This window comes from Amborella trichopoda, chromosome 9 (genome assembly GCF_054954075.1).
Source record: "Amborella trichopoda isolate Santa Cruz 75 chromosome 9, AtrichopodaSantaCruz75HAP2 v2.0, whole genome shotgun sequence".
Classification (NCBI taxonomy): domain Eukaryota; kingdom Viridiplantae; phylum Streptophyta; class Magnoliopsida; order Amborellales; family Amborellaceae; genus Amborella; species Amborella trichopoda.
This window is the reverse complement of record NC_142344.1, coordinates 15,285,963-15,344,466: the sequence shown is the minus strand read 5'-3', so window position 1 is coordinate 15,344,466 and position 58,504 is coordinate 15,285,963. Positions and strand designations below refer to the sequence as shown.

General features: G+C 32.8%; 1 protein-coding gene across 8 annotated transcripts; it reads right to left on the bottom strand.

Annotated features, from left to right (window-relative positions):
- Positions 1 to 2,055: 2,055 nt before the first annotated feature.
- On the bottom strand, positions 2,056 to 44,237 carry LOC110008565 (uncharacterized). Of its 8 annotated transcripts, none has more exons than XM_088846530.1 (5): positions 43,909 to 44,237; positions 33,819 to 36,982; positions 29,663 to 29,816; positions 27,613 to 27,668; positions 2,056 to 2,428 (listed from the first exon to the last, which is right to left on the bottom strand). In XM_088846530.1, exons 2-5 carry the CDS (start codon positions 35,511 to 35,513, stop codon positions 2,378 to 2,380), a joined length of 1,956 nt encoding a protein of 651 aa, XP_088702656.1. In that variant the 5' UTR covers positions 35,514 to 36,982; positions 43,909 to 44,237; the 3' UTR covers positions 2,056 to 2,377. The 8 variants fall into 8 exon arrangements, with proteins under 8 accessions (XP_088702656.1, XP_088702659.1, XP_088702658.1 ...); XM_088846532.1 differs by lacking the exon at positions 2,056 to 2,428 and adding an exon at positions 26,836 to 27,234; XM_088846533.1 differs by lacking the exon at positions 27,613 to 27,668 and having other exon boundaries at positions 2,293 to 2,428.
- Between the last annotated feature and the right edge of the window lie 14,267 nt (positions 44,238 to 58,504).

The window sequence follows — 58,504 nt, the reverse complement described above, 5'->3', positions numbered from 1 at the left end:
CTCCAGCCCAATCTAAGTCTGCTTCAAGACCTAATATACCCAGATCCTCATATATTGAACGAGCTTATCTCATGGACATTACTATTGATGAACAACACATCAATACAGATCCGATAAAACTTGCTCCATTATATTTGCTCAATCACCTAAATCCAACCAATGGTATAAAAACCAGATAGTACTATGAAGCTATCCTTATGGAAACGGGATCCCTTTCGGTTGTCCATTATTACCAGCAAAACACCAGAGTCATTGCGTACTCAAAGGTTCAAATCAAAAAACTATTTTCCTATGATGAGTGGGGTTGTAATCCCGCGTAAGGAAAGAAACTGCACAACCCAGATTTCTCTTATAAATACTATAAGTATGCTAAATATATTGAAGCCTGGCATAAGTTCTTTTACTATCAAAATCCAAATAACACACACAGCTGGTACATACAGTTCCGGCTACCTATTTTTGAAAGATTCCCCACATGGTTTAAAAACTGGTTCTTAGTGTGGGGCTCAACATCTTCAATCTTACCTCCTGCTTTCAAAACAGTGTAGGAACAATTCGTGGAATACAATAATATTGATAATACTATTGATATTCACCTATACTTCATGGCCTTGTATAAAATCCCATGGATTATGAAATGGGAGTATACTATCTCAGTCAATAATACTTCTGACTATACCTATATTCCCCGACTGGGAAAAACTATCTCTGTAAAATGGTAGGACATATTCAATATGGATCCCACAGCAATCACACCCAAAAGGATACCTCAGCAAACACCTATATACCAACCAAGCCCAAATATTGCCAACACCTCTTTTGATTTCCCAACCTATTTGAGAAATATGCTCCAGTCCAATCCCAATGCCTCAGTACTTGCACCTTCCTACAACAGATCCGGATGATGAAACAGATCCAGAAGAAGATGATCTGGATGAATTTAGCCAGAGACCTTGACAAATATCAGCGGCACTGTCACCACCAACAGAATATTCTAAAGATTCCTTTATCCTCTTTATCCTCTCATCACAAATAAGAGAAGATGCCTTCACCGACATATACGCCAAAAGAAGATGCCCTCACCGATATATACGCCAAAAGAAGATGCCCTCACCGACAAACGCCAAAAGAAGATGCCACCACTTACATATAGTTCAAAAAAGTCACTGTAGCCACTTGCACATAATCCAGAAAAGTTACTGTAGCCACTAAAAAAGCACTGTAGTCATAATTATAAGCGACAAGAGAAACACTGTACACAGATGCTTTTTCCTGTTTTGATTTTTGTTTTTTGTCCTTTGGTCCCATCCTTTTGTCAGCATCACCTTTGAGCCTTTGTCCTCTTCCTCTTTCTTTGCTTCCTCATGAAGCAATCTCCCTTATAAAAAGGGGCCTCTTCACCTTCATTCGGTAGAGGTCGCTCACTCCTCACTCTCTACTTCTCTCTGCTCCTCTCCTCTCTGCTCCTCTCGGCTCATCTCTGCTTCGCCCTTTCTCCGCTCCCTCATTCTATTTTTCTCTCTACTCTTTCGTCCTTGAAGATAAAGTATAGCAACAAACAAGAGCTATCCTGACCTTCATAGCTCCATAATCAAATACCAGGTTCTATCTCTCTTCTCTAGTTTTTAATATGTGTGACTGCAATATCAACTCTCTTCCTTCATATTGTCCGCAACACTGGAAACTCTTTTCCAGTTACTGCATCTGTAAACAGTAAGCCTACTGTTTTTTAGTCAGTTTTCAACATTTCTTTTAGTCTGTCTATACTTCGTATACGTCTGAATTTTATATACAGTTTGTAAGAGTTTGCATTAGTTTGTCTGTACTTTGTGGCTTACAGTTTGTAATCATATACTTTGTTTAATACAGTTTGAAGTTTATACGTTTGTCTCAGATGTTTGAATATATTTAGCATGCAGTTTAAAATCTTATTCAGTGTAAAAATTGGAGATTTTAACTATGCTCAATGGTTTGTTATTGATATCGCAATCATACCCCTTCTTTGCATAATCCTTTTTATTCTAAATTATTATAAAATTCTGCAAGAACTTATTAAATATAATAGTCTCATATTTACATACCTCATTTAGAACATCTCCACCTTATACTGTTATAGAAAAGGATCGTACTGTAGATCCTGGGCGTTTTGGTATCAGAGCTAAACAGTAAAACTGTCTAAACAGTAGAACTGTGCAAACAGTTAAGTTGTAACAAACAGCAATACTGTTCTTAAACAGTAAACTGTAAGAGGTAAAAGTTACATTGTTACTGTAGAAACCTACTTAAATTTACATCTAAGAAAGTTGGTCCGAGAGTTAAGACAAGAGACGAAAGGACAAGTCTAGGCAAAGTACCCGCCAAGGCCAGGAAGAGCCGCTTAGGGGAACACGCTAGACCCTTGATCGTCCAGATTGTCATTATCCGCAACCTACAGATGGCAAATTAATTAGGAATCTTAAAGGTAATAATGCAACTTCATCTCAAACACTAAGAGTGAAAAATAAGGAACAGTTTATAATAAATGACATTGGAATATTCCCAAGGTACCAATAACAGATATTTACCATAAAGGATCATTTAAATTTAAAATGGGTTATGCCATAAAAACAGTAGAAGAAAGCTTGTCTGTTACACCGAATCAGGAAGTCTTTCAACTACTATCCAAAAAAGTTATTGAAAAACATAAGGAAAATCATTACAAATATTTACACATTGGCCTTATTCAAATAGCCATTAAACCTTTAACCCGATTAGGGTTAAACACTTCAGTGCTTGTATGCTTAAGAGATACAAGACACAATAATTTCACTGATTCACTCCTAGGCATGGTTGAATCCAGCCTATGTAGTGGACCAATATATTTTAACTGTTTTTTGAACTTTTCAGTATCTTTAACTGACCCAAATATCTTATATATACTATCAATAAATCTGAAAACCCATGGATTCAATATGATACATGGCTCCCAGAATTTAGCCATAGTATACAAAATATATTATAAAGTAATGAATACCCTTTGTCCTAATATTATGAGAATGGATCAAAAAGATCAAACCATATTATTTCAAACAAATATGGAAAAATCCCATACTATTGTACCGAAAACAATCAAATGGTCAGATATTGTTTTACCACAATCTTGGGCATTACAACATGCAAATCAACCCCAAGGAGTACCAAGTCATAATATTCAAAATCAAATTATTAAGCATCCAGATGGAAATATTGAAATAAAATTCCAACAATCTCAAATACAGGATGATATAAATGTGAATAGGAAAAGAAATAAAAACCCAATAATACCAAGTATAAAATCTTGTTCTACTACTCCTGATGTCATTATACTACCTCCTCCTTCTCAATCTTCTTCTTCCAGAACAATACCTTACTCAGATTTACAATTTCAAGGGACAAGAAGAACAGCGGATCATGTTGTTCTCCCTACATACACTCCTGAGCCAAGGATAGAAGAATTCCAAATATTAACCTTACAAATCGAGGATAATATAGAAGATAATAATAATAATTCTGATATATATACTGAGGAACAAATGGCAGTATATTTAGCAGCAAAATTAGAAAGGAAATCAGAAAGAAAGAAGAAGAAAATCAATACTAATTATATTAAGCAAGATTATATGTCAAATGAAAATAAACATATAAGATAATGGTATCTTGCAACAGTACCATTAAAAATAAGAGACTTATTACAAGCAAAATATAATAAATTTCTCAAAAAAGAAAGAGAAACAAAAGGATACTTTATATGGTTAAAAGAAAAATATCAAGATAAAATTAATATTCCTTCATTTGATAATCTCCAAACTTTGGAAGAAAAAACCTATATTAGCACAGATGGCACTACTACTGCTAGTACACATCCTCCTGAAAAGAGCATAATACTTAAAGGAGTCACTCCATCAAATAAAGGAGAACAACCTCAATCTTTATATGATATCATTGCTACTCCATATAAAGTCTTACCCAAAGAACTTGGTAAGAAACAAGAGTTAATCCCCCATATTGTGGAATAAAATAATTATACCAATTTATATATGCAATCTTTAGGAAAACAGGCAGAAAGAATAGAAAGACTAGTGTCTAAGGAAAAAATAACTCCTCCTCCTAAAGCAGTTTGAACCACCTCCAGAATTAAATAAAAATAAATTTCATATTGGAGACAATAATAATTCCTTAATGGATCAATTAATAGCCAAACTAGCTCAGCTAGATATTAAAGGAATACCATCTCCCAAACTTACTATTGCTACACCAAATATACCTGAATCTTCAGACAAAGGCAAAGCTAAAATCCCAGAGCATGAGACAATGATGCTCCAAGAAGAACAAATAATAGAAGATACTATCCAAAATCAAAAAAATGCATTTATGGATACCACTTCTATGAATTTGGAAAGAATAACTTATGGAAAAAATTGGAAACCAATTACTGCCCTTCCATATCATAAAAGACCTATATCTGTTGATATCCAACTTGAAGAAGATGCTATACAACAAGTAGTATCATACTCAGGAAGTTCAATAGTCAATTGGACAATAGATGGTTTATCTGAATTGAAGATTTTAGATGTCATGAGACATATGACAATGTTTGCCTCTGCAAATAAAATGGCAGGCAACCCAGATCAAAAGGTTGCAAAAGCAATAGTTAATGGATTCACTGGCTGGTTAAGAAGATGGTGGGATTTCTATGTAGATGATGAAACAAAAAGTAGAATCCTCACCAATACTCGACAAAGGACCGCCAGAAATGAACAAAATCAAGAAATAATTTATACGGAAAGTGATGCCATAAATACTTGAATATATACCATTACACTTCACTTTGTAGGCAGTAGAGCACTGTTAGCAGCAAGATCAGAGGAGCTGCTCTCCAATCTTCGCTGTCCTACATTATCTCATTATAAATGGTATAAATGAGACTCCAAGTATAACCGATTGGCTTAACCCTTTAACCATAATAAAAGGTGTATTAATAAAAAACTTGGTGATTTTTGTGAACAATTTGGATATTACCTTGATAGAAAAAATATGCCTGAAAAACTCTATAAGAAAAAGAGAAAATATAAACATGACAAATATAAATCCAAATCTAAGAAAGTCTATAAACAATACAAAAAATCTAAAAGAAAACTTATAAATAACTTATAAATAAATTCTCTCCCAACACAAAACATAAAAGAAAACTTCCAGTATGTTATAAGTGTGGCAAGGTTGGTCATTATAAACATCAATGTAAATTAAAAAAGAAAATAGAATCATTACATTTGGATGATACAGTAAAAACGAAATTATACAATATAATCAAATTATGATGATACATCTTCAGATTCTTCCTCCGATTCTCATATAGACAATATACATGATAAACATCATTCATTATTTTCTGAAATTCTGATGGAGCATTTTTTAAACCGAAAGGCATGACATTCCATTCGTATTGACCAAATGGGACATTAAAGGCTGTTTTATACTTATCTTGTTCTTGAATCTGTATTTACCAATATCCAGACTTCATATCAAATTTAGAGAAGATACAAGCATTAGCAACTCTATCTAATAGATCTTTTTTATTAGGGATAGGATATCTAATCCATCTTAAAACTTTATTAAGAGATTTATTATTGATAACTAGTCGAGGAACTCCTCGTTCTTTTTCAGCATTTTTATTAACATAAAAGGCTGCACAGCTCCAAGGTGAGGAGCTTGGTCTTATTAACTTTTTTATTTGAAGATCCTTGATTTCTTTGCGACACATATCAAGTAGGATAGTATTCATCTGTATGGGTCTAGCTTTTGTAGGTCTTTGGCTTTCATCAAAACCTGGTGCATATGGTAGACTAATACTATGCTTTTTTCTTTCCCAAAAAGCATTGGGATGCTCACTGCATATAGAAGTTTCTATTTGTTTTTGTATGCCTTCAATTTTTTGTTGAATAAGAAGATTGTTTATTTGTTCTTAGATATGCTTATATTTCATTTCTTGCATTAATGTACAAAGGAATTTTTCTTTATTTTGTAAATGGCTTTTGACATTATTTATTTCCTTTAATTTGGGTTTATGTATAAAGTCAAAGTGTATTGGTACATTTTGATAATTAGAAGATATTCCTGCTTGATCTATTGTCAATGGATATAAAAGGGTAAGGAATGGGACTCCAAGTATAACCGATTGGCTTAACCCTTTAACCATAATAAAATGTGTATTAATACATTGATGATTATTACAAACAGAAGCATTTGATAATTTATAATTTATAAACAATCTACTTCCATCTGCTGTATTCATTATATGAGTTGTCTTATCAAAATATTTTGAAGGTACTAGACCTTCATTAATACAATTAAGGTCAGCGCCTGAGTCTATTAAGGCTGAAGTTTCAAAACTATAATACTATGCTTTTTTCTTTCCTAAAAAGCATTGGGATGCTTACTGCATATAGAAGTTTCTATTTATTTTTGTATGCTTTCAATTTTTTGTTGAATCAGAGGATTGTTTATTTGTTCTTCGATATGCTTATATTTCATTTCTTGCTTTAATGAACAAAGGAATTTTTCTTTATTTTTTAATTGGCTTTTGACATTATTTGTTTCTTTTAATTTGGGTTTATGTATAAAGTCAAGGTGTATTGGTACATTTTGATAATTAGAAGATATTCCATCTTGATCTATTGTCAATGGATATGTTTTTTCCTAAGTCTTTCCTTGAATTTTTCAGCAAATAAATATGGTAGACCAGCTATGAATTTCTCTTTCCAGTGGTCTAGTTGACAATCTTCTCGTATTAATAATCGTGAGAAAAATACATCTTTATACCATTTATAATGAGATAATGTAGGACAGTGAAGACTGAAGAGCAAATCCTCTGATCTTGCTGCTAACAGTGCTCTACTGCCTACAAAGTGAAGTGTAATGGTATATATTCAAGTATTTGCGGCATCACTTTCCGTATAAATTATTTCTTGATTTTGTTCATTTCTGGCGGTCCATTATCTAGTATTGGTGAGGATTCTATTTTTTGTTTCATCATCTACATAGAAATCCCACCATCCTCTTAACCAGCCAGTGAATCCATTAACTATTGCTTTTGCAACCTCTTGATCTGGGTTGCCTGCCATTTTATTTGCAGAGGCAAACATTGTCATATGTCTCATGACATCTAAAATCTTCAATTCAGATAAACCATCTATTGTCCAATTGACTATTGACCTTCTTGAGTATGATACTACTTATTGTATAACATCTTCTTCAAGTTGGATATCAACAGGTGTAGGTCTTTTATTATATGGAAGGGCAGTAATTGGTTTCCAATTTTTTCCATAAGTTATTCTGTCCAGATTCATAGGAGTGGTATCCATAAATGCATTTTCTTGATTTTGGATAGTATCTTCTATTATTGGTTCTTCTTGGAGCATCATTGTCTCATGCTCTGAGATTTTAGCTTTGCCTTTGTCTGAAGATTCAGGTATATTTGGTGTAGGAATAGTAAGTTTGGGAGATGGTATTCCTTTAATATCTAGCTGAGCTAGTTTGGCTATTAATTGATCCATTAAGGATTTATTATTGTCTCCAATATGAAATTTATTTTTATTTAATTCTAGAGGTGGTTTGAACAAAACTACTTTAGGAGGAGAAGGAGTTATTTTCTCCTTAGACACTAGTCTTTCTATTCTTTTTGCCTTTTTTCCTAAAGATTGCATATATAAATTGGTGTAATTATTTTGTTCCACAATATGGGGGATTAACTCTTGTTTCTTACCAAGTTCTTTGAGTAAGACTTTATATGGAGTAGCAATGACATCATATAAAGATTGAGGTTGTTCTCCTTTATTTGATGGAGTGACTCTCTTAAGTATTATGCTTTTCAGGAGGATGTGTACTAGCAGTAGTAGTTCCATCTGTGCTAATAGAGGTTTTTTCTTTCAAAGTTTGGAGATTATCAAACGAAGGAATGATAATTTAAAGTATCCTTTTGTTTCTCTTTCTTTTTTGAGAAATTTATTATATTTTTCTTGTAATAAGTCTCTTATTTTTAATGGTACTGTTGCAAGATACCATTCTCTTATATGTTTATTTTCATTTGACATATAATCTTGCTTAATATAATTAGTATTGATTTTCTTCTTCTTTCTCTCTGATTTCCTTTTTAATTTGGCTGCTAAATATGCTGCCATTTGTTCCTCAGTATATATATCAGAATTATTATTATTATCTTCTATATTATCCTCAATTTGTAAGGTTAATATTTGGAATTCTTCTATCCTTGGCTCAGGAGTGTAGGTAGGGAGAACAACATGATCCGCTGTTCTTCTTGTCCCTTGAAATTGTAAATCTGAGTAAGGTATTGTATGGGAAGAAGAAGATTGAGAAGGAGGAGGTAGTATATTGACACCAGGAGTAGTAGAACAAGATTTTATACTTGGTATTATTGGGTTTTTATTTCTTTTCCTATTCACATTTATATCATCCTGTATTTGAGATTGTTGGAATTTTATTTCAATATTTCCATCTGGATGCTCAATAATTTGATTTTGAATATTATGACTTGGTACTCCTTGGGGTTGATTTGCATGTTGCAATGCCCAAGATTGTGGTAAAACAATATCTGACCATTTGATTGTTTTCGGTACAATAGTATGGGATTTTTCCATATTTGTTTGAAATAATATGGTTTGATCTTTTTGATCCATTCTCATAATATTAGGACAAAGGGTATTCATTACTTTATAATATATTCTGTATACTATGGCTAAATTCTGGGAGCCATGTATCATATTGAATCCATGGGTTTTCAGATTTATTGATAGTATATGTAAGATATTTGGGTCAGTCAAAGATACTGAAAAGTTCGAAAAACAGTTAAAATATATTGGTCCAGTACATAGGCTGGATTCAACCATGCCTAGGAGTGAATCAGTGAAATTATTGTGTCTTGTATCTCTTAGGCATACAAGCACTGAAGTGTTTAACCCTAATCGGGTTAAAGGTTTAATGGCTATTTGAATAAGGCCAGTGTGTAAATATTTGTAATGATTTTCCTTATGCTTTTCAATAACTTTTTTGGATAGTAGTTGAAAGTCTTCCTGATTCTGCGTAACAGACAAGCTTTCTTCTACTGTTTTTATGGCATAACCTATTTTAAATTTAAATGATCCTTTATGGTAAATATCTGTTATTGGTACTTTGGGAATATTCCAATTCTTAATGTGATCTTCAATGTCATTTATTATAATCTGTTCCTCATTTTTCACTCTTAGTGTTTGAGATGAAGTTGCATTATTACCTTGAAGATTCCTAATTAAATTTGCCATCTGTAGGTTGCAGATAATGACAATCTGGACGATCAAGGGTCCAGCGTGTTCCCCTAAGCGGCTCTTCCTGGCCTTGGCGGGTACTTTGCCTAGACTTGTCCTTTCGTCGCTTGTCTTAACTCTCGGACCAACTTTCTTAGATGTAAATTTAAATAGGTTTCTACAGTAACAATGTAACTTTTACCTCTTATAGTTTACTGTTTAAGAACAGTATTGCTGTTTATTACAACTTAACTGTTTGCACAGTTCTACTGTTTAGACAGTTTTACCGTTTGGCTCTGATACCAAAACGCCCAGGATCTACAGTACGATCCTTTTCTATAACAGTATAAGGTGTAGATGTTCTAAATGAGGTATGTAAATATGAGACTATTATATTTAATAAGTTCTTGCAGAATTTTATAATAATTTAGAATAAAAAGGATTATGCTAAGAAGGGGTATGATTGAGATATCAATAACAAACCATTGAGCATAGTTAAAATCTCCAATTTTTGCACTGAATAAGATTTTAAACTGCATGCTAAATATATTCAAACATCTGAGACAAACGTATAAACTTCAAACTGTACTAAACAAACTATATGATTACAAACTGTAAGCCACAAAGTACAGACAAACTAATGCAAACTCTTACAAACTGTATATAAAGTACAGACGTATACAAAGTATAGACAGACTAAAAGAAATGTTGAAAACAGACAAAAAAACAGTAGGCTTACTGTTTACAGATGCAGTAACTGGAAAATAGTATCCATGGTTGCGAACAATATGAAGGAAGAGAGTTAATATTACAGTCACACATATTAAAAACTAGAGAAGAGAGATAGAACCTGGTATTTGATTATGGAGCTATGAAGGTCAGGATAGCTCTTGATTGTTGCTATACTTTATCTTCATGGACGAAAGAGTAGAGAGAAAAATAAAATGAAAGGGCGGAGCAGAGAGGAGCAGAGATGAGCCGAGAGGAGCAGAGAGGAGAGGAGTAGAGAGGAGAGGAGCAGAGAGAAGTAGAGAGTGAGGAGTGAGCGACCTCTACCCAATGAAGGTGAAGAGGCCCCTTTTTATAAGGGAGATTGCTTCATGAGCAAGCAAAGAAAGAGGAAGAGGACAAAGGCTCGAAAGTGATGCTGACAAAAGGATGGGACCAAAGGACAAAAAACAAAAATAAAAAAAGGAAAACGCATCTGTGTAAAGTGTTTCTCTTGTCACTTATGATTATGGCTACAGTGCTTTTTTAGTGGCTACAGTAACTTTTCTAGATTATGTGCAAGTGGCTACAGTGACTTTTTTTTACTACATGTAAGTGGTGGCATCTTCTTTTGGCGTTTGTCGATGAGGGCATCTTCTTTTGGCGTTTATGTCGGTGAGGGCATCATCTTTTGGCGTATATGTCGATGAAGGCATCTTCTCTTGTTTGTGATGATAGGATAAAGAGGATAAAGGAATCTTTGGAATATTCTGTTGATGGTGACAGTGCCGCTGATATTTGTCAAGGTCTCTGGCTAAATTCATCCGGATCATCTTCTTCTGGATCTGTTTCATCATCCGGATCTGTTGTAGGAAGGTGCAAGTACTGATTGGTGTGTAAGGGTGAAGATTGTACAATTTCTTCAGAAGAAATTGGTTTTCTTCCTACTTCAGAAGAAATTGTTGCTCTAAGGCTTTCTTTGAGGCATTGGGGTTGGACTAGAGCATATTTCTCAAATAGGTTGGGAAATCAAAAGAGGTGTTGGCAGTATTTGGGCTTGGTTGGTATATAGGTGTTTGCTGAGGTATCCTTTTGTGTGTGATTGTTGTGGGATCCATATTGAAGATGTCCCACCATTTTACAGAGATAGTTTTTCCCAGTCGGGGAATATAGGTATAGTCAGAAGTATTATTGACTGAGATAGTATACTCCCATTTCATAATCCATGGGATTTGATACAAGGCCATGAAGTATAGGTGAATATCAGTGGTATTATCAATATTATTGTATTCTACGAATTGTTCCTGCACTGTTTTGAAAGCAGGAGGTAAGATTGAAGATGTTGAGCCCCACACTAAGAACCAGTTTTTAAACCATGTGGGAAATCTTTCAAAAATAGGTAGCCGGAGCTGTATGTACCAGCTGTGTGTGTTATTTGGATTTTGGTAGTAAAAAAACTTATGCCAGGCTTCAATATATTCGGCATACTTATAGTATTTATAAGAGAAATCTGGGTTGTGCAGTTTCTTTCCTTGCGCGGGATTACAACCCCACTCATCATAGGAAAGTAGTTTTTTGATTTGAACCTTTGAGTATGCAATGACTCTGGTGTTTTGCTGGTAATAATGGACAACGGAAAGGGATCCCGTTTCCATAAGAATGGCTTCATAGTACTCTCTGGTTTTTACACCATTGGTTGGATTTAGGTGATTGAGCAAATATAATGGAGCAAGTTTTATCGAATCTGTATTGATGTGTTGTTCATCAATAGTAATGTCTATGAGATAAGCTCGTTCAATATATGAGGATCTGGGTATATTAGGTCTTGAAGCAGACTTAGACTAGGCTGGAGAATATATGCGATTTGAAGCATTTGCTTCGGGATAGGTTATTTGATGCATAGGAGAGTGTGAAGGTGAACGGATTGCCAAAGGCGAAGGTTCTCCTTCGAATGGTATTATATTGGTCATTGGGCGTTTGTCGTGGCGAGAATTGCTACGAGAACCCATTATAGGTGTAGGTGAAAATGTAACATTATTATTATTTCTATTTTCTTCGAACAGCTGTAGTGCAAGGACACGGGTGACTCTTCGTCGTTGCTGTCAGTGTTGCCCCCTGCAAAAATTCACGGGTTAAGAAATCAGACAAGGCATTGGAAGACACAGGAAGGTGTTCGATGGTAAAATCAAAGGCGGATAGTATAGCCTGCCAGCGAGCACATATTTGTTTGGAAACTAAATTTTGAACATCTTTTTACAAAATATCTTTGGCTGCTTTGCAATCAGTTCGTATAAAAAATGATTGATTAAGAATGTCACTCTGAAATTTTGTGACACAATGAACAATGGCTAATAATTCTTTTTTAACCATTGAATAATTTTTCTGTGTAGGATTCCAAGCTTTAGAAGTATACCTGAGTAGTTGTTCTTCGTTCTCAATTCGTTGTTTGAGAATACCACCCAAGCCTATATCAGAGGCGTCGCATTCTATAATTTTGAACGCAGTAGGATGAGGAAGAGAAAGGCAAACAAGAGTTTTTACCTTTTGTTTGATTATTTGTACTGGTCGAGTATGGATATTTGTCCATGGTGGAAGATTCTTTTTTAGTCTATCATATAAAAGTTTAGAATCGATGGCAAGATTAGGATAAAAATCACTAACATAATTTAAACATCCTAAGAACCGTTGAAGGTTTTTCTTATCAAGTATTTGATCAGGAAATTTATCAGCAAATTGAATTGATCTATCAATGGGAATAATTGTGCTATAGTGGATCATGTGTCCTAGAAACCTAATATTGGTTTTGAATAAAGTAATCTTTTTAACTGATACAACTAATCCAGCATTTTCGACTGCATTGATAAAAGTATGAATATGTTTAATATGTTAATCTATAGATTCAGAGAAGATCAAAACATCATCAATATAAACAATCATGAAATGATGATAAGTATTGAAAACATCATTCATTATTTTCTGAAATTCCGATGGAGCATTTTTTAAACCGAAAGGCATGACATTCCATTCGTATTGACCAAATGGGACATTAAAAGTTGTTTTATATTTATCTTGTTCTTGAATCTGTATTTGCCAATATCCAGACTTCATATCAAATTTAGAGAAGATACAAGCATTAGCAACTCTATCTAATAGATCTTTTTTATTAGGGATAGGATATCTAATCCATCTTAAAATTTTATTAAGAGGTTTATAATTGATAACTAGTCGAGGAACTCGTCGTTCTTTTTTAGCATTTTTATTAACATAAAAGACTGCACAGCTCCAAGGTGAGGAGCTTGGTCTTATTAACTTTTTTATTTGAAGATCCTTGATTTCTTTGCGACACATATCAAGTAGGATAGTATTCATCTGTATGGGTCTAGTTTTTGTACGTATTTGACTTTCATCAAAACCTGGTGCATATGGTAGACTAATACTATGCTTTTTTCTTTCCCAAAAAGCATTGGGATGCTCACTGCATATAGAAGTTTCTATTTGTTTTTGTATGCTTTCAATTTTTTGTTGAATCAGAAGATTGTTTATTTGTTCTTCGATATGCTTATATTTCATTTCTTGCTTTAATGTACAAAGGAATTTTTCTTTATTTTGTAATTGGCTTTTGACATTATTTATTTCCTTTAATTTGGGTTTATGTATAAAGTCAAAGTGTATTGGTACATTTTGATAATTAGAAGATATTCCTGCTTGATCTATTGTCAATGGATATAAAAGGGTAAGGAATGGGACTCCAAGTATAACCGATTGGCTTAACCCTTTAACCATAATAAAAGGTGTATTAATACATTGATGATTATTACAAACAGAAGCATTTGATAATTTATAATTTATAAACAATCTACTTCCATCTGCTGTATTCAATATTTGAGTTGTCTTATCAAAATATTTTGAAGGTACTAGACCTTCATTAATACAATTAAGGTCAGCGCTTGAGTCTATTAAGGCTAAAGTTTCAAAACTATATTCTTTTGCAACTATAATTTTGACTTGGACAAACCATTTTTGAATTATGATTTTATCTATTAAATTGACTGAATTAATAGTTACCAGATAAGGTTTCTTTTCTGATGTTTCTGGAATTTCTTCTGGTTCTTCCATTATGATTTGATCAAAATCTATTTCATCTGTATCTGTATCTTGTGGAGATACTTGTTGTAATTCTAAAAGTTTATTTCTATTTTTTAATTGACATATTTCTTTCTTAATTTCTTTGATTTCTTGTTTTAAATCCGAAATTGAAGGTTCTTTTTGTTGAGAAGTATGTTGTTTACTTACTCTCTTCATTATTGAAGCAAAATTGTATTCATCAGGAGATTTATTGATGGGGGGTGTTTTTGCTTTATTTTTGGTTATCGAAATGAATTGAGTAATTACAGATCTTTTTTCATCTGGATCAGTAATTTTTTCAATAATATCTAAGATGAAATTATCTTCTTGGGTAAGTGTATGAAGATTATGTGAAGGTATGGGACAGCTACAATCATTATCTTTTATTGGAATGGATGATTCCGAGTCTGTTGATGTATTGGAAGAGTCAAATGAGTCTGTCCATAACAGATCATTATATCCAAATTGTTCACAAAAATCACCAAGTTCTTTACGCTTTGTGATTTGTTGTTTATCCAATTGTTTTTTAAGTTTCATATCTGTGCATAAGGCTAAGCCTTCAGCACATATTTCTGCTGAAAGTTCTAGTGTATAAGATGAATATATAACGATTCCATTATGTTTTTTCCTAAGTCTTTCCTTGACATTTTCAGCAAATAAATATGGTACACCAGCTATGAATTTCTCTTTCCAGTGGTCTAGTTGACAGTCTTCTCGTATTAATAATCGTGAGAAAAATACATCTTTATACCATTTATAATGAGATAATGTAGGACAGCGAAGATTGCAGAGCAGATCCTCTGATCTTGCTGCTAACAGTGCTGTACTGCCTACAAAGTGAAGTGTAATGGTATATATTAAAGTATTTACGGCATCACTTTCCGTATAAATAATTTCTTGATTTTGTTCATTTCTGGCAGTCCATTGTCTAGTATTGGTGAGGATTCTATTTTTTGTTTCATCATCTATAAAGAAATCCCACCATCCTCTTAACCAGCCAGTGCATCCATTAACTATCGCTTTTGCAACCTCTTGATCTGGGTTGCCTGCCATTTTATTTGCAGAGGCAAACATTGTCATATGTCTCATGACATCTAAAATCTTCAATTCAGATAAACCATCTATTGTCCAATTGACTATTGACCTTCCTAAGTTTGATACTACTTGTTGTATAGCATCTTCTTCAAGTTGGATATCAACAGGTGTAGGTCTTTTATGATATGGAAGGGCAGTAATTGGTTTCCAATTTTTTCCTTAAGTTATTCTGTCCAGATTCGTAGGAGTGGTATCCATAAATGCATTTTCTTGATTTTGGATAGTATCATCTATTATTGGTTCTTCTTGGAGCATCATTGTCTCATGCTCTGGGATTTTAGCTTTGCCTTTGTCTGAAGATTCAGGTACATTTGGTGTAGGAATAGTAAGTTTGGGAGATGGTATTCCTTTAATATCTAGATGAGCTAGTTTGGCTATTAATTGATCCATTAAGGATTTATTATTGTCTCCAATATGAAAATTATTTTTATTTAATTTTGGAGGTGGTTTGAACAAAATTGCTTTAGGAAGAGAAGGAGTTATTTTTTCCTTAGACACTAGTCTTTCTATTCTTTCTGCCTGTTTTCCTAAAGATTGCATATATAAATTGGTATAATTATTTTGTTCCACAATATGGGAGATTAACTCTTGTTTCTTACCAAGTTTTTTGGGTAAGACTTTATATGGAGTAGCAATGATATCATATAAAGATTGAGGTGATTCTTCTTTATTTGATGGAGTGACTCCTTTAAGTATTATGCTTTTTTCAAAAGGATGTGTACTATCAGTAGTAGTTCCATCTGTGCTAATATACGTTTTTTCTTCCAAAGTTCCTTTTGTTTCTCTTTCTTTTTATAGAAATTTATTATATTTTGCTTGTAATAAGTCTCTTATTTTTAATGGTACTGTTGCAAGATACCATTCTCTTATATGTTTATTTTCATTTGACATATAATCTTGCTTAATATAATTAATATTGATTTTCTTCTTCTTTCTTTCTGATTTCCTTTCTAATTTGGCTGCTAAATATGCTGCCATTTGTTCCTCAGTATATATATCAGAATTATTATTATTATCTTCTATATTATCCTCGATTTGTAAGGTTAATATTTGGAATTCTTCTATCCCTGGTTCAGGAGTGTATGTAGGGAGAATAACATGATCCGCTGTTCTTCTTGTCCCTTGAAATTGTAAATCTGAGTAAGGTATTGTTTGGGAAGAAGAAGATTGAGAAGGATGAGGTAGTATAATGACATCAGGAGTAGTAGAACAAGATTTTATACTTGGTATTATTGGGTTTTTATTTCTTTTCCTATTCACATTTATATCATCCTGTATTTGAGATTGTTGGAATTTTATTTCAATATTTCCATCTGGATGCTCAATAATTTGATTTTGAATATTATGACTTGGTACTCGTTGAGGTTGATTTGCATGTTGCAATGCCCAAGATTGTGGTAAAACAATATCTGACCATTTGATTGTTTTCGGTACAATAGTATAGGATTTTTCCATATTTGTTTGAAATAATATGGTTTGATCTTTTTGATCCATTCTCATAATATTAGGACAAAGGGTATTCATTACTTTATAATATATTCTGTATACTATGGCTAAATTCTGGGAGCCATGTATCATATTGAATCCATGGGTTTTCAGATTTATTGATAGTATATCTAAGATATTTAGGTTAGTTAAAGATACTGAAAAGTTCGAAGAACAGTTAAAATATATTGGTCCAGTACATAGGCTGGATTCAACCATGCCTAGGAGTGAATCAGTAAAATTATTGTGTCTTGTATCTCTTAGGCATACAAGCACTGATATGTTTAACCCTAATCGGGTTAAAGGTTTAATGGCTATTTGAATAAGGCCAATGTGTAAATATTTGTAATGATTTTCATTATGTTTTTCAATAACTTTTTTGGATAGTAGTTGAAAGTCTTCCTGATTCTGTGTAACAGACAAGCTTTCTTCTGCTGTTTTTATGGCATAACCCATTTTAAATTTAAATGATCCTTTATGGTAAATATCTGTTATTGGTACTTTGGGAATATTCCAATTCTTAATGTGATCTTCAATGTCATTTATTATAATCTGTTCCTCATTTTTCACTCTTAGTGTTTGAGATGAAGTTGCATTATTACCTTTAAGATTCCTAATTAAATTTGTCATCTGTAGGTTGCGGATAATGACAATCTGGACGATCAAGGGTCCAGCGTGTTCCCCTAAGCGGCTCTTCCTGGCTTTGGCGGGTACTTTACCTAGACTTGTCCTTTCGTCTCTTGTCTTAACTTTCGGACCAACTTTCTTAGATGTAAATTTAAGTAGGTTTCTACAGTAACAATGTAACTTTTACCTCTTACAGTTTACTAATTAAGAACAGTATTGTCATTTGTTACAGTTTAACTGTTTGCACAGTTCTACTGTTTAGACAATTTTACTGTTTGGCTCTGATACCAAAATTTCTTGATTTTGTTCATTTTTGGAGGTCCATTGTCTAGTATTGGTGAGGATTCTATTTTTTGTTTCATCATCTACATAGAAATCCCACCATCCTCTTAACCAGCCAGTGAATCCATTAACTATTGCTTTTTTACCAAGTTCTTTTGGTAAGACTTTATATGGAGTAGCAATGATATCATATAAAGATTGAAGTGGTTCTCCTTTATTTGATGGAGTGACTCCTTTAAGTATTATGCTCTTTTCAGGAAGACGTGTACTAGCAGTAGTAGTTCCATCTGTGCTAATATAGGTTTTTTCTTCCAAAGTTTGGAGATTACCAAATGAAGGAATATTAATTTAATCTTGATATTTTTCTTTTAACCATATAAAGTATCATTTTGTTTCTCTTTCTTTTTTGAGAATCTTTCTTTTTTGAGAAATTTATTATATTTTGCTTGTAATAAGTCTCTTACTTTTAATGGTACTGTTGCAAGATACCATTATCTTATATGTTTATTTTCATTTGACATATTATCTTACTTAATATAATTAGTATTGATTTTCTTCTTCTTTCTCTCTGATTTCTTTTCTAATTTGGCTGCTAAATATGCTGCCATTTGTTCCTCAGTATATATATATCAGAATTATTATTATTATCTTTTATATTATCCTCGATTTGTAAGGTTAATATTTGGAATTCTTCTATCCTTGGCTCAGGAGTGTATGTAGGGAGAACAACATGATCCGCTGTTCTTCTTGTCCCTTGAAATTGTAAATCTGAGTAAGGTATTGTTTGGGAAGAAGAAGATTGAGAAGGAGGAGGTAGTATAATGACATCGGGAGTAGTAGAACAAGATTTTCTACTTGGTATTATTGGGTTTTTATTTTTTTTCCTATTCAAATTTATATCATCCTGTATTTGAGATTGTTGGAATTTTATTTCAATATTTCCATCTGGATGCTCAATAATTTGATTTGGAATATTATGACTTGGTACTCCTTGGGGTTGATTAGCATGTTGCAATGCCGAAGATTGTGGTAAAACAATATCTGACCATTTGATTGTTTTCGGTACAATAGTATGGGATTTTTCCATATTTGTTTGAAATAATATGGTTTGATCTTTTTGATCCATTCTCATAATATTAGGACAAAGGGTATTCATTACTTTATAATATAGATGCCATAAATACTTTAATATATACCATTACACTTCAGTTTGTAGGCAGTACAGCACTGTTAGCAGCAAGATCAGAAGATCTGCTCTCCAATATTCGCTGTCCTACATTATCTCATTATAAATGGTATAAAGATGTATTTTTTTCACGATTATTAATACGAAAGTCAACTAGACCACTGGAAAGAGAAATTCATAGCTGGTCTACCATATTTATTTGCTGAAAAAGTCAAGGAAAGACTTAGGAAAAAACATAATGGAATCATTATATATTCATCTTATACACTTGGAGAACTTTCAGCAGAAATATGTGCTGAAGGCTTAGCCTTATGCACAAATATGAAACTTAAAAAACAATTGGATAAACAACAAATCACAAAGCGTAAAGAACTTGGTGATTATGTTGAACAATTTGGATATTACCTTGATAGAAAAAATATGCCTGAAAAACTCTATAAGAAAAAGAAAAATTATAAACATGACAAATATAAATCCAAATCTAATAAAGTCCATAAACAATAAAAAAAATCTACAAGAAAACTTATAAATAAATTCTCTCCCAACACAAAACATAAAAGAAAACTTCCAGTATGTTATAAGTGTGGCAAGGTTGGTCATTATAAACATCAATGTAAATTAAAAAAGAAAATAGAATCATTACATTTGGATGATACAGTAAAAACGAAATTATACAATATAATCAATTATGATGATACATCTTCAGTTGCTTCCTCCGATTCTCATATAGACAATATACATGATAATGATCTGTTATGGACAGACTCATCTGACTCTTCCAATACATCAACAGACTCGGAATCATCCATTCCAATAAAAGATAATGATTGTAGCTATCTCATACCTTCACATAATCTTCATACACTTACCCAAGAAGATAATTTCATCTTAGATATTATTGAAAAAATTACTGATCCAGATGAAAAAAGATCTGTAATTACTCAATTCATTTCGATAACCAAAAATAAAGCAAAAACACCTCCCATCAATAAATCTCCTGATGAATACAATTTTGCTTCAATAATGAAGAGAGTAAGTGAACAACATACTTCTCAACAAAAAGAACCTTCAATTTCTGATTTAAAACAAGAAATCAAAGAAATTAAGAAAGAAATATGTCAATTAAAAAATAGAATTAAAATTTTAGAATTACAACAAGTATCTCCACAAGATACAGATACAGATGAAATAGATTTTGATCAAATCATAATGGAAGAACCAGAAGAAATTCCAAAAACATCAGAAAAGAAACCTTATCCGGTAATATCATCATAATTGATTATATTGTATAATTTTGTTTTTACTGTATCATCCAAATGTAATGATTCTATTTTCTTTTTTAATTTACATTTATGTTTATAATGACCAACCTTGCCACACTTATAACATACTGGAAGGTTTCTTTTATGTTTTGTGTTGGGAGAGAATTTATTTATAAGTTATTTATAAGTTTTCTTTTAGATTTTTTGTATTGTTTATAGACTTTCTTAGATTTGGATTTATATTTGTCATGTTTATATTTTTTCTTTTTCTTATAGAGTTTTTCAGGCATATTTTTTCTATCAAGGTAATATCCAAATTGTTCACAAAAATCACCAAGTTCTTTATTAATACACCTTTTATTATGGTTAAAGGGTTAAGCCAATCGGTTATACTTAGAGTCTCATTCCTTACCCTTTTATATCCATTGACAATAGATCAAGCATGAATATCTTCTAATTATCAAAATGTACCAATACACTTTGACTTTATACATAAACCCAAATTAAAAGAAATAAATAATGTCAAAAGCCAATTACAAAGTAAAGAAAAATTCCTTTGTACATTAAAGCAAGAAATGAAATATAAGCATATCGAAGAACAAATAAACAATCCTCTGATTCAACAAAAAATTGAAAGCATACAAAAACAAATAGAAACTTCTATATGCAGTGAGCATCCCAATGCTTTTTGGGAAAGAAAAAAGCATAGTATTAGTCTACCATATGCACCAGGTTTTGATGAAAGCCAAATACCTACAAAAGCTAGACCCATACAGATGAATACTATCCTACTTGATATGTGTCGCAAAGAAATCAAGGATCTTCAAAAAAATAATGTCAAAAGCCAATTACAAAATAAAGAAAAATTCCTTTGTATATTAAAGCAAGAAATGAAATATAAGCATATCGGAGAACAAATAAACAATCCTCTGATTCAACAAAAAATTGAAAGCATACAAAAACAAATAGAAACTTCTATATGCAGTGAGCATCCCAATGCTTTTTGGGAAAAAAAAAAAGCATAGTATTAGTCTACCATATGCACCAGGTTTTGATGAAAGCCAAATACTTACAAAAGCTAGACCCATACAGATGAATACTATCCTACTTGATATGTGTCGCAAAGAAATCAAGGATCTTCAAATAAAAAAGTTAATAAGACCAAGCTTCTCACTTTGGAGCTGTGCAGCATTTTATGTTAATAAAAATGCTGAAAAAGAACGACGAGTTCCTCGACTAGTTATCAATTATAAACCTCTTAATAAAGTTTTAAAATGGATTAGATATCATATCCCTAATAAAAAAGATCTATTAGATAGAGTTGCTAATGCTTGTATCTTCTCTAAATTTGATATGAAGTCTGGATATTGGCAAATACATATTCAAGAACAAGATAAATATAAAACAGCCTTTAATGTCCCATTTGGTCAATACGAATGGAATGTCATGCCTTTCGGTTTAAAAAATGCTCCATCAGAATTTCATAAAATAATGAATGATGTTTTCAATACTTATCATCATTTCATGATTGTTTATATTGATGATGTTTTGATCTTCTCTGAATCTATAGATCAACATATTAAACATATTCATACTTTTATCAATGCAGTCCAAAATGCTGGATTGGTTGTATCAGCTAAAAAGATTACTTTATTCAAAACCAATATTAGGTTTCTAGGACACATGATCCACCATGGCACAATTATTCCCATTGATAGATCAATTCAATTTGCTGGTAAGTTTCCTGATCAAATACTTGATAAGAAAAACCTTCAACGGTTCTTAGGATGTTTAAATTATGTTAGTGATTTTTATCCTAATCTTGCCATCGATTCCAAACCTTTATGATAAACTCAAAAAGAATCTTCCACCATAGACAAATATCCATACTCGAGCAGTACAAATAATCAAACAAAAGGTAAAAACTCTTGTTTGCTTTTCTCCTCCTCATCCTACTGCGTTCAAAATTATTTTGTTCCACAATATGGGGGATTAACTCTTGTTTCTTACCAAGTTCTTTGGGTAAGACTTTATATGGAGTAGCAATGATATCATATAAAGATTGAGGTGGTTCTCCTTTATTTGATGGAGTGACGCCTTTAAGTATTATGCTCTTTTCAGGAAGATGTGTACTAGCAGTAGTAGTTCCATCTGTGCTAATATAGGTTTTTTCTTCCAAAGTTTGGAGATTACCAAATGAAGGAATATTAATTTTATCTTGATATTTTTCTTTTAACCATATAAAGTATCCTTTTGTTTCTCTTTCTTTTTTGAGAAATTTATTATATTTTGCTTGTAATAAGTCTCTTATTTTTAATGGTACTGTTGCAAGATACCATTCTCTTATATGTTTATTTTCATTTGACATATAATCTTGCTTAATATAATTAGTATTGATTTTCTTCTTTTTTCTTTCTGATTTCCTTTCTAATTTGGCTGCTAAATATGCTGCCATTTGTTCCTCAGTATATATATCAGAATTATTATTATTATCTTCTATATTATCCTCGATTTGTAAGGTTAATATTTGGAATTCTTCTATCCTTGGATCAGGAGTGTATGTAGGGAGAACAACATGATCCGCTGTTCTTCTTGTCCCTTGAAATTGTAAATCTGAGTAAGGTATTGTTTGGGAAGAAGAAGATTGATCAAATACTTGATAAGAAAAACCTTCAACGGTTCTTAGGATGTTTAAATTATGTTAGTGATTTTTATCCTAATCTTGCCATCGATTCTAAACCTTTATATGATAGACTCAAAAAGAATTCTCCACCATGGACAAATATATATATATATATATATATATATATATATATATATATATATATATATATATATATATATATGGGGAATGATTTCATGCAACAGTTGTAAAGTAGTATAATACATCCATCTTCAAAAACCATGTTAAAGACATTTGTTTGGCACGAATTTTTAAATGTACACTCTTTTCATTCTGAAGAACAATTACAACAAAGAAAATTTTGAAAAAATTCTCTAGAAAGATTTCATTCTAGCCCAATTAATATAAGCCGTCCACTTTATTGAGATGGGTATATATACGCCTCAGAAGGATTTTTTTATTCCCAAAATTTTTATATAGCATTATCATCATTAGATTAATAATGCTAAAAAAGGAAAAAGTAATTTTGAATTTTTTGAGACCTAGATCTTGAAATTCACCAAATCAATGGTCGAGATTCATTGTTGGATGGGTACTAATTTTTACCATATATAGGGTGCAAATTGAATTTTGTTTTTTGTCGGATTGATTATGAGGATGAAGAGAATGTGTGTGCAAAATTTGGGTCATACAAATGAAAAAAATATATAGTTTTTTAGATGTGTAGTTGTATTATATTATTATACAACTGTTGCATTATATATATGGAAGATGCTACGGTATGTCGATCCGTTTACTGCTACAGTAAATGTCGAACAACCGAGATCGAATTTGGGCCGATCTGATAATCACGGATGTCTGGTAGCGTTTTTTTTTTTCTTTTTTTTTTTTTGCAAATCAAAATGATCTGAAATTTGGAGCGTGTATTCATCACAAATAAGCGAATCTACTAAAAATATCAAAAAACTATTTTACATGAAATAAATTGACCAAAATACCCCTAAAATGTTTCAAGAGTATTTTGGCCAATTTGGTTTTACGAATTATTCTTTTATATTTTTATTAGGTGCGCCTCACTAATATGTACACATGCTCCAAATTTCAGATTATTTCGATTTGTTGAAAAAAATTAAAATTCAAACACTCTCGGACAATCGTGACCGTCAGATCGGCCCAGATTCGATCTGGGTCGTTGGGCGTTTATTGTAGTGGTACGCCCATGGGTCTACAATAACTTTTTCATATATATATATATATATATATATATATATATATATATATATATATATATATATATATATATATATATATATATATGGAGAATGATTTAATGTAACGGTTGTATAGTAGTATAATACAACCACACCTCTAGAGAACTATATTTTTGGTATTTGTATGACCTCAAATTTTGCACACAAATTTTGCACACACATTCTCTTAATCCTTATAATCAATCCTACAAAAAAAAAAAAAATTTGCACCCTAGATATGGTCAAAATTAGTACCCATCCAATAATGAATCTCGACCAACTATTTGGTGAATATCAAGATCTAGGCCTTAACAAATTCAAAATTATTTTTTTATTTTTTAGAATTATTAATCTAATGATGATAACACCATATAAAAATTTTGGGAATAAGAAAAATCCTTTTGAGGCCTATATCTAACAATCTCAATAAAATGGACGGCTTATATTAATTGGGCTAGAATGAAAACTTTCTAGAGCATTTTTTCAAATTTTTATTTTTTGTGATTGTTCTTTAGAATGAAAAGAGTGTACATTTAAAATTTTGTGTCAAACAAATGTATCTAACATGGTTTTTGAAGATGGTTGCATTATACTACTATACCACCGTTGCATGAAATTATTCCCCTATATATATGTATGTATGTATGTGTGTGGGGCCGGGGGAGTTATAGTATAATACAATGACACTTCTAGAAAATCATGTTTGTGGTATTTTAATGACCCCAAATTTTGTACACACACTCTCTTCATCTCAATAATCAATCTCCAAAAAAAAAAAAAAAGGTTCAATTTGAACCTTAGATAAGGTCAAAATGAATCCCCTCCAAAAATAAATCTAGACCATTCATTTTGTGATTTTCAAATTTTTAGCCTTTATAAACTCAAAATCATTTTTTCTTTTTTTAACATTGTTCATTTAATAATAATAAAGTCATCCAAAAAAGTTGGAAATAAAAAAAAATCCTTCTTAAGCCTAGATCTAAGCATCTCACCAAAATGAACGGCCTATGTTAATTAAGCTAAAAAAAACATTTTCAAAGTTGTTTTCAATTGTTTTTTTTTTTTTTTGTGATTGTTCATTAGAATGAAAAGGGTATATATTTCAAATTTTGGATCAAACAAATAGTCATAAGATGGTTTTTTAAGATTGTTGCATCATATTACGATACAACAGTTGCATGAAATCATTGCCCGGCATTAGCCTACTAGTTAATAATGTAGTGTTAGCCCAATGTCCAGATTTAATCTAGGCCAATCCAATAGTTGGGAGGGGAAGGGAGAGGGGGGGGGGGGGGGGGGGGTGGGGGGGGGGGGAGTAAAAGGAATGATCCAATGCAATGGTTGTATTATAGTATAATGCAACAACACTTCTAAAAAACCATGTTTGTGGTATTTTTATGACCCCAAATTTTTTGCACACACTCTTCATCTCAATAATCAATCCCCAAAAAAAAAAAAATTCAATTTGAACCCTAAATATGGTCAAAATGAGTCTTCTCCAAAAACAAATCTAGACCATTCATTTTATGAATTTCAAGATCTTACCCTGTATAAACTCAAAATCATTTTTTTATTTTTTAAGGCCTAGATATAAGCATCTCACCAAATGAACAGCCTATGTTAATTGGGCTAAAAAAATATTTTTTAAGTTGTATTTTCAATTTTTTTTTTTTTTTTTGTGATAGTTCATTAGATTGAAAAGATTGTATATTTCAAAATTTGGATCAAATAAATGGCCATAACATGGTTTTTTAAAGTTGTTGCATTATATTACTATACAACGGTTGCATGAAATCATTGCCCGGTGTTAGCCTACTAGTTAATACGATAGTATCAATATCCAAATTGAATCTAGACCGATCCAATAGTTACTATTGCATTACATATTTGAATTTTTATTAGTTTGTAGTCTACAAATACAAATCGCTTAAAATTTTGAGTGTCTATTTTTTAAAAATAAAAGAATAATAAAAATATAATATGCAAGAATAAATTAACCAAAATACCCCCAAAATTTTAAATGATTTGGATACATAAAAAAAATAAAAATTCAAATATGAAATGAAATTGTGACTGTCAAATCGGCCCAGATTCAATCTGAGCCATTGACTAACATTGTAGCTATTATATATATACCATTTACTAACATTGTAGCTATTTTATATATATATATATATATATATATATATATATATATATATATATATATATATATATATATATATATATATATATAATTAACTCGGGGTAGATATATGTCACAATATGATCCTACACTAGAGAGGATTTAGGGCAATGACCTCACACAAAAAAAAGTACCAATTTTAAGGTATAGGAGGAAGAATTTAGGTAGGCTTGAGAGAAATAAATAAATGAGAGATTTTAAGACGAGTGATAGAGATAGGTCAGAGAGCAAGATAGAGAGATTTAGTGTGAAAATTAAGAGGAAAATATTATCTTTCATTTCTCTCAAGATCTTAGGAATGTATTTTAATTTAAATAAAAGAAAGCTTGTCTACAAAAAAATCATTTATCTGTTATACATAAAAGTCACAATCATTCTTGTCCCTTAACTTTCAAAATGAGTGGTTGTAAGAGTGTCATTGAATAGACAAATTTGCAAAAAGAATTCTCGGACTTAGTAATTCACCCCAAGCCATCCAATTTAACATCTAATGAAGGGGAATGATTGTGACCTCCATGTACAAAAGATAAACGGTCTCTTCTTAAGGCTCATGGGATATTATTGCCATTAATGATTTTTCTTATACAAAGAACATGGATGTCTCAATATTGAGTGCAATATGAGGAAAGGACTAGTAGAAAATGCACATGAACCAACATGATTTGGAAACAATTAATGCACATGGTCCTGACATTAGAGTAGTATGTGTACTTTATATCAATCTGTATGTCACACGATTCTCCGCTATATTGCATGGACACGGTTACCTACATCAATGTCTGACACGGGTAACGGTTGTTCGGATTCCTCATGCCATGGAGAAGACTATTCACTAACATCGCTATATTATGAAGAGGCAACTAACTCCAACAATGGTTTACTAGTATTCCATCTCACAATGAGGAGCAAGAGATGGTCAATCATACCTTAATTGGTAGAATTTATAGATATTTTGAAAGCTTTATAGACATTTTCAAATTTCACATATGTCTGCTCAAAACAATCTGTTTAAGTATGGCTGTCGATGCATCAAACAAGGGTACAACACCCAAAGAAAAGACTCCATGTACCATAGAGCTATGCAGAACCGTCCTACAGTGAGAAAGCAACATTACAATCTCTTTATGAACAAGTGGAACAACAGATACATGCATCATTGTCAACTAAGGATATGAAAGACATTAAGCAAACAAATGGATCTTAAAGGATTAAATATTCCTATTTTTGGAACAGCCAAAATGAGTGGAATCAGAAACCTGAACAAATGATGGCATAAAACCAGAAGAACAGTGAGACAAACAAAGTATTGTTGGTCCGATGATTGTATGAACCAGAATCAGTCATCCAAGCATAATGGAATGAGGCAATGATGAACAGGATGTCTGAGTTGACCATATAAGCTAAGCAATATATTGCATCCACTCTTATGACATAGTAAATGATGACATGGTTGATCAATTGATCTTCTACCTCTGGCTGAGTAGTCTCTATCTGAGCAACTGCTTTTCGGCACTTGGCTACTGCACCTGAGTATATGGTAGTTATGAATAATATTTCCAAGCTCCTTGCAATCATAGCAAAAAACCTAGTGCAAAAAAATAGAATAATACGAGTAGGGGAACAAGCTGGATTTTATCAGACATATTAGATCCCGCCAACTTTTGGGACGCCTTCTTAATCACATATCTCTTAGTCCTAATGTATGGGACTATCTTCTCTACAGGGAGGTCAGGCACTATATTATAGTATGCCAGAAACATTCATAGAATCTAATTTTAGGTTCATAAGAAATTAAGGAATTCAGAAACAGTCCATTCTTATCAAGCTGAACTGATGAGGCACTAGCAGACTGGTTAATGGCGTGTTGTTGGTCAAATAATGCCTCGACTGAATACAGTAATCAAGTGCTTTTAGTCCACCTGGCAACAGATTATATGACTTGTTGAACCACCCAATCAATTTGAGTGCGTAAAAATTCCCATCTGCAAAAATAATTCTAATACGAATTCATTGATGAATGTACATGTGATTCAACATATGAACATAACACTGCTAATTTTCTGAGCACTACCATCTTTTTATTTTAACTACTCATTAGCAAATCCATGTGTCTTAAAGACTGCATACATCTACTAGAACCATCGATGTAGAGCCATCGAAGTAGTTTTCCATTAAGAAACACTGCACGCCAAATTCTCATGCATTATATTTATTGCTTGATAGCATATGAACCCTAATTAACATACAGTTAAGAATCTATGCTTTCTAAGACTTAAAATCTTATTCAACTTTTACAACAAAAAAAAAATAGCAGAAATTGCTTGCTGGTGTTCTTTCTTCAAAAGAAGGAAAATAAAACGATCTTAGGAAGTTACTGATCATTGTCGCAGAAAATTACTGCAAGGTTACAGCATCTATTCAAACTGATATGTGTATTTCATATCCTCAAGGCTGCACGTCTTGCTTTCCCAACAAATGACACACATATCCATGAAGCCTCCAGCTGTTGTCATGCTAAACAAATGATAACTTATAACCCATGAGGAGCAGCACCACTCGGCCCTTGCATACAGTAAAAGGTTGAGAACAAACAAAGATACATTTTATGGATAACACCTCTCCCATTGACAAAAACATTTTCTATTACCAAAGAGCGACCCAAGTTTGGTAAGGGATGCCATTAACCAACTCGTGGTATAGCCTTTTTAGGAATCTTCAGATAACTTTATGGTAACTTATTTAGCTTAGTGGTAATGAGCCTTAATCAAAAGACACTGTTCAAGGTCGCAAAATTCAAACTGTGATGCGCATGCAAGGGCCAAGTTCTCACGTCAGCACAGCTATAGTCAAAACTGGGGCACTGGACTAATCTCCTCCAAATCTCACCCTCCATGCAGGATTTGGAAAAGCAATGAAGAGCCAGAAATAAGCATAAGATCATATGAGTGGGTATTGTGTTGTTTCTCTGCTACCTAACATTCAACATAGGATCTCCAAACCAGCTTTGGTTCATGCTGAGAAGTTTCCATATGTGTATTAGTGGTAAAAACTCAATTGCCCAAAATCCACTTGCCAGAGAGATGCGTCAAGGTGAAGCAGAATGTGCTTTCAGCGCAAACTAAAATTAATCATTTAGTCCCTCGAATCTTCATAGATTTCAAGATAACAAATCCCATTGAAATATAGGAAAAAAAATAATCAAGTCCAGTACTTATGCTAATGCATTAGAACATACAAGGAATATATTAGGTCGTAGTAATCCTCAACATCTTTTGAATGAAAAACACATGAGAAAATTCAACTTCATTCCTAGTAGGCCCGAGAATATTTTTCAAGTATATGAACAGCATGAAAAATGATTTAGGTACCAACAAACCAGCATGTTAAACAGAACTCAGTGGACAAATATTGTCAGATTAAAGCCAAGAACAGTAATATCATAATTCATAACATTGTAAAAAATAATAAGCATGGAGTACATGCATGAAGCCACATAATCTGATTGTGATGTGATTTAGACCTGAATCTTGGAGAAACCTCTCAGTGCAGCACTTGATTTCCATCAAAGGAACTTCTGGGTGTTTATCACAATCATGGATGGAAAAGAACACATACTTCTGAACACCCATGGCTTTGGCACATTGAATCAGAGCAACTTTTCCTTCCCAATCTACCTAAACAAAAACTAAGGATCAGGATGGAGGTGCACCTAGGTATCCTTACGTTGTAGAATTCTCAACTACTTTGATATATGAACTTCAATCTAGAATGATCTTGTCACATGAAGTAAACACAGTTAAAATTTTCAATTTCACGGCTTTCTATTACCAATGAGAGATAATGCCATTTCAACAACAGCACAATTAAATTAAACCCCGGATAAAAGTAACTGGAAAAACCCAAGAATATCTCATTCTGCAAAGGAATTCCTCCATAAATTTCAGCCCAATGAGTACAAAAACCAAATAACAGAAAACCCCAAAAATTCTGTAAGCAAATAACAATAGCATAATACAACCTCCTAAATAAACTTTCAGCAATAAATAAAATAAAACGAATAAAAGAATACTTAGATTATTAACTCATAAAACCAAATGAAAATTAGTTCAATGACACCACAAAAACAACATAACAACGATAGCAATAATGATCAATTAATCAAACACCTAAAGCCCAAAACATTTTACATTATATAAACAAAATCAAATTAATCAAACTCTCGAGCCCCAAAATAGTAATTCTCAATAAAAAGAAAACTCACATCAAATTTATGTGACAAACTAGAAAAATAAAACATAAATAATAAATAAATAAACTCAGTGAATATGGGGGTTTTCTTCTTTGTGCATAACCAAGAAAAAAAAGGAAACAAAAAATCAAATAAAAAAAAGAAACAAAGCTCTCGTAGACTTGGGGTTAATCTTGTTTGAGCTTAATAATAAAAAAAAAGAACCTAAATCAAAAATAAAATCTCATTTAGATCTGGGATTAACGTTTTTGAGCTCTAAATAATAAAAAAATTAAAAAAGGACTTGCTGTAGCTTTCTCTAAGCGCTTAGCTTGCAGCAACGGGCGCGATGAGGGGAACAGACCTAAGGCGAGGAGGACAGGAGTTGGTTGAGGGTTGAGCTTTGTCGGGGTGAGTGGCAATGGATGGTTGAGTTGCTAGGGTTTTGAGTGAGAAAGGGTTAGAAAGTTGGATGGTTAAGTTGCTAAGAATTTTTCTTCTCACAGGGTGGTGAGTTTTTCTTCTCAAAGAGGTGAGTTAACCAAGGGTCCCCTGTGTGGATGAGTTTTGGACTTTATAGCCCCAACGAGTTTTTCCATGTTACAACTTTTTGCTCATTAACTTTTTGTGAAAGTTGCTAAGAGGGGTACCAATGTCCCGCAACTTTCCCCAGTGAAATAGTGTTTTGGGGAATGTGGTGGTTCCAACTTTCCACCTTTTTGTTGTTTCTAAACTAGGTAAAGCTATAGTATAAGAGAAAGTTGGGGACTTTCCACACATTCACCGTTATCAAACGCCCCTTAGGAGAGCAAGGGGAAGGCCCTAAAGAACATGAATGGATGTAATGAGAAAAGATATGATGACTTACAGTTTGATTAAGGGTATGACCCTTGATAGAATGGAATGGTGGAAGAAGATTCATATAGCCAACCCCAGATAAAGCTCGGACGATGATGATGAAACCATCTAGACTCAATCTGACACTTTAAATTACTCTTTCCAATAACTTTAAAATGAATGAAATTTAATCACATCAAGAATGTAACACTCCATTTTCAGTTTGGACAAATCTTAAACCACAAGCAATAAAATCAAACAATTCCTGGATTTAATAGAGTTTAGTTAATGAATCCACATTAAAAGAACAAAATTTTGTAAGCAATATCTCAGAAAAATGGAAGTTAAGAACCTTAGAGGTGCCAAAATCGACAATTACGCTCAAAGACCCACCACCATAGCCTCTAATTACAATGAAATCAAACGATTCATGCATTTAACAGTGTTTAGTTAATGAACCAATGTGGAAAAAGAAAAAACATTAAGCAACATCCCAAGAAAACTGGAAGTTAAGAAACCTCAGAGGTGCCAAAAATGATAGATAACAAAGTAGAAAGATAACAAATGATAGATAACAGAGTAGAAAGCAAACCAAAATATAGATAACAGAGTAGAAAGATAACAAATGATAGATAACAGAGTAGAAAGCAAACCAAAATATAGATAACAGAGTAGAAAGATAACAAATGATAGATAACAGAGTAGAAAGCAAACCAAAATGGTACATAGAAAGCTTACAAGCAAGAAGCAGAAGTACAAGCAGAAGTAGAAGTAGAAGGAAGAAGCATAAAGAAGAAGCACACCAAAAGCAGGAAACTAGGCTGAGAGGCTCTAAGCAGCGCTCTGCCGTTACAAATGACCTGAGGGGCCTTTTATAGGCACCGGACGTGAAATCCGGACTTCAAACCATAATAATTTAAAAAGCTGACCTGTACAGGTGGCCATTATAAACAGTAAAAAGCTTATGAACAGTGGACAGGTGGCCGACATGAACAATAAAAAGCTTACGAACAGTGGACAGGTGGCCGACATGAACAGTAAAAAGCTGATTCGTTCTTATCTTGAACAGTGATTTGTCCTCATCTTGAATAGTGATTCTTCAATAGTGATTTGTCCAGTGCCTATAAAAGGCCCCTCAGGTCATTTGTAACGACAGAACGCTGCTTAGAGCCTCTCAGCCTAGTTTCTTGCTTTTGGTGTACTTCTTTATGCTTCTTCCTTCTGCTTCTACTTCTGCTTCTTGCTTGTAAGCTTTCTATGTACTATTTTGGTTTGCTTTCTACTCTGTTATCTATCATTTGTTATCTTTCTACTCTGTTATCTATATTTTGGTTTGCTTTCTACTCTATTATCTATCATTTGTTATCTTTCTACTCTGTTATCTATAATTTGTCTTCGTTTGTTATTTATGCACATCTATAATGGTATCAGAGCCATGTGCCATGTTAAATTGAGATTATAATCTGCAATGAACAGTTTTGCTCAATGACCCACAATCCTAGCCTCATAATTGCAACCTCAAGACTTAGAAAATTTGTACTCCCAAAGATACACACGTAAATAGAGTTTCAAAAAATAAAAGTTTTAATTACATTTAATTCTCTAGAGTCTTAAATTCCTGAATTTAAAGTCACAAGATGACTTTTACTCGAGCAAATAAAATGTTTCAGAGCCTAATTAAAATGAAAGGAAAACGATATAATGACAAAGAAAGAACATAAAACGGATGAACAGACCCCCAGACTTTGCATAAAACTTTCATTAATTTATTGTCAGTTGCAACTTGGAATTCCAAGTTATTTGCATTCTAGTTCTGTTCCTGAGCAGCTCCTAAATGTCATTACTTACTCTCATAATAAATAGACTTTGGGAACTCGTCAATCAGAAATCCACATAACAAAATTCTACTTCCAATTCAAAGAATCTTCATCGTAATTCCACTCCTTTTATAAGACCTGTGTTTAAGCTATTTCTGTGCAAACTCATAGGAGTCAAATATTTACTAATCACAAGTAACAGGGGTCACAGTGAAATTTTTAGCCAACCATAAATAGTTGGTCAAAAGCTCTAATGATTATGATGAAATAAAAGGGGTCGCTGTGGCCTTGGATTAAGATCCCAGATTACCTACCACAAAGCACCAAAAAAAAAAAAGGTATTCCAATTAATAATATAATATATTCTTTAAAAAATAAATACAGTTCTTTGTTCCTTTTATTCTTTGCCTTAATCTAAGAAGAACACAGACTGTTTTCTAATATCAATAAATAGGATCCACACATCATACATCAAAGGAAGAATTCTCATCACAAGACATGAGAATAATGTTGCATAAGAAAGGAGAGCACAAAACCGAAGGTCAGTTGTGTCGGAAAGGAAATTCTAAGTTTCAAGTCTATAAACCTGTTATTCAAAACGAATAGAGGGGGACAACATAGGGGGGGGACCCCTTCACCAAAAAGGGAATTCAAAGTGCATTTGACACATGAAACGCCCGTATCACACCCTCATTAAGACCCAATGCCAATGTCACATCAAGAAATAAAGTCCAAAGAGAAAACAGCCAATCCCAATCAGATGAAAAAAGCCAATTCAAAGTGGAGATACATACTATGAAATGGTCACCATCCATCTTCTTTCTCCATCTTTTACTCTCCACCTTTCTCCATCTTCGGTAACAAATAATCTTGGTATGGCTTGAAACCTTCCTTCCATTGAGAAAATCTTTCTTCAAGCATTTAAATATTTCTATTTCCATCTCTTCTGATTCAACTTTGACTTTAGATCCACCAAAATTCAGCTTCACAGGGCTTAGCTCGTCAAAGAGTTCTGATGCATCTAGTTTCTCTTCACCTCTAGGATCACAATTTTTCTTATGCAATGCAGTAATAAAAATATCAGATCTGTTGTCTTTGTAATGACCAAATTCTGATTTCCCAAAAGAAAGGTTTTCAAGGGGTAACTTCTCAGGATCCAAATTATTTGCCTGGGTCTCATGCAGAAATAAGTGCCACTCTTCTTCGGGGTCTTGGGACTCAGTCCATGCATCATAATCATTAGAGAGAGACACTGCATAAGGCACTTCAGTTCTACGACGAGATTTCGACAGTTTCGAACTCTTGGCTAAACTGATGAGTTCTTGACATTGACTACCCATTTCTGCATCTGCAGACAACCAATTAATCTCAGGAACAAAAGATACTCTTCCTTTATCGATGATCTGAAAAGTTAGGAAAAGCGGAAGGGGGAGCACTGGCCCAACTAGATGGGGAGGCACTAGATCAATTACATCACCCTTCTCAGTGGGAGGACCAACTTGATCACACTTCTTAGTAGCCTTGGAGCGTGATCTCCCATAACTTTTCGATGGTACACGAAATGGAAAAGGTGGCAATTGAGTGGAAGAGAAGCTAGGAATGGCCAAGAAGTCAAGACCAGTGTGATTCAGATCTGAATTCCTCACAAATGCCAACTCCACATAACACAAATTTAGACTAGTCCACATTCTCTTAGATATAATTTCATGAGCACTGCTAGAAGTATTTATGTCACCAAGAACATAGTCCATCGAGGGACGTGAGCCAAACTCCACCTGACCTGAAGCTTTCCATGCCTCCAATATTAACTCCTTTGCAGCTTCAGTACTTTCAACATTGTTACAATGCATTGATCCTCTACTTGAAGTTTCTTCTAGTCTCGAATTCAAAACTTCAGCAAGAGTTGGACCACCACTAAAGTATCCCAAGAAGTAATGAAACTTTTTGTGCAGCAATTTGAGATGATCGATGTCTTCTGGTTCCACATGTGAAGGAAATGTAGTCTTGGATTGTACCTGAACCGGTTTACAACTGAACTTTACACCAAAGAAATCCCACAAAGCCTGGTATTTCAATGTTTCAAAGATCCCATTACATGTCAGCCTAATCATAAAGAAACCACTTGTACAATCATCTTCATATCTCTCTGAACATGGCTCACTAAGTACACAAAAACCCAAAACCTTCTCAGGCTTTTGCAGCTTATATGAATCTGTCCTGAATTCTTCTTTCAATTCACAATCAACACAACAACAATCCTGTGAAACCAAAGCGATCTCAGATGGAAGACCCCAAGCATATAAAGAACCACTATCTGAGGTCCAACCTGGCTTCAAATCAACTATAGGATGAGGCCCATAACAAAAGAGGCTAAATTCACAATTTCGAAAAGAACACACCAAAGTAACGTAACCTGAATCAAGCCCATTTAAGTTTTCCATTAGATGGTCTGAGTTCTGATAATCTATACATATTAATGTAACGCACATGATCCAGATGATGATCCCATTGCAATACAAGATCTAATGGCTTCCTAGTGTCAAACAGTAACAGATAGTATTTAGTAGCCACCGAGAACAGGAAACCATCAAAACTGGGTTTGCAAAAAGCTTGAAATCTATCACTCTCTATGAAATGGTGCTTGACAGAATCACATAATTCGATCTTTGCTAAAACTGTAACCTTCACCTTCTTGTCCCTAAAATCAACCATCAAAACCATGGTTTTAGAAGTAACAATCAAAACCCTAGGATGCCATCCAAATTCACAACAAAACCAATCGTTGTCAGACTCTCTTGAAATCAAACTCCCCAAATTCTTCAAAACCAACTCTCCCTTAAATTTCACAGGCAGATTCTTGACCCCAACACAATAATTTAAGTCATATAATCTCAATTCCCCATTAACCAACAATACTGCACTCTCTTCAGATAAATATGGACTCCAACAAGCATGGCCACCTGATTTTTAAAAGTGGCTGATGCTAAATTATGTGATAATGGTGTCGAATTCCTAACACCAACTCTAAGCCAATGAACCTCATAATGAGAACAAAGTAGAACAAAACCCTCTGTAAATTGATCGCATACTTCAGAGGAAGAGGCACAATCTGCTGTTGAGATCACAGAGACCCGAATTATTCGATTCTTGAAACTTGGAGAAAGAAGGAAAACACTATCCTTGAGGAGGGAAAAACCACCACCATTGTCTCTCTCTCTTCTGCCTACTACATAGGCAAGCCGATCAGAATTCCCTCCACATGGGAAAAGAATGAGAATTTCACCGTTGCGACATGTGAGAAGATGGAGGGGGTTACCAGAAAAATGGCGTGAAGAATGTTTTCCGGCTGCACTTTTGGTGGTGGAGAAGATGAGAGGGAAAGGAATGAAGTCATCATCTGATCGTCGATAGAACCAATCAGCGGTGGAAAAGACGTCTTGGGCTGTTGACGGAGGAGAATAGCAAACTAGAGTGTTTGCTAGCGATAGAAAGTGGGCTGCAGGGTTGATTGGTGAAAAGCAGTGGGGGCCAAGGGAGTGAGCAGATTCGCCGGTGATGAGGCGGGGGCAAGGGAAGACCGAGCCTACAGGAAACTGAGATTTCCATTCCTTTGAGAAGTCCATGGAACCTGAAAATAGAAGAGCAAACCAAGTCTATATCCAGGGATTCTCTCTTTTCTCTCTCTCCTCTGCTTCAAAGAAAACAGGACCAGTGAATCTTCTCTCGTCTTCTATTCTATTGCGAAATTAAAGAGAACCCAGTAAATTTTTTCTTTCCTTTTGCTGCTAGCGAAAGACAAGCTAGTAATCATCTCTCTTAGAAGAAAACTCATTAAATATTTCCTCTTATTCTGCTGCCAAAGAAAAGCCAGTGAAACCTTTTTCCGGTTCTAATAAAAAGTAAACCCAATATAACACCCAAAGTATCCATAAGACATTACACAGAATACTCCATGAATCTGCAAGAGAAATAACTGAAGGTAAATGGGGAATCTTCAAAGGTGAAAAAATAATAAAACTTGAAGAGAAACTCGATCAGGTAGCTTGGCCATAAAAAATTTCATAAAAGCATGAACTTTTGCATTGTAAACCCAAAAGGAAAAAGATATGGAGAGAGAGAACGTGAAAAACAAAGGTAAGAAAGAGAGAGAGTCCACAGAGAAGATGCACAGAATACCTAGAGAAAGCATGGTGCTAGAAAAAATCAGTGCACATCCTCCAGCGTTCTTGGGCCATAGAAATTTTCATTAAGTAAGGCTTTTCACTAATTTCACTCTGGGCCTATTCGACAACTAGAAGCAGGCAGTGCCCTAGAAGCTGGAAGTTCGGACTCCCTCAAAAGCTAGATGACCTAGCCCCTTGTTCGGACTCCCTCAAAAGCTAGATGACCTAGCTCCTTGTACTAGAAAAATAATGTGTTTGATAACTTATCTAGAAATTTGAGGGAGCCTAGATACTTGTGTTTGCCACCACTTGGAAGGTTTCAAACCTGGAGACCTGGTAATTAGCTAGTTTAATTCATACCTTAAAGTATTTGTATTTAATAGGGTAATATCAATTCAATAATAAAAATTTCATAGAGTCAAACAAGATAAATATGCATATTTACACATCTACTACTAATAAATATCCCAATCCATATCTTGATCCAAATGAAAAAAAGCTAAATATAAGCAACGACTCACATTCTAAAAGGGCTCTCCATTGACAATTAGCTCATGTAATATATGTATATATATATATATAGAGGGTGTGGGTTGTATAACGCTGAGGCCCTAAAAAATCAAAGAGGCGTACTTTCAAATAGTGTCAAAAGATGTCATTTCAGTAATATGAAAATATTTATGATGGCCTGAAAATTTATTTTCAACTCTAATTATAAAATTTCAAGCTCAAAAAATAGAGTAAATCAAGAAAATCCATAAATACTTGAAAATTGATGGTTGTAATAGTGTATTACAAGATGCACTATTTCCAAGATTTGAAGTGCATTTCTTTTACGTCCAAGATCTCAAGGTCGAGATGATCAGATTTAAGGGTTTTTCGGCATCGAAACTTCTTCAATTCAATTTTTGAGGTGCACCTTAGTTTGATTGCTTAGGGCCTCAACCTTATATAAACGTTTTCTATATATATATATGGAAGCCATTATGCAACACCTATGGGCGAAAATGAACAGTTTTTTTGCCCATAAGCTCGGTGTTATCCGATTTTTTTGGACAGCGAGGATTAAAGACAGCCACGGACCTAGCATGTCAGTGGCGGTACCCCGTCACAAACATAGCATGTTCGTGGTGGTAAAAAAACATGCGCAAACCGCCATGGACATAGCATGTCCGTGGCGGGGCAAAACACTATTCAAAATCACCTATAGGTGTTTTTAAGTATATATATATATATATATATATATATATATATACACACATATAGAAGAATTAAAATATGAAGCAAATAATATTAAACAAGAAATAAAACAGCTTAGATTAAGAATTGAACAATTAGAAACCCCTCAAACAGGAGGAAATGAACCTGTTATCCCATTAATGGATGAATTTGAAGAGATTAACATCCCTAAAAATAATCATATTTCTGAAAAAAATCTGAAAACCTTGACATATGTCAATCTAGTTGATAAGGTTATATCAAAAATGGCATACTTATGTTACAATTGTTGTAAACAAAGAATTCAACTTCCAGACTATCGCCTGAATTGACTCAGGCGCCGATTTGAATTGTATTCATGAAGGTCATGTACCTTCTAAATATTTTGACAAAACTACACAAATATTGAATACTGCTGATGGCAAAAGAATGATGATCATTATAAACTTTCGGATGCAGCTGTCTCAACAATAGAACCTGTTTTATATTACCATTTATAATGGTAAAAGGGTTATCCCAAGCGGTCATACTAGGGACACCTTTTTGTAACGTCTTATATCCAATAAAGCAATTGGATCATTCAGGTATAGAATCTGAAATTGATGGTCATAAAGTAGAATTCGAATATATTGACAAACCAAAAGTAAAAGAAATAAATCAGGTTCAGAATCAACTAAAAATAAAGAAAAATTTTTATTCTCCCTCAAAGAAGAGATAAATTATAAACTAATGGAGAAAAAACTGAAATCTCCTAATATTCAAAATGAAATTAAAATATTTCAAGATAAGATTGAAAAAGAAGTTTGCACTAATATTCCTAATGCTTTTTGGAATAGAAAACAACATATGGTAGAATTACCGTACGAACCAATTTTTGATGAAAGACTTATTCCGACAAAATCTAGACCAATCCAAATGAATAGCAGACTTTTGGATATCTGTAAAAAGGAAATACAAGATTTAATGGAGAAAAATCTTATAAGAAGTCATACTCTCGTTGGAGCTGCCCAGCCTTTTATGTAGAAAAAGCGGCAGAACTAGAAAGAGGAGTTCCAAGGTTAGTAATCAATTATAAACCATTAAACAAAGCATTGAGAAAGATTCGGTATCCAATCCCTAATAAACGGGATTTACTGAACAGATTATTCAAAGCTACGGTTTTCTCCAAATTTGATATGAAATCAGGATACTCGCAAATCCAGATCGCCAAAAAAGATAAGTACAAAACTGCATTCACAATACCGTTTGGACATTATGAATGGAACGTAATGCCTTTTCGACTAAAAAATGCTCCTTCCGAATTTCAAAATATTATGAATGAAATTTTTAATCCATGCACGATTTTTACAATAGTTTATATCGATGATGTACTGATATTCTTTGAATCTATATAGCAACATTGGAAACACTTGCATCTTTTCTATAAAATTATTATGCAAGCAGGTTTGGTAGTCTCAGCCAAAAAGATTAAGCTTTTTCAAACTAATATCTGATTTTTGGGACATAATAAGGTACTATAACTCCTATCGACAGAGTTTTGCAATTTGCTGACAAATTTCCTAATGAAATCAAAGATAAAACTCAATTACAAAGGTTTTTAGGATCCCTCAATTATATTGCGGATTATTACAAAAATCTGGCGGCTGACTGCAAACCCCTTTTACAAAGACTTAAAAAAAATTCGTTAAAGAAACTAAGAAATCTTTAACTGAAAAATCCCAATTTCTCAGTTTCTTTAACTGATCCCAACCTTTTAAAGGTCCTAACATTAAACCTTAAAACTCAAGGGTTTGATATGGAATTTAGTTCGCAAAACATCTGGCGGCAGATGAAAAAGAGGTTTGCAGTCAGCTATCAGATTTTTGTAATAATCGGCAATATAATTGAGGGATCCTAAAAACCTTTGTAATTGAGTTTTCCTATATATATATATATATATATACATATATATATATATATATATACATATATATATATATATATATATATATATATATGTATATATATATATATATATGTATATATATATATATAAGCAAGAGCACCCCCTGCATGGCTACCAAACTATCACATGAAGCCTCCTAAACTAGTAAAGTGAATCTGCCCGTAGATAGTGAAGATACGAAAGAATTAATTGCAAGGTTAATATACAGGAGGCAACCATGAATGTGACAGCCTTATTTGGGGATCTTGTGCAGAAAAATTGCATTAAGCATGTATAGGGAAAAAAAAAAAAGGGATTTGTCAAGGATTTTTTATAAAGCATGAGTGACAAAAAAAAAAAAAAAATGCATGAAGCATAAATACTGAAGATCCCATGGAAGACCCATCAATGCATAAAAAGATTGCCACTCTTGTTTGCCTTACAGTGCAGCTTCCTATCTTACATTATTATGAACCATTCTATCCAAGGAATGACTTCTGTAGACACCATAATTGGCTCAAAGTCCAGCAACATGCATATGAAGTATGTTAGTTACTTAGACCAAAGAACTAAATTGACACCCCCACAAAGATGCATTCAACAAGAACAGCGCACCCATCCTGCTTCTGTGGCTTGGTGTGGTAAGTGTAGAAGAACTTGGATTGAACAAGATTTTTAAGATGGACGCAACCTTTATCAAGTAGATCCAACAACTTTTCTTCTTACATGGATTTTTGTATTTAGTGGGCATAGTCCCCAAATATAGGATTTTATAGATAAAAAAGAAATTGAAGCCTAACCCAATGAAGTAAATGAAACTACAAAAGCAAAAGAACAACAGATAACTCATGAAACCAGCAGACAGAAACAATCAAGAAGTTGAGTACAGACACAATTAGAACAGGGCAGAGTCTACATAGACAGTAAAGACAAAACATCATCCCTTCTCCAAAGGGGGTATAGTATCACCATCATTTTATTTAAACTTATTATCAAATAGCTTTTTCTATAATATTTGGTGAACAAATCACTTCCTGGACATAAAAAATTTTCAATTACTTACTGTAAACAGCAATGTAAACTAAATAATTTGAAGCATTAGAATAATATGTGCAATCATAACGTACATAAGAAGGCAATCCCGGTGCACAATTTCACTTGTAAGAGTAAAGATGACTGCAAATAACGGTCATATATATATATATATATATATATATATATATATATATATATATATATATATATATATATATATATATATATATATATATATATATATATATATATTGACAATAGTTCAACATTCACAATAAAAAAACTCATTATAAGTGTATATCATCATCCATTCCATTTATGATAAAAATTTTATTCTTTTCGCTTCAAAATTTATAAACTTCCAATATTTAGCTTATTAAAGAGCATCTACATGCTAAAAATAAAAAACACTTACATTAACCACAAGCACAAAAATGTAAATTCATGCAAAAAAGGAAGCATTGGTCTCAAACCAAATCAGCCGCACCTTACAATCAGCTGTGATGGCTAATTCGAAAGTTAGGGCTTCACAGAGAGATTGCCACGTGGGTATGTAACTTAGAGATGATCTGCAATGGTATAGAGAGAGAGAGCACTAGGGCCAAGTACAGGGAGGATGAGACAAGAGTGAGCACAGAGAGAGAGAGAGCAGGAAGAGAGAGAAAGAGAGGTTAGGTTTTTGGGGAGGGATAGAAGGCCCCACTCCAAATTTATGAGGAGTGCGCACTTCCAGCACCTTAACTTCAAGGCATGGCCAAACAACAAACTGTAATGCACGGCCTTTAAAGGCTCGATTGGTTTGTACAAAATATTCACATGTAAAACAGTTTTCCTATATAAACAGTTTGCTATGAAAGAGTTATTTAATCTTATTTTTTTCCCACATTTGATTCACATGTCTGGAATTTGTGTGTAACCTATTTAGAGCTCGTTTGGTTCATGCGTAACAGTTTCCATATGTAAAACAGTTTTCATATGTGAACAGTCCCATGTGCAAGAATTTTCCAATCCTATTTTCCCAAGTTTGGTTCACATGTGTGGAGTACTTGTGTACCCAGTTTCTTATGTTTGGTAACCCATTGGTAAAATATCTCCCAAAATCTGGATTAATACCAACTTTCAATCGTTCTATTGCAATATAGATTATTTGCTATCGACGTCCATCCAATTAAGATGATTTTTTTAAGACATTCAAATTATAATATGTTTTAAAAAATTGGATGGCTTAGATCATAAGTTTGGTTCACTTTATTAAATTAAATAATCGTGGGGCATGATATAAGGTGTAAGCGGTGACTACAGACGCATTGAAAAGAAAAGAAAGGTTCCATGCATCTAAAGAAAATGGTAACCATCATTATTAACAAGAATCATGCCAACTAAGTTCAACATCCCTTTTCAAATATTACCAAATAACTTACATAGGATGGCCCCGAACACCTCCCCCAAGAACAACAAGAATGAACTCGAACATACTGGATGAAATATATACTTCCTTCTGGTGCAAGCTATTAACAATATTCAAAATGGAACCTATAGAGCTTGTTTGACAATTGGAAATTGGCTGTATTTAGAACCCGGAAGTTCCTTCTCCTTGAGAAGCTAGATGATCTTTCTCCTTATAGTAGAAAATACTGTGTTTAGTAATTTTTCTAGAATTTAGAGGGAGCTGAGAAACTTGTGTTTGGTACCACCTGGAAGTTATCAACTTGGAGATCGGTTGATTGACCGGTTTAATCCATAAAGAATTTGTATTGGCAGTTGTATTAATTTACTATTTAGATCATCCCTAATAGACCAGGGATCATGTTGAGCAGTTTTCCCAAGCATTCATCTTCTTCTTCTATATGTTAAGAAAATGACAATCACCATATGTTGGGGCAAATTTATGGATTCCTCAAGTCCTGGATCAGTGTGTGAAAATTATTTTGTCTTGGTTTATCAAGTTTACATTCAGACACATGAGGTAATTGCCATGGAACACAATATTTCCTGGCTAGTAAAAAAAAAAAAATCAATATTAAAAGAAAAAAAAGGAAGAACTGGTTAACATATCCTGCTATAACCACAAGAATTAGTATTGAAGGAGCAACTAACAGATTAATTGGTATAGGCAGCCTTGCAAAGAGAAAATTAAAATTATCAAACAAGGTAACCAACTTTCCAATATATATTACTCCAATTTAGTGGATTATACACCATTGTCAAACACCTCATACCTCAGTCTAGTGATCCTTTGAGGTTCTACATTACAGTTTTCCATGAGTATTACTGCTTTTGTCCATGATACAAAATTCAAAAATTAAAAATTATTTAATTGTATAATTGAATAAGGCCAAAATAATTGCCAGCCATGTACTAAATTGCAATATCATGCTTTCCCATAAATTCAATTTCACTATCATAAAATTTAGCCTAATTCAGTCATCAGGGAATTCTTGTAAAACTGAGAAAAAACCACTAAAATTTTAACATGTAAAACACAATAAACATTCCCCAATCATAAATCAGGCAAGAACGAATTGAAAATGATCAGACATCAACCTTCCATATCCCTAGCTGCTTTATTGGAAATCCAAATCTCTCAAGAGAGAGACGCGTAAGAAGCAGGCGTCAATAAAAAGACGGCTTACAGCTTGCTTCCATATCCCAGCTGCTTTCTTGAACATCCAAATACTCCCTCTCTAGAGAGATTGGAAAGAACTAGATGCCTTCGCTTTCACTCTCTAGTTTCTAGATTAAGACCTCAAATCATTGCTTGTCAGTGCGATATCATCAACCCACTGCGTGTCTCACCATTTGAGATCAGAGACAACGACGAAGGGGAGGAGGGGCGAACAAGCTCTTGCTTTTTTAGGGTAAAGTTGAGAGTGAAGGGAGTAAAAAAGGGTGAGGCCTTGTACCTCAAAACTCTGAATTTTGATGCCCCCAAATATGAAATTTAAAATTCGGCGATGATGAACTCGATGATCTTGAAAATTGGACGGACCAGATGATGAATTAGAAGATGAACTATGATAGGACTAAAAACCCCTGTTCCTTTCATGTCCATGAATAACAAAGTCGATAAGCTGGATTTGATTTTTTTTCAAGATTGGACCAACCTTCTCTAGTGGTTTTTTAGGTGCACCTTGCTCGTGGTTGACACCTTATATTAACTTTTTTTGAAAGTAAACAGTTAAGATCGGTTTAAAAAATAGATTGGTGTTTTGGATGGGACACCCGAATAACACATCCGGATTGGTGAATCAGCAATTTGGATTGAAAATCAGTTAAATTGATCGGATTTAACTTTAAAATAATTCAAAAAATTATTAAATTTCATTATAAATATTGAATTTTAATAACCGAATAAGAAATGAGGTAATCCATTAACAACTTTCATTTTTTGCATGAATATGTGAATATTGAGATGGTTGATTTTTAGGAATACAAAAAAAAATGAGAGTTATCCATTAAGAACTTTTATTTTTTTGCATCAATAAGCGAATATTGAGATGTTCTTTCCTTGCATAAACTACGATTGACCATTAAATTTACATCACACAAAATGATAAGCATAAAATTATCATGAATGAAGTATATCATCATATATAGACTACAATGAAGAATGGATTAAATCAATGAAAAAATGGCTACCAAAATCTCAAATTGGCGGAAAACCTTAATCCACTAAAAAATACCCAAATTATTACAACCAAACTAACTATAATCCAAAATTATTACAACCTAACTAACTATGATCCAAAATTATTACAACCTAACTAACTATAATATTATATACTTAAATTAAAATTGTTGGTTTATATTTTATAATTATTTTACTATACAAATAATAACAAATCCAAAATATCTTATAATATAATCTAATTTAAAATATATTATTAACAACTGTAAGAAAAAATAGCACTTATAATGCAATTTTTTTTCAAAAATCTAGTTTTTTAGGTTTCTAGAATAAATTTAGTGCAAGATATTGGTAGTAGAGAAAGAGATTTCAAATAGCCTCATTGTATGAACCTTATCTTTAAATTAATATTATTAAATTCATGTTAAAGGCCACCATGTTATAAAAATAAAAAATATAATTAGACCATTTATTCCTAATTAAAAAAAAAAAAAATCTAACAATAGGCATTTATATATAAGAGAAAAAAAAATAGCTAACAAGCTTCAAGCCTATATTGTATTACCTTTACATATCTAATTTAATCTAACGATAATCGCAGCTAAACAACTAGCATACTTCAAACCTATATCGTATTACCTTTACATATCTAATTTAAGCTTACGATAATCACAGCTAAAATGCATGCTTGAAAAACATGATACTTGTTGTATGACCTTTTATTTCTTTTTTGGCAAGAAATACTTATTTTTATTTATTTTTTGGCAAGAAATAGTTGTTGTATTACATTTTCTTTTTTTTTACAAGAAAAATAAGAAGATAGTGTTGCCTAGGTACCTTTTATTTTATTTTTTGACAAAATAAAATTTTTGACAAGAAAAATAAGAAGATAATATCTATTATTTTATTTTATTTTTTTGACAAAGAGAATTTTTTTTGACAAAAAAAATAAGTAGATGGTACGTTTTATTTTATTTTAAACAAAAAGTTAGTTTTTGAAAAAAATAATTTGTTTTTGACAAAAATAAATTTTTTTTGACAAGAAAAATAAGAAGATGGTACCTTTTATTGTATTTTATTTTATTACTGTAAAAATAAAAAAAAATTGACAAGAAAAATAAAAAGATGGTACCTTTTATTTTATATTATTTTATTTTTGATAAAAAGAATTTATTTTTGACAAGATAAATAAGAAGATGGTACATTTTATTTTCGAAAAAGGTTTCTATATTTCCCCTATAGCATAGAAGTTCCCCCTACCATCCAGCCGTCCAATTTTGATCAAGAGAGTCACTCACCATTTGATCTTAGATATGACGTTTCACAGTATTCTATTTTTAGTTTTTTTATACAAATTTTATGAATATGATGAAATTTGGTACGCGTCTTCCTCTCATTGGGGCACACCCAGCGTTTTAAAAAACGCCGACTCGGAATTCGCAAAAAGGGACCGGATCGGTTGAAAAATCGGAAATCGTCCGGTTCTAGAGAGAACCGGACGATTCCGCACAGTGACTCGCCGATTCACTGTACGGAATCGGCGAGTCCGAACAGTGAATCGGCGAGTCCGTACGGATTTTTTCTTTTATTTTTTTTTATTTTTATTTTTATTTTTATTTTTTTTATTTTTATTTTTTTGTAATTCATGATAGATTTTTTTGTAATACTTGATCGATTTTTTTGTAATCCATGATCGAATTGTTTTTGTTTTTTTGTAATCCATGATCGAATTTTTTGGTTTTTTGTAACCCATAATAGAATTTTTTGTAATCCATTATCGAAATGTTTGTTTTCTTTTCTTGTAATCCATGATCGCTTTTTTTGTTTTTTTTTTTTTTTTTTTGTAACCCATGATAGAATTTTTTGTAATCCATGATCGAATGTTTTGTAATACATGATCGAAATGTTTGTTTTTTTTTTGTAATCCATGATCGAAATGTTTGTTTTTTTTTTTGTAATCCATGATTGAATTTTTTGTTTTTTGCTTTTTTCGTAACCCATGATAGAGTTTTTTGTAATCCATGATTTAATTTTTTGTAATCCATGATCGAACTGTTTTTTTCTTTTTTTGTAATCCACGATTGAATTTTTTGTTTTTTTTTATTTGTTTTTTCTTGTAATCCATGATCGAATTTTATGTAATCCATGATCGAATTTTATGTAATCCACGATCGAATTTTATGTAATCCATTATTGAATTTTTTGAAAATTTGTGATTTTTTTTTTTTAATCCATGATCGAATTTTTTTTTGTAATCCATGATAGAATTTTTTGAAAATTTGTGATTTTTTTTTTAATCCATGATCGATTTTTTTGAAAATTTGTTATTTTTTTTTTAATCCATATTATTCAAAGAGAAAATGAGAGAGATGATGATTCTGAGGCCACCCTATCCCAACCATATTATTCACATATCGAGTCCCAACAGCAACAGTGTAGGGATGAGCACGAAATACTGTAAATTAAATGCTGAATGGCGGTTCATGCAGGGAAAGAACATATCAATATTCGCATATTAATTCAAAAACATGAAAATTCTTAATGGAGTACCCTCATTTTTTATTGAATTCCTAAAAAAAAATATTTATAATGAATTTTAATAATTTTTTCGAATTTTTTTTAAGCGTTATTCTGACCGATTCACCCGATTCCCGATCCGGATCGCCGATTCGCCGATCCGGATCGGTTTTTTGGAAGCCCGATCCGGGTCATCGATCCGTTTTTTAAACCATTGGGCACACCTATTAAAAATAAATTTTCGATAAAATATAATGACCGAAATACCTTTTGAAACTTTCAGTGGTATTTTGGTTGTTTTATTTTATTGAAAATATTCTTTTAATATTTTTCGCTAGTGCGAGTTTAATAGATGAATGGACATCCAAAATTTGGTATCAAAATAGTTTATAAAAAATAATTAAAAATAAAATAATATATACGTGACATTGTGATTGGGGTAATCTTAGCCCTCCATTTGAATTGACGGTTGGATAAGGGGAAGTATACAAGTTTTATGCTGTAGGGTAAGCCTAGAAAAGTTTCCCTTTATTTGATTGGTACTTTTTATTTTATTTTATTTTATGACAAAAAGAATTTGTTTTTGAGAAGAAAAATAAGAAGATGGTACGTTTTATTGTTTTTGACAGGAAAAATAAGAAGATGGTACGTTTTATTTTTAAAAAAAAGCTTGCCCTTTATTTTATTTATTGGTACCTTTTATTTTATTTTATTTTATTTTTTGAGAAAAATAATTTATTTTTGACAAAAATAATTTATTTTTGACAAGAAAATAGGAAGACGATATGGTTTTTATTTTATTGGTACCTTTTATTATATTTTATTTTTTGATAAAAAGAATTTTTTTTTGACAAGAAAAATAAGAAGATGGTACATTTTATTTTTTAAAAAAAGCCTTCCCTTTATTTTATTTATTGACACCTTTTATTTTATTTTATTTTTGAGAAAAATAATTTTTTTTTGACAAGAAAAATAAGAGGATGATACAATTTTATTTTTTAAAAAAAGCTTGCCCTTTATTTGTCCTTTATTTTATTTATTGGTACCTTTTATTTTATTTTATTTTATTTTTTGACAAAAATTTTTTTTTTTAACAAGAAAAATAAGAAGATGATAAATTTTTTATTTTATTGGTACCTTTTATTTTATTTTATGTTTTGATAAAAAGAATTTGTTTTTTACAAGAAAAATAAGAAGATGGTACGTTTTATTTTTTAAAACAAGCTTGCCCTTTATTTTATTTATTGGTACATTTAAATGTTTATTTTATTTATTGGTACCGTTTATTTTATTTTATTTTTTGACAAAAAGAATTTGTTTTTGAGACACGTTTTACTTTTTTAAAAAAAAATGTTGTGTAGGTTCAAACTAGAGACCTCTAGCGTGTAAAATATACTTGATAACCACTACATCACAACACTACTTTATGTATTAAGTTTGATAATAAAAGGCTATATTATCCTTTCAAACTATTACAATGGGAATTGTTGCCCATCGAAAACCTCAACGAAAAATAATGTGTATAAATTATATGAGGACCAGCACATTAATAACAATTGAATGGGGCATGGGTCTCGCGATGGTCAGTGTGGTGACATCAACTCGTAAGGATAGAGTCTCCCTACTTTGAAAAAAAATATATCAATTACCCTTGCAAAAAAAATTGATTTATCAGACTCGGGACGGAAGAGAGAAAAATTAAAGTCTGGTTCTAGAGAAGAGAACCGAATGAACCAAACGGGGCGATCGTGGAACCGGACAATCGCGGCATTTTAAATCACTAATAAAGTCTGGTTCTAAAGAAGAGAACCGAACGAACCGTTCTAGAGAAGAGAACCGAACGAACCAAACCCCCAAACACGCCCCAGGCCCAGCTCAGGGGCAAAGAAAAGAAAGTAATTGAAGATTCCCCTTCCAATTATGAGAATCCTTTCTCCCCTCTTACTCCCCTCGATATAGATATTGTTGGAGAAGCATGTTTAAGGCAGTGCCGATGCAACAAGAGAGAACCGAACGAACTGAACCCCCTTACTCCCCTTGATATTCCAATGATGAGAATCCTCTTGATATTCCAATGATGAGAATCCTTTCTCCCCTCTTACTCCCCTCAATATTCCAATGATGAGAATCCTTTCTCCTCTCTTACTCCCCTCGATATGAATGATGTTGGAGAAGCATGTTTAAGGCAGTGCAGATGCAGCTGGAAAAGATATTCTAAATAAAGATGTAAAAAATCTTGTTTCCAAGCAATTTTTTGCCCGATGGCAAGCAATTTTATCCTCCTTTGAATTCGATATTGAACACATCAAAGGAAATTATAATTTCCTTCCTGACTTTTTAACCCGTGAATTTTTGCAGGGGGGACAGGAATAGAGACAATGAAAAACGAATAATACTTCATAGACCTCATACAAATAAAGGAAAAGACAAGATGGAAATAGTTCCATCATCATCCAAAATCCCAATAATATCTTCTCCTAAAACCCCAAAACAGTTAATAAAAAGACAAGCCCATGATATAGTTTCCTCTCCTAGCCCAGTACCGGTGACCAAAACACCAATAGAAAAATCAAGATTCATAGAGACCACCTTCATATCCGAAATAGTAATAGAAGATTCTCATCTGGATATGGATCCACTTAACATAGCCCATATATATTTAAATAATCATTTGCATCCCTCAAATAATAATAAGACCAGAGAATGGTATAAAGCCATTTTTTTGGAAACCGGATCAATAGCCCTGGTTCACTTTTACCAGAAAAATACTAATACTATTGCCTACTCCAAATTCCAAGTGAGGAAAATAATATCTTACAAAGAATGGGGTATGGATCCTGCAAGATGCATGAAATTGCAAGAAGAAAAATTCAATAACAAATACTACAGATATGCCGAATATATAGATGCCTAGCATAAATTATTTACTTCCAAAATAACAATAATTCCCATATGTGGTTTTTGCAAATAAAGATCTCTTTAATAGATGAATTTCCGAATTGGTTTAAGATGTGGTTCCAGATATGGGGGTCTGAGATAGAAATACTTCCTCTAAAAATACAATCCTCGCAAACTAAGTTTGCCAAATACAATGACAATAATACCCAAATAGACCTCCACATGTTCTTCTTGACATACTACCAAATACCATGGATCATGAAAGGGTCCTATAATATAATTGAAAATTATACACATGACTGGGAGTATATACCAAAGTTAGGAAGACAAGTATACATCAAATGGTGGGATGTATACGAGAACAAAGCCATAGAACCAGAAAACATAAAGCTGAAAAAGATTTATACTCCAGCTCCAGAAACAAAAATGGATAATGTGGCTGACTACATAAGCAGAATGAGACAACAGAACCCTACGACCACAAAAGAGGAGTTAAAGACGAATCTGCTTCAGATTTTAGATGAAGAAGACGAAGCAATGTCCACCTCAACTCAAAATGATGAAAGTTATACACAAGAAAATAAGGACTGTGGGATATACAACCAGAAGTCTATTTTCCGTAATTACTCTCACAGAATACTGCCAAAAGAATCTGCCACCGACAAATTCAATCCTCTCAGATTACTATGCTACCGACAAAATGCCAAGAAAATATTGTTCCCAGATACCACGTACTGCCACCTGTAGACCCGTCGACAGCTGTCATGCCGTCGTACTACCTCCTGTAGATTCGCCGACAGCCATCACTGTTCCAAAATGTCGTCGTACTACACTGTGACACCTTTTGGTCACCTCATACTACTATGCCTCTCTTTTGAGCTGGCACCTCAATTATTGGACCAGAAGACTCGAAGTCTATTTAAGGAGGCTCATTTCCTTCCAAAAGGAGTAGAGTGCTCTCCCCCAGTGCTTTCTTTTCTCGCTCTTCTTTACGTTTTCAAGGCTCTCTCTCTCTCTCTTTCTCTCTCTCTCTCTCTCTTCTAAAGCTCAGACAAAATTATCTCACACTTTTCTGTTTTTGTTCTCTCTCTCTAAAGCTTCACTCAGAAGCTATTCTTCTGTCTTTGTTCTCTCTCTCTAAAGCTTCACTCAAATGCTATTCTTCTGTCCTTGTTCTCTCTCTAAAAGTTTCACTAAGAAACTATTCTTCTATACTCTTTGTGTCTATGTATACTTTGTACTACTCTCCGTACTTCCTGTAGCTTTACCTGTTACCTTTTACTTCTTTCTACTCTTTCTATACTTTTATTTTCTTAACATTGGGAGGTGTTTCCAACCATCCTGGAACTGAGTGATTGTAAGACTTGTATATGTGTGACTGTAATTTAAATAGACTACCAAGTTATTGTCCAGAAGAGTGGAGACTCTTCACAAGCTATTGCATCTGTAATATGTAAGTGTTTCTATATGTTTCTGTTAGTATAAGTTTCCTTATTCCATGCAATTCAAAGTTATATTCTGTGTAAAAGTTAGAACTTTTACTTATATTAACTGGTTTGCAATAAACTTCTCTCCGCTGTTATTATTGGGTGTATTACTGTGTCTGATTAATAAGTTTATGTATTAGGTTCTTTATCCCTTTTATTAAATTCATATACTAGGTTCTGCCTAAAATTAATAATTACCTGAAAAATAGATCTTGGGTCTCTCTGGTATCAAAGCCACAATAATTTTACAGTGGTGAACTGTAAGATGATAGTACTATTCTAGAGGACAATAGCTTAATAAAATTTGTCTTTTACGATAAGTCCGAGTGTTGAGACCAAAAGTGGTCGTGACCCGTACTGTCAAAAAAAGCCAGAAGAGCCATGAAAAAGGCACAACGACTGTTTCCGATTGACTTAAGTACTCATCTATTATCATACAATGGAAATTTTCATTAGGACATTGTCCAACAGAACGCCATCAAGCAGAACACTACGAATAAAAAATAAAGAAGAAATAATAATCAATAATATCGAAAAACAAATTCAGAACTGGAACATCCCAAGAGTTCCCATTACTGATATTTATAAAAAATGAACCTTTGAGTTTAGGACTAGTTAGGCTATAAAGACTGTTGAACAAAGTATATCGGTCAATAGTGAACAGGAAAGCTTCCAACTATTATCTAACCGAATGATTCAAAATCATAGATCCAAAGAATGTAAGTATCTTCATATACGACTTATTTAGGTAGCAATAAAGCCTTTTACTCGATTAGAATTAAATAATTCTATACTACTATGCTTAAGAGATAGCTGTCATAACAAGTTCTCTGATTCTTTGTTAGGAGTAGTTGAGTCTAGTCTATGCAACAGACCTATATATTTTAGTTGTTTTCAGAATTTCTCAGTATCTTTAACTGATCCAAACCTTCTTAAGGTTCTCACCTTGAATTTAAAGATCCAAGGGTTTGACATGAACCATGGATCTCAAAATATTGCCCTAATATACAGGATATGTTATAAGGTTATGAACACCTTAAGTCCAAATGTACTCCAGATGGACAATATAGGAGAAAAAATATTCTTTCAAACCAATATAGAAAAGTCTAATACAGTAATTCCTAAATCTATTTGTTGGTCCCAAATCACTCTTCCTGAAAATTGGTCTATACATAACGAGAACCAACAATATAGGACCCCTGTTAATCATGAACCGGATAAAATTATAGAATATCAGGATGGAGATATTGAGATTCAATTTATTGCTAATAAAAAAACCCGGCTGACCCTTTCAAAAAATTCTATAAGAACCCCAATCAGAATACCTACACCTTCTAGGCACTCTACCTCATCAATATCCCAGAGACCGATAACTGAAGGACTGACCCGAACAAACAATAATATTCATAGACCTGTTTATAAAATGTATGACCCTAGTTCATCTAATAGTGAACCAACACCGTTAGACCTAGACTTTCATATTCTCACACTTCAGAAAGAAGAGAAACTAGACCTAGAAGAAATAAAGAATGATTATCTTTCTAAGAAAAATAAAGCAATCCGTGACTGGTATTTAGCAAAATTCCCCAAAGAGTTGCTGGATGCTTTTCATAAAAAATTTAATAAATTCATAAAACTGAATAAAAAAAATAAAGGATATTTTTATTGGCTTAGACCTATATTAAGAGAAAAGGAAATCTTAATCCCTAACTTTGGTCTTAATGCCATTGAAGAACAATACCAAATATATTACACAATTGAAGGAGAAGAAATCCATAATATACATCCTCCTGATGGGAACCTTCAATTAAAAGGAACGCTAAAAGAGAAACTTGAAACCAAGGCCTCTCCATATAAAATAATCCCTAAAGAAAATGAACATCATAGTCAAAAGATAGATGTTATACCTCATACAATTGAACAAAACAACTATACCAATTTGTGTTTGCAAACAATTGGAAAGCAAACTACCAGAATTGAAAATATAGTAAGTAAAACCCAAAATATCAAAACCAAAAAATAGAGAAAAAAGGCACGAAAGCGGTTCTGTTCAAACCTCCTCCAGAAATTAAAAAAGGACGATTTAGTTTGGAAGGAAAAAAGAAGAAGGAAGAAAGCTCAACAAATGATGAGCTACAAGAAATGGAAGAAGTAAAGAAATTAGCCAAACTGGATATTAAGGGAAAAGGAATAATGGTTGAATCAGAGGCTATGGTATTACAAGAAGAAAGCTCAACAAATGATGAGCTACAAGAAATGGAAGAAGTCTTCAAAAAATAAAACCTTGATGTCAATAGAATAGATTATGGAAAAAAGTTTAGACCAACCTCTCATACTAGAATGTATCATTAAAGACCGACTCTTGTTGATATACAATTTGAAAAAGACTTATATCTAGTACAGTCTCTTATTCTGGAAGAACAATAGTAAATTGGAATATCGATGGTATGTCTGACCATCAAATACTTGATACAATGAAACATATGACAATATATGCAACAGCATGTAAAATTAGCAAAAACCATAATCAGGAAGTAGCCAAGGCTATTGTATGTGGATTACCGGCTGGTTAAGAGGATGGTGGGACTTTCATATGGATGAAACCACCAAAAGAGAAATATTAACTGCGACAAGACAGTGGACAGTAAAAAATGAATATGAACAAGATATACCAATAGTGAAAGCGATGTCGTAAATACTCTCATCTATACTATAACCTTTCATTTTGTTGGAAGTACATCTTTGTTAGACGCTAGGTTTGAAGACCTCCTGTCTAATCTTAGGTGTCCAACATTGTCACATTTCAAATGGTATAAACACGTATTCTTCTCCCGATTACTTGCCAGGGAAGATAGTAAAGCTGATCACTAGAAAGAAAAGTTTATAACAGGACTGCCATATATTTTTGCAGAAAAAGTCAAAAATAGGCTAAAAAATAAGCATGGAAGAATAATACCATACTCCATTTATACCTTAAGAGAGTTATCCGTGAAAATATGCACAGAAGGACTTGCCTTATGTACTGACCTGAAATTAAAGAGACAACTTGATAAGCAAAGGATGACAAGCAAGAAAGAATTGAGTGATTTCTGCGAACAGTTCGGATATAATACATTACCTATGTCCAATAAAACTGATAAAAAAAGATATAAAGATAGAAAATATAAGTTTAGTACTAAAAGAAGTAATAAAGATAAATTTACTAAAAAAATTTCCTCTAAAAATAATTTCAAAAAATATAGAGGTAAAAGGAGAATCCCAGTATGTTATAATTGTGGCAAGGTAGGGCCCTATAAGAATACATGCCGAGTAAATAAGAAAATTAATGCCTTACAGTTAGAGGAGAATATAAAAGCACAATTATATCAAATACTGCAAATTGATGAAAAATCTGATGATAGCTCATCAAATATAGACTCTGAACCACTGATAGGAGAACTTGAAGATGAAACTTTAATATTTAGTAGTTCCGACTCTGAGGAAGATAATGATTGTTTTTGCAATGTACTTTTTGAAGAAGAAAACTTAATAATAGAAATGATTGACAAAATAGCAGATCCTAATGCAAAGAAAGAAGTTTTAACCCAATATATTCAGATAGCTAAAGCAAAGAAAAAACCTTCTCCATTGGTCAAGACTCAAGAAGACTATAGTCTTGCTCAAATTCTTTAAAGAATCAATAATAAAAATAATTTTCAAAAAGAACCATCCATTGCTGACCTAAAACATGAGATAAATGAAGTTCAACATAAATTAATCATTCTTAAAAATAGAATACAAATTCTGGAGCTAACTTCCAACTTACAAAACACTCCAAATGATATAGATGAAGAAATAGAATTTGATGCCCTTGTAAAAAGTTATAAAAATCCGCCATCACCAATAGGTGAATTACCAGAATCTTCTAACTCTGTATAAACCGATAATTATGTAAACCTAATTGATAAGGTAATCACCCAAAAATGGCTTGCGTTAATCAGAATTATAGTAAATAAATAATACAGTTTCCAATCTCTAGCCTTAATAGACTCTGTAGCTGATCTAAACTGCATAAATGAAGAATTAGTCCCTACCAAATATTTTAGCAAAACAACCCAAATATTAAATACTGCAGATGGTAGTATACTTATTATAAATTATAAATTATCTAATGCTGCTATATGTAATAATGGAAAATGTTTTGAAATGCCATTTATCATGGTAAAAGGACTGAGCCAAGCTGTAATTCTTGAAACTCCATTCTTGAATCTGTTATATCCATTAAAAATAGAGAGCTCAGGAGTAGAAGCTACTATAGAAGGACATAATATAAAATTCGAATTATCGATAAACCAAAAATAAGGGAAGTAAATAATGTGAAACAAATTATTTCAAATACAGAAAAAATTTTCATTTGAAAGAAGAATTAAAATATAAAAAAATAAATGAAAAACTCTCTTTATCTGAAAAAATTAAATATATTGCAAACATTTGAAAGAAAATAGAAAATGAAATTTGTGCAGACCTACCAAGTGCTTTTTGGAATAGGAAAAAGCATATTGTAAGCCTGCCTTATGAAGAAGGATTTAATGAAAATAAAATACCTACAATGGTTAGACCTATTCAGATGAATTCTCTATTGCTTGAAATATGTAAAAAAGAAATTGATGATTTGCTCCAGAAACAGCATTTCCGAAAAAGTTCATCTCCGTGGAGCTGTTCAGCATTTTATGTTGAGAAAGCCTCTGAAAAGGAGAGGGGCTTCGAGATTGGTAATAAATTATAAACCTCTCAATAAGGTTCTCAAATAGATAAGGTATCCAATTCCAAATAAAAAAGATTTACTGGATATGCTTGTGAATGCTTGCATATTTTCTAAATTTGATCAAAAATCAAGATATTGGCAAATCCAGATTTCTGAAAATGATAGATATAAAACTACTTTCAATGTTCCATTTGGACAGTACGTATGGAATGTAATGCCATTCGGACTCAAGAATGCTTCTTCTGAATTTCAAAAAATAATGAATGATATTTTCAATCCATATATGAAATTCATGATAGTTATATTGATGATGTCTTGATATTTTTTGAGAATATTGAGCAACACTTCAAACATATAAACGTTATAGGCAGAACCTAGTATATAAACGTTTTAGGCAGAACCTAGTATATGAATTTAATAAAAGGGTTAAAGAACCTAATACATAAACTTAATAATCAGACACAGTAATACACCCAATAATAACAGCGGAGAGAAGTCTACTACAAACCAATTAATATAAGTAACAGTTCTAACTTTTACACAGAATATAACATTGAATTGCATGGAATAAGAAACTTACACTAACATAAACATATAGAAACACTTACATATTACAGATGCAATAGCTTGTGAAGAGTCTCCACTCTTCTGGACAATAACTTGGTAGTCTATTTAAATTACAGTTGCACATATACAAGTCTCACAATCACTCAGTTCCGGGATGGTTGGAAACACCTCTCGGTGTTCAAAAAATAAAAGTATAGAAAGAGTAGAAAGAAATAAAAGGTAACAGGTAAAGCTACAGGAAGTACGGAGTGTAGTACAAAGTATACAGAGACACAGAGAGTATAGAAGCATAGTTTTTAAGTGAAACTTTTAGAGAGAGAACAAGGACAGAAGAATAGCTTCTGAGTGAAGCTTTAGAGAGAGAGAGAACAAAGACAGAAGAATAGCTTCTGAGTGAAGCTTTAGAGAGTGAGAACAAAGACAGAAAAAACTTGAGATAATTTTGTCAGAGCTTTAGAAGAGAGAGAGAGAGAGAAGAGCGAGAAGAGAAAGCACTAGGGGAGAGCACTCTGCCCCTTTTGGGAGGAAATGAGCCTCCTTATATAGACTTCGAGTCTTCTGGTCCAATAATTGAGGTGCCAGCTCAAAAGGTGTCACAGTGTAGTACGACGACATTTTGGAACAGTGACGGCTATCGGCGAATCTACAAGTGGCAGTACGACGGCATCTAGGATGGCTGTCGGCGAATCTATAGGTGGCAGTACGACGGCATCTAAGGATGGTGACGGCTGTCGGGGAATCTACTGGTGGCAGTACGACGACATCTAAGAACAGTGACAGCTGTCGGCGGGTCTACAGGTGGCAGTACGGTGGTATTTTCTTGGCATTTTGTCGTAGTATAGTATTCTGAGAAGATTGAATTTGTCGGTGGCAGTATTCTATGAGAGTATTGATGGGCTTTTATTCGAGCTTTACGACAAATAGACTTCTGGTTGTATATCCCCACAGTCCTCATTTTCCTGCGTATAACTTTCATCATTTTGAGTTGAGGTGGACATTGCTCGTCTTGAGGTGGACATTGCTTCGTCTTCTTCATCTAAGATCTGAAGCAGTTTCTTCTTTAACACCTCTTTTGTGGCCGTAGGGTTATGTTGTCTCATTCTGCTTATATAGTCAGCCATATTATCCATTTTTGTTCTAGAGCTGGAGTATAAATCTTTTTCAACTTAATGTTTTCTGGTTCTATGGCTTTGTTCTCGTATACATCCCACCATTTGATGTATACCTATCTTCCTAACTTTGGTATATACTCTCGGTCATGTGTATAATTTTCAATTATATTATAGGAACCTTTCATGA

Coding starts and splice junctions, on each gene's coding strand:
- LOC110008565 (XM_088846528.1), bottom strand. CDS start 35,513: ATGTGCGTTACATTAATATGTATAGATTATCAGAACTCAGACCATCTA. Junction 29,817..33,818: donor TGGATGGTGACCATTTCATA/GTATGTATCTCC, acceptor GTTTTTGTTTAG/GTAGATTGGGAAGGAAAAGT. Junction 27,669..29,662: donor GAGGTTTCTCCAAGATTCAG/GTCTAAATCACA, acceptor CCATATACTCAG/GTGCAGTAGCCAAGTGCCGA.